Source organism: Phragmites australis, chromosome 4, assembly GCF_958298935.1.
Source record: "Phragmites australis chromosome 4, lpPhrAust1.1, whole genome shotgun sequence".
NCBI lineage: Eukaryota > Viridiplantae > Streptophyta > Magnoliopsida > Poales > Poaceae > Phragmites > Phragmites australis.
In genome coordinates, this window is record NC_084924.1 from 3,873,843 (window position 1) to 3,944,091 (window position 70,249).

Genomic DNA, 70,249 nt, shown 5'->3' on the forward strand with positions numbered 1-70,249 from the left:
TCAATCTTCTCTCTCAAGGCAGCAACAACAACTCTTCTCTCCATTTTTCCCCACTACATAGAACTCATCGCCGAGCCAAATACTAGCACGCCACCGCCCAAATCCTCTACGTTCCTATTGGGATGCGTCGGGCTCGAGCCCTAGAAGCTTGAAGGAGCATCATCATACCTTTCTCTGGCTTCTCCTGCCCGATCTCACCTCTCCCCCACAGATCCAAAGCAACGCTGCCTTCTGCTCCATCTTCGGTGCCTGTTCTGCCACTCCGCCGGTCACACGCACCATTCCGCCGAGGTGGGATAGGATCACTCTGGCCCCATCAACGCTCTTGGAAGCTCTTGCGTAACGCCTTGAAGCCGACGCGCGTGGTCACTTGCTCTTCACTGACCTCCAACCATGTCGTCGCTGAGCTCCCGAGCCGCCACACCACCCTCATCGTCGTCGACGTAGCTCTAGCCACCTCCTACAACTGGATCCGCATTGAGCGATGCACCGTGCAGACCTGAAGTAGTCAGGGTGGGTCTGGACCTCAAGAGCGACATGCCGTCACCGTCAATGTTCTGCCGCCCTCTTCGCGTGCGCCACCATCGACACCCCTCGCACGCGCCTCTTACAAGCGCGCGAACGCAATCGCCAATCCTGCCCTGCTTGTGTCATCGTATCTCTAACATTTTAGAGTTTTAAGTTTAATATTTTAGATGTTATAAAAATTTAGTGGAATATGTTGTATCTCAAAATCCCTTGTGTATATATCTAAATCTGAAAAATTATCCATTTGAGTTAATTATTATATTTTTATATCTTCAATATTTCATATGTTCAAATTTAATATTTCGGACGATATGAAAATTTGTTGTCATAGTTATTTTCATATGTTATATCTAATTCTACACAATATAGATTTTGTATGAAAATATTGCATGAAACAATCCATAATATTGTGGTGAAAATCTTTCTCGTAGATCAAATACATACATAATGTTATTTTGATGTATATCTTTTGATGTCACAAACCGTTATTCCAATGTTACCGATATTATTTTTCCTGCGTCGGCCGCTAGCAGCCCCGTTCTCTTATTCTCGCTCCTCCCTTCCTGCGTTGCCGCTGTGCCACAAATCAACGGCTGCGAGATTGCAAGCAGCAGCGAGTGCAGCAGCGAGTGCAATAATGCGCACGCAGGAGCGCACAGTAGCAGCGCCTGCAACGGCTGTAATGGCCGTGAGGTGTCACCACCACTGCGTCTACTAGTGCTTGCTTTGAGCCCACCCCTCCTTGATCCCTCCCTCCCTCTTCCCCGGATCGCTCACCGCCTGGACCCCGAGCCTCCGGAATCTTTGCAAAAACGGCGTCGCCCATTGGCCGGCGAGGCGACCCCAGTCTCGGGCGGCTTCAGGTGGCCGTGATCTGGTGACGCGCTTTTTTCGGCCCATTGTTTTCTTTGCGCTTTTAATTCTTCTTCTTCCTCCTCCTTTTCATGTGAGATTGCACAGTTTGCGCTCTGTGTATCCGTGCGGCCGCTGATGGGGATTGGAAAGTCTGCGCCTTTAGGTTGTTGAAGTTGACGTGGGCGACGCGGCGGCGCGATGGGGATCTCGGCGCGGTGGCTCAAGTCGTTGGTTGGGCTGAGGAAAGTGGAGAGGCAGCAGCAGCAGCATCGTAAGGAGGATGCATATGTTGGACGAATGGTACGGACTCGTTCAATTAATGTTCTCCAATTTTGGCCAATCCTGGTTCTGAAGTTGGTAGTTGGGTGCATTGGTGTTACTTATTGGGTACAACTGATGTGGATTGAGCAAGGGTCATAGTTGTGTTAAGTCACCAATAATTTACCAGCAGAAAAATGGGGGAAATGTATCAATAGTGCTTCTTAATCATGTCATGACAACTCCTAGTTGTAATGATCAATGTAGATGACCTGTTCTTTACTGAATTAAGTTTGCACTCGGTAATTCTTTGCGCTTTGATGTGCATAAGTTTGAAAATCACCGCAGAGAGCATATCTGTTGGCAATTGGTCACCTCTTTGGTTCGAAGTCTGCATAAGTACTTACCGTATAAGTATGCAAGAATGATACCATTCCATCTCATTCGAATTTCGAGCACAGAAAATGCTCTGTTGATATACAACCGGAAACAAAATGGTGGATATATATAACATAGTACCGCCATACCATGCCTGATGATAAAAACATGGAGACTATATTTTGGTACCACATATTCCTTACTAGCCAGTTATGAGCATTGTATTGTTTGCTTCTGACTTGCCAACAGGAAGAACTGCATAAACCTGATGCCACAGATCAATTTCACTGCCAGAATCAGCACTCCCAAGATGACAATAACCTTGTTGCACAAGAAGACTTCACTAATGAAAGTGGTCCACCAGAAGGTGATTCTGATTTACCTTCATGCTTGGAACCCACTTGCAGTTCACTTCATGAGCCATTACCTCAAACTGAAGAGGAACTCAAAGAGATCTGGGCTGCCACAGTTATTCAGACTGCATTTAGAGCCTTCCTGGTATGTATACATTTTGTTGCTGTTGATTCTATCACTGATCCAGTCATTACCAGTGCTGACTCCTGAAAATGCTAATCAGCTTAAGTATCTGATCAAACCTGCATGAACGGTCTTATACTCAAAAACCTCAATATTGGTTGTTTCACATATTTGTTTTACCCTGTTAATTGCATACGGTTCTGACTCCAGCTACGTCACACACAATGAGCCATTAGCATTGGGTGATGAATTTATCATAATAATAAATTTTGAGTTTTTGGTGAAAGCAAATCACCCAGCTATTTGGTGAGTGGTGAGTGGTGAGTGATGCATATTTGGTTTTGTTTCTTGTTATAGCCAACACCAAAGCAGTTTGTGTTTCTTGTTTTAAAAGGAAAACAGTAATTAATTCTTGATCAACATGGAAATCTTAACCATGTATAAAATCTGTTTCCACTGTTCACAAGCTGGTTCTTGAAGTATTTAACATCACATGCAACTGTAAAAATGCGCGAAACAAGCTTGCTTTACCTCGAAAACACACAGATTCTGGAAAGGAATTGAGCAATGGTCATCATCATTTTATCTAAATGTTTAGTTCCTTACAGTCACTACTTGAATTCCTTCTTCACTCTTCAGGCTAGGAGAGCACGCAGAGCTTTAAAAGGACTGGTCAGGCTTCAAGCCCTTGCAAGAGGGCATATAGTAAGAAAGCAAGCTGCTATAACACTCCGCTGTATGCAAGCTTTGGTCCGGGTTCAAGCACGTGTTAGAGCAAGGCGAGTTCGTGTGGCTTTGGAAAACCAGACTGATCACCAAAATACTTTACAAGAGCAAATTAACGAGGCACAGGCACATGTCCGAGAAATTGAGGTGAGCTGTGCAAGTTGCACAAATAGTGGTTACAAGGCATCCTATTATTAACGTTTTGGTCGATTGATATATTTGTTGATACTATTTTCTAAGTTTTCATCCTTCAGAATTGCATATTGTTCTTTTTGTTAGGATAACTGGCATGCCAGTCAAGTGATTGGCTTCATTTTCGAACTTGCATCATCATCTTACTCAAATTGCAGGATGGCTGGTGTGATAGTATTGGGTCTGTGGAAGACATCCAAGCAAAACTTCTAAAGAGGCAGGAAGCAGCAGCTAAACGCGAGCGAGCCATGGCCTATGCTCTTACTCACCAGGTAACTTTATCTAGCATTTTACTCCAGGATATTATTTAAAACAATTACTCTTTTATCTAAAACTGTTACTTAATTAATAAGGTGCCTGAAGTCCTAAACTATTGATTAGGGGGAATATTGTATTGCACCAAATGTCTTATTCTAACCTATGTACAGTTTCTGGATATCTGTAAAATAACTTGCCTTGGAGCCTATTAGGTCTTACGTAATTGGCTGAATTGCTGTCTTTTTAGTTGGATCTTGTGGGTTTCATCTCTAGCCTATCCCAACTTGCTTGGGACAAAGGCTTTGTTGTTGTTGTAGTAGTGTCTACACAGAGCATGCTTGCTGTTGCTGGTCTGCTGGATTCCAAGTTTTCCTTTCATGGATAACAACTGAAGTTGTTCTTCGGAACAAGCTAGGCTGGTTAAAATGTTCAATTTTCCATGCTGTTCTGATCCTGTTGATCAGCTCTTGTCGGTAATTTCATTCTGTAGCTAACATGAGACCAACACTTGAAAGGAAAATGAAAAGTCTGTGCTTCAGTCCTCCAGCCGAAGGAAAGCACATCCAATCGTGATAAATGAAATTATCTTCATCTGATGGAAGAGCAAGAAAAGGGACCCACGGTGCAAGGTTAGCCTTTCAAAATCCTGGCACCTGAACTTGTTTTCTTCTCCTATTGCAGTGGCAAGCAAGTTCAAGACAAACTACAGCATTTGAACCTGACAAGAACAGCTGGGGCTGGAATTGGCTAGAAAGATGGATGGCTGTTCGTCCTTGGGAAAGTCGGTTCCTTGGCACTTATGCAGCTGACGGGAGTGCCATGGGTAATGAAGCTAGGCAAGCTGAGGGAAATGTAGCCAAGACTCCACACACGAAACCTGTTAAAAAGCATACTCCAACCCTTCATTCAAACACGTTGAACCAGAAGGCCTGCCTGTCGAACTCAGAGGGTGGTGGCTCCTTGTCAAACCGGTCCGGTTCTGCTTCAGGTAAATCGAGACTGAAGTTGTTACCCAGAAAAGCTTCTGATGAAGCTTCATCTCGTCCTTCAGAACCTGGAGTGCGGTCCAGTAATAATCCAAAGGAGAGGACTGGGGATTTGGATTGTCAGGTTAATAAAAGATGCTCCTTGCCTGCCAGTGGTAATTCCACACTTCGCCACCTGCATCTAGCATGAGCTTCTTTTATGTGAAGATTTGCAAGATGTTTCCTTATGATGCATATGCTTCTATTGTACCAGTAATTCAGAAATAATTGTTTAGATACATGCTAGCAACTTGCAGTAGAATTTAGCTTTCCAGACTCCAGACATGGGATATGTTCACATTTACACGGCTGCTTAAAGAAAGATTCAGATTCATTCACTTGCTATTGACAATACCAGCTGTTGAAGCTGGCAAATGCCTGAAGAGGAAAGCCGCGGTTAACCGATCCCTGAAGTCTAGAAAAGATACCCAAATATTGGGGTCAAGGCATCATCTTGCCAGTTCCATTGATCCGTTGCCTAACAACAGAGTTGAGCTGGAGACTTGACAAACCGAGTGAAGCTGGAGCTCCATCATCATCGCGGATTTCACTCTGCAATTCGGATGCCATTCATGGCTGTGTTGCTACATGCATGTCTTGGCTGCCTTAGGCTGTGAAGATCAAACCAAGCTACATGCTTTGCGGCCCAGCATTTCGTCACGATATAGATGTGCACTCAGCTCATTCCATGAGATCAAATTAGATGCTTGTCCATATATGCGGAGGTTACTATTAGTTCTATTGTTGTATTTGCATCTGAGACATGTATAACTTTGTGTATGTGACTGGTGTCCCTATGAGTTGTTGGTCCATGGTATTGGTATGGTTGGTTACTCTGAAGGTTAAGTAAGGTAAATCTGTTGATCCATGGCTGAACTGTTGTTTTGTTAAGGTTAAGTGAAGTAAATCTGTTACAGCTCATATATCATAGAGTACAGCTCATTATCTGCAACAAATTATGGGTACATTAAAAAATTGGATATTATAACGGGGTCTAAATATTACACCAAATACAAAGGTTATCAAGTACTTTGAATAAAATATAATACAACATGTAAATATAACATCACGTACTCAGGTTGTCTAGTAACTCCAAATAATACATAATACAATATGCTCTAAATATTATAACACATACTTATGTTGTCCGAATATTACAAGAGTTCAACACATAGACAAACGAATATCACAAACATAGAGCGACATCCAATTAGTAATACAACATGAAAATAGTCACGTATTGCTTCAAATAATAGTCTCGTTCGAAGGATTTTTCTTCTTCTTTGGCTGGCGTACCGGGACATGTCTAACATTCTCGTCTGACGCCAGAGTGTCCACCGGATACTGCTCGCACTGCCCCCTCGAATGCAGATCTCTGTATATTAGTCACTCCTTGCGAGCACATGCTCCCTCAGTATAGTCCATATCGTTCCTGATACGTCGAGTCTTGTGTACCCCTTTTGTGTCGATCTTGCTGTTTGGATCTGGAATACAATACGAACCATTTTTAGGTGCTTCGTGAAGTCCTTCACCGTCCGCCACCCAAGCAACTCACCGGACCAAGTCCTTTCTACTGCTTCCTTGCGGTAGTACGGTGACACGAAATACTCCGACTCTATGCTACCCTTCGCGCAACATGCTAGCACATGAGTGCAAGACAAATGCATCAGTGATGACTTATTGCATGTGCACTCGCATTTATTGTTCGCTGACCATAACCTGCATTCCATTGTAATGTCCTGCCTTCCGATACTCAGCCCGCTCTTGTCACGCAATGTCACCTCGAAGACGTGCTGACAGTTACCAACATTATGAACTCTGTGAGGCTGACCCTTCCCGCTCTTCTCATCCATGTAAGATGTAATCTTCTCCGTGCACACCATTTGCAGGTTGCCCATATGTAGCGCGATCTTACTGTAACGCTCTCGGCGATACCGCTATGTTCCACGAGTGACTCCCACCATAATTGCCACCAATAACAGTAACATATTCCCTTTCATCACCCAATTATAAATCTCGGTGAGGTTAGTTGTCATAATTCCAAAATGTGAACCATCAGTATCCACAATGAGTGCCCATTTCTTCAGTGGTTCGTGTCTAATCCAGTCGGAAAAACACTTAACCCTCCTTCCACCCTTCCTTCTCTTGGTCACACTCTGTAGCTCATGTGGTAAAGGCTCTAGGCCCTCGGGCTCCTCCTCTCTTGGTACAACTGGCTTCTTCAATACTTCATCCATATGCTTACCAGTTAGTTTATCCAGCTGTTCCCACGGTGCATCAAACTTCCTCCTTTGGTTATGTTTGCACAGCTAAAAAGATACATCAACCTCTTGCTCCTGAATTGTTTGTAGAAGTTTGCTCCGAGATGTCGCATGCACCAACAACTATGCAAATCTGGCCACAACAATACCCCGCCCGCACCACTCTGCAATGTGTTGATAGCATTCAGCAAGCCTGCATGACGATCATGGAGTACACACATGTTAAGCCTGTTACCAACAACACCTCTCTTAACCCACTGCAAGAATCACATGCAACTATCCATAAATTCGCGTTCGACGAATGCAAAGGCCAAAGGCATAATCTGGTTCTCACCATTTACACCGATAGTGGTGAGTATCTGCCCCCTGCATTTGCATGTGAGGAATGTCCCGTCCACACACATCACCAGCTGGCAATGTCGGAATGCCTCGATCATACAGTCGAACGACCAGAATGCCTACTAAAGGACTCGATTTCCATCCTAATTGATAAAATCATGAATAGCAATACAAATGCCTGGGTTCCTCCCCTGAATGACCTCTAGCAGGTGAGGTAAGTTGTAGTATGAGTCCTTATATGTGTTAAACCTCTTCTCTAACACCTTATGTTTTCGCTCTCCATACCATGTCATATGAAATCTCGTACCCAAATCTAGTGTTGATAGTATGCATAACTCCAAACGGAGACATAGTAGTCTTCTTCATAATCTCTAGGTACATCACATTTGTAACATAATCAGCGCTCATATTCTTGTGCGCGTGCAGAGGTCGGCTCAAGTTGTAAGTATGCGGCTCAACAATAGACGCTACTCATACTGTGTTACACCTTAGCAAGAATTCATGAACTCGCCAAGTGCAACCTCCAGCTAAACATTTGATATCGTATGTCCGAGGATTAGATATTACCATCTTAAACTCTCTCTTCTCCGAGAAATACCATCTCTTCACTACATGCTGTAGATGGACCTTGTCATGAAACATTTAGCATTTGGTCACCACAATGGAATCATACTCCCATGCCGATTCATATCTATCGTTCATCGTCAACTTCTCTAATGCAAAATTCGTCCATTCTTCCAAAATTCCTGCACCAGAGTCCACAAATGTGTGGAACTTGTCATTATTTGCCTCCACCTGATCCATTAGTGCCTCGTCCCGCTCTCCCTGATCAACACGTATCGTGGCCCGATTTTCTTCCCTATCATTATGTTCTTCTCTTGTAGTCTATATTTCAATCGGTGCATTAGTCTGCAGGGGTACCTCCAGAACCACACTCTTCTGCACCTCCTCAGGGATAATATTTTCACCAACAGCTTCTACGGTGCTAGGTCTGGCTTCTGTCGATGCAACATCACTCACTTGTATAAGGATGCGGTGAGAAAAACTCTGTCTCAACCCCAGTGACATTAATTGCCGCCATTGCTTCGAACATGTAACCTCCAAGAGATCCCACTACCAGCCAGTTTCTCGACGTCTAAGAATCAGAACCTTCAGCGTCAACCGCTGATGTGCAAGATTAAGTTGTAGCAGATTATAGAGTCATCCTAACATTTAGGACCGCCGAATATCTCCTGGACTATGCAAATCTGTGTCCACATACTGAAAGTTACTCAGATCCACCTCACTGTCACAATACATGACATATCTAGGGCAATAAAAAACCCTGAACCCCACTACTGTCGACATACCTGATTCAACAACCATACTATACTAAGTCAGGTTAAATAATTATAACCAATATACAACAGCTACAACCATAAAATCTATTCAACCTCATCACTTGTATTCTACATAACCATCAAATATCACCGCTAATTTACTCTTTCTATTCACACTGTACCATTCTAAATATATTATTGTAAAAAATAATTATTTCATTTCTATTCTAAATATCCTACAACTATTAAATATTTGTATTATATATTCATAACAATTCAACTTCAAACTAGTCTATATTGTCTGACTATTGAAAATCCACAACAATTCAAATGTACAATTACTTCATCGACGAAAATTATATACATCTAATAATATCCAATTTTCAGAATGCTATAAAATAACCTATTTTAATTCTACATTACCAAAATTAAAAAAATCAACTATTCCACCTAACTAACTATACTATACTTTCTAGCTATAGCTAATTCCAAACCATTTCTACTCTACTCTACTCTAAATTTTATATCCTTATTTTTCTAAATTATGTACTGTACTAGACATTTCTCTAGTAGTCCATAACTATTTTCCTATTGTTTTCATAAGTATTCCTATTTTTTCTTACTATTCCTAATTTCAAACTATTTTTTATTATTTTTCTTAAATCACCTACAATTTTTCTAACTACTACTATTTTTTTTTCTAATTTTATAACTACTCCTAATTCTCCTAACAATGACTACTTCATAACTACTCTAAATTTGTAACTAATTATAACTAATTAAAAATAAATAAAAAAACACTTACCGGCGCCGCTGCACGCCAGCCGAAGCCGCCCGCTTGCTCACTGCCGCCGCCGCCTGCCTCCACCCATCGCACGCTGCCCCACCGCCTCCCGCAGCACAACGCCCTACACCGCCCACTCGCTGTCGCTGCTCGTCGCCGTCCGCTCTCTCGGTCACGCGTGGGAGAGGAATCGACAGTCGTGAAATATATAAAGGCATGTCGACATTCGAAATACTGACAGGCATGTCAGCATTCGAAATGCCGACAGACGTGTCGGCATTCCGAATATCGATATACTATCACCCTACACGAACTGCCTACGTGGCACCACCCTTTAGGTGGGCCCACAACTGACAGGCTTTCGGCTTTCGAAATAACGACATGCCTCCGAGTCTACTGCCACGTATAAATCATTTGTCGATATTCCATGTGCCGATATATACATATTCTTGCAAATTTTTAATTTAGCTATTATTTTTTAATTTTCCAGTAAAATAATATTATTAAAAAAATTGCACAATCCAACTGTGATTAGCGGAAAAAAACACCGATAAATATAACCATCAAGTCGATCGGATCAACTAGCCATATAGTACAAACGGCAGAGAAAAAAAAAAAGAAAACTAGTGCAAAAAGAATGAGTTGAAAAAAAATGATAATCTTCCGGTGTATCCACAAACAACATAACCAGATCACGAAGAAGGATAGGGTGCTAGTTCTTGTTGTTGTTGACGTTCTTGAGCACGATGGGCAGGACGATGACGAGTATGATGACGAGCAGGATGAGGATCGCGATGCACGTCCACTTGCGCGTGCTCTTCTGGTCCTTCCGCGCCACCTGCAGTTGCTCGCGGCCGCGGTCGACGAAGGAGCGCGCGCGCCCGACGTTACCCTCGATGTCGTCCAGCTGCTCCCCCTGCGCCGCCACCAGCACCGCCATGTCGTTGAACACCTGCTGCAGCTCCAGCAGGCTGCGCTCCAGCTCCGCCACCGCGCCGTGCCGCTCCTGGATCTCGGCCACCACGCCCAGCACCTCCCCGCGGCCCTGCTCCGCGATCGCGCGCTGCAGGAACAGCTCCCCCTCGCCGGACTCCGCCAGCGAGTCCAGGGTCGCCTCGTCGGGCTGGGACCCCGTCACCGTGAAGTAGCGCCGCGCCACCGTGTCGCGGTACTCGGAGGCGATGCGGGACCGGAGCGAGGAGAAGACCTCCATCGAGTCCCGGAGCTTCTTGCGGAGCCCAGCGACGACGGAGGTCCGCGTGCGATCCGTGGAGGATCCCGGCCCACACCCGGGCACCGACCGATTGGCCGCGTTGGCGCGGTCCAGCGACTCCAGCCGGAGCTTCACCACCTTGGCCTTCCTAATCGCCGCGCCCACGTCCGCGTCCATCCGCGCACGGAGCTCGCGCACCGCCGCCGCGTCGTGCAGCGACTTGCCCCCCTCGTTGGCGTCGTGGAGCGAGCGTTGGATGCGCTCCAGGTCGCGGAGCTCGTCCTTGATGGACTCCACGTCATCGAAGAACTTGTCGAGGCTCGCCCCCGCCGCGGCCCCCGGCGGCGCGGACATCTCCACGCCCTCGCCGGACTCGATGTCCCCGCCGCCGCCGACGCGCTTCCATGAGCTAGAGAACAAGTTGTTCATGGCGGCTGGTTCTTGGATCGGGCTGCTCTGCTCTGGTGGCCTTCGTCCTCCACTCCTCCTCGATCAAAATGGTTTCTTGGAGTTCGCTCGGTTGGCCGGTTTCTTGGATCGGGAGAAGAAATATACACCACGTGTAGTTGGACAAGGAGATAAGAGATGCAATCAATCGTGCAAAGGGAAGACGCGGAGTTGAAGGAGTCGGCGTCGGGTTGGGGAGGGATGCGATGTGACGGGCTGTGCGTGAGGATACCGTGTGCGCGCGGCGCGCTGCTCTGAAATGGCGACGCGGGAGGAAGGTGGGAGGAAGGAGAGGCGGCGGACATGTACGACGATGGCTACGCCAGTTCGCCTCCAGGTCCCCCTCGGGCGCGGCGCTCGGTCGCCGGATCAGGGGATCACGCGGTGGTGTAGTTGGGAATCCAACGTCCACCACGCAGCTGACCAGCTGCTTGCTGCACAGTGAGAAAAGCTTTTCACTAGATGAACATGACATGGTGACAGAGGTATTGATCTGACTGACCACTTGTGATTAAGCACCATTTTATTAATCTAAAGGAAATTTTAGAACAATCATAATCTGTTTTAGGTATTAATCATTTGTTCCATCTTGACCCGATCAACCAAAGCACAAGTGCCGGTCCAGTTTGGCTCCCACATGTTTTCTTTCTTTCTTTCTTTCTTTCTTTTCTTTTAAAGGTGATATGCTAGTACTTCCACTCTTCAAGTGGTTTGCTTGTACCACTCCAAAAAAGATACCGGTTTGCCTGTAGGGTAGTCGTCGGTCGTCGTTTCGTATCTCTCTCATGCTAATAGTCAATGAGCCGTTAATAGGCCTCTAGCTAAGAGCATGTATAATAGGTGCTTATAAAAAACTTTTTTTTCTTAATTAGACTGGCTCATGTGTTTAGACTGAGAGTAAGATATTTACTTAAGCATCGATGCTTATATTAATATTAACAAAATAGTTAACTATATTTAAACATATTAGTATTTGTTTACATTAGAAATTATATTTATATATATATATATGCTTAACGCTCTCTTTACTTAAACACTCATCATAAATATCTAGTATTGTTCATATCCTAAGTGATAGGTCACCATCAATTTCTAGCTAACCAAGTGCCTCCCAAAAAAATAGTACCAACTGGGTAGACCAGTTCTTACAAAATCGCGTCGATTTGCGTCTTATATTTGTGTGCTTGATATTTTTTGCCTCGCGCAAGTATTGTAGCAGTAGTGACATTTTGTTGTCACGCTGGGGGCAGCCCAAGTGGCCGGCGCATGCATTCGATCGAGCAGACGGAGCCGTGTTCGTTAATCCACACGGCCCCTCCCCGTTCCCTCCTCTCCAGATTTGGGAGAACACAATTAGAAAACGAACACAACAAACAAGTTACCAAGAAGAAGAAAGGAGAACGACTGGGCTCCAATTCCCCAAGTTTCCATGGCTCCATGTGATGTCGATTCACATTTTTTTTAAGAGGTACATAGGACGCATATGACACACACTATACTCACGCAGCACGCACATACATACGTGCATGTCCTAAACATACGTTTAGAATAGATACATATTCACTAAAACGTATAGGTGATGCTCACACCCGAGCGACCAACCATCCGAGCAATCGCTGGCATGTCGATTCACATCTTATGTGCAGCAGCTGAAGCAAACGTATATTTGCTTGAATGGCCATGCAGCCGGAGGGTGCAAGATCTTCCAGATGTGATGATTTTACCACATTTTGCACTTGTCCATACCAGATGTGCTTAACATTTCACCTAATATTGCTTGAATGGCCGTGTAGTCGAATCGTCGATGTGATGTATACACGGAAGGGAAAGAAAGGCATATCGTCGGAAAAATTAACTTTTTACCACTCTCTTAGTTGGCCACTCTCCTCTATTACCTATCCTTGTCTGCCCCATGTCTGCCATTCCGCTCTCTTTTTAGCGCCACCTGGCCATGCCGACGTGGCAAGCGACGGGAAATGACCCGCTGATACGCACGGGAAGTGTAGTGACCGGAATCGAAAGACCTATGCTCAACAAATTAAATCCAATTTCCGTAACAAGGAGCTATTTCCCCCGTTTTTTCCGGTGCCAAAACGAAGTAAAAGTGATTTCAATCTTACATCACATTTCTTAGGGCAAAAGGTAAAACAGTGATTATGAGCTACGATGGACTATAGAGCACCGTTCACAAATAAATACAGGCAAAAAATGTGGATGATAATGGCAAAATCAAGACACTACACAGGATTATCCAGGCACAAAGGAAGTCAATCTACAAATAAAGAAAAAAGAACGAAAAGAGTAACAGGATACAATATGGCCTCAAAACTAGCCAACAAAATTTCGTCCATAGAACAACAGTGTCAAGAAGAATGTCTAATTACCTTCAGCAAGTACATAAAGTTATCTAATTGAACAACTATAACCACATACTACATCTGAGAAGTGTCTAACAGTGCGATATGATTGAAAAGGATGTACAAGAATGGTATAAAAGCCTACAAGCAACAGCAACAATTTGACAAACAAAACCTCTGTTGTCTCAAGTCTGAATCTTTCCTCGGACCAAAGTTTCACCAACAACAATTGTATACATGTAGTCACCAGGATTATCCTTGAAAAGGACTTGCATTGGAGCTGAACAATCAAAAGGGTATCCACAAATATGCGCATTCTATATTCAATCAGGGTACTTACAGGGCCAATCTTCACACCACCACCAGGATTGGAGTGGTGGAGGTCTACAGCCTCACTATGCTGCCATTGGATGCGCTCTCCAAGTCCCGGGCTGAACTACATGGACATTAAAGGTGGTTTTCTCCCGTCATGATAATTCACTAGGCACTTTGAAGAACCGTAGCATAGAAGGGATGCCCTTGATCACCACCAGATGACAGTCTGTCATTTTCATCCATTTGTGCTCCCTCAGATGGATGCACTTTCCAATGTAGCTCATAATTGGAAAAATTGTATGTACCAGGTGCAAATATGCACACTTTTAGAGGAACTCTAGCAGAACTGTCAGGTTGCAGGTCAATTTGAGCAGAACTCAATGAACACCAAACATACGGTGAAATGCTCTCCGTAGATTGCTTTTGAAAATGTGTACCCTTGGCACTAGAGATCGCTTTTATGTCATTTTCCGGTGATACATCATACCATCCACCCAGAGCACTGGTCGAATCCTGCGGATGTACAGTTTGACTTTTCTCTGGCATACCATCAAAAGTAACCACTCTCACCCAAATCTTATGTCCTGCAGAATTGTGAATCACCAACTGGATGTTGACCTCACAGTAAGACTTTGAGAAATCATGACTAACAGTTCGAGGTCCTTCCATAAGCCACCATATAGGGCTCCGGCTTAGGGCACTAAGATAACAGAAGATGGGATCAACATATCTTCAAGGCCAAACAAAGCCCAACAAAAATTCAATCCAGCTAAAGGTTCTAGCACTTGCCTGCAATGACATGTGTGATGGGAAAGTAGTTGCAAGTCTTGTACTGACTTGGAAGAGTTACCAGCTACCGCCTTTGAGATCAGAACAAAATCAAGAAGGCTGCATGGCCCCTGAACAGGGTTCAAATCAACATATAGGTCAGAATTTGATTAATCATTGGTCGAAAACACAAAAAATGCACATGCCCATCCATCCACTGGCCAGTTTGCCAGTCAAGTTCCTGTTGAGTTGACCTTGAAGGTCAGGGGAAAGACCCTACCCAAGTGAGCAACACTTGGAACCAGCACAAAAACAGTACCGTCAAGTGAGCCCAGAGTGCTCTTATAATCTTATGCAGAACTCACCTTAGGTAATTTCCCTTGCCTGCATCTTTCTTGATAGTGAAAATCAGCTAGAGGAGATCGAGCAATGTCAAACACATCAGTGCTGCTCCCAGGACATAAAGCAATATCACATCTGTAGGAACTGCTTTCTGCCTCTTTACATGAACCTGTCCCAAAATCCTGAAAAGAAGAATGCATTGGGGAAACATATCACTACTTTGAATTTGCAAGATATAGTGAACAAGAGCATAAAATAAAATAATGCAGAACACGGTATGCAACAAGTGTCTTGCATTTGGCAGCTTATTTAAAGAATGGGCCTTCAACCTTTATCTCGAAGAAGCACGACACAGCCTGATTTGCGAATACTGTTTCAACAGAGCTGATCGAATTGCATGAAGGCAGCGCTGAAACTGCCCATTTACTGCCAACACATGACAACTGATGAAGTACAAATGACTCAGATGGAGTCCTGTTAATGACATCCATGCGCACGATATACTCTTGCAATTTTGATGAGCACATACTTATAGCAAATGACACCTCAAGCGATTGCACAACCTGCAAAGAAGAATTGTTCAGAGCTTAAGAAATCTTATCAATTTAGGAAGTTCTGGCAGCACAAATATAGGTAGCTACTGCTTAACCAAAAAGATAAGAAAGAATGAAATAACAGCATACACCAAACTAAACACAGTCCCTCCCTCCCAAGTCCCAACTCTTTTTCATTCATAGAAGATTAAAAACACAGGTACTAGCAGTACACCACAACAATTATTACAATTTGGCATTTTCATCCTGGTAAAATAAGTTTGTTGGGAAAACATTCAACACCTCACCCATGCAGAGTGCAATGACAACTGTGACCCTCTTCGAGACCCCCGACACCCCATGACTCCAACCATCTGGTACCAGTTATAAAAACACTGATACATGTATTATGCATGTGCAGGCAACTCAGTAATACCATAAGATCCTAAGACAAATTAAATATGGGCACAAACCATTACCTCAAGATTGTAATGCATGCGCAGTGTACGGTATGTTATGTCACTGGAACCCTCAATTTCATAATATAGAGATATATAAAGAGAAACATTTCCTGGAGTTGCAGCATGAAACCAAATAGGCCAAGAGAGTGTTGCTCCTCCTTGAATTTCAATATCCTGGAAAGAAAGGAAGGCCAATATTTGTGAAAGAAACATACAATGTGGATTGGACGATTATAGTACAAAAATAAAAAAAGGCAGTGTCTTAAACCACCTCACCTGAGGAAATGCAAAGAGCAAACCCCTGAATTTCTCCTTAGTAATTATAGGCAATACATCATTGCTTTCGGACTGTGCATGTTTTCTTAAGCAGCGCGGAAACTTGAGGTTGATGTCTGATGAATCACCAGGAATTACAAATCTTGGATTGCTAATTTTCATTTTTATGCCCTGCGTTACAAATTGGAAAGTGTTAGCACTCAAGACTTGCATAAAGTCATGCTCATTTGTAAAAAACTGAGCAACTCTTTATTATCGGAAAGACAAAGAAGAGGAAGATAAATGATGAGAGTTAGGACCTTCACAGCATAATCTGAATGGTTTCTCAGATTTAGTGTGAGGAGCTGTAAATCACCAGCAAATGCTCTCGTTGGCATGTGATCAATATATCCTGTAAGTTTTGGTAAACCCTGGAGGCAAAGAATTTAACATTCTTCACATATCAGAAACTAATATTTGTGAGGACAAACCTAGACAAGGCTAGAAGCTATAACCTTGATTACAATCAGGCTGTTGTTCAAAGAACGACGAGGGCCTTTTTTTCCTTTCTTGTTTTTCTTTCGTGTGTCAGATTCAAAGTATTGATAACCTACTACTGAATCTGAAAGTGTCCACCTTATCCCAACTAGCTTCAGAATACCTTCAACTTTTGGAGTAACATCAAGTTGCACCTAATAGAGTTAGAAAATAAATGAGCCATTATCTTGAGAGACTGTTTAGAAAAGATCACAACAACTATACAAAAATAATAAATGCCAAAGATTCAATCAGCAAAAAACAAATTTGAAGGTAACAAAGAGCTGAAAAGTTGAAAGGCGCATCTCTTTCCAGAACACAATGACTCACTAATGCATCTATTACTAAAATGTATTTGGTGAAGCAATTAACAAATGAAGGAATAATCAGTTAAGTATTTGATCCTTGTTACGAATTTCATTGCAATCTCTTGTAAATCAGATAAAAAAATTCAAGCATATGAAAATAAATCAAATTAATAATACATGGGTGATTAAAGGCTACCAAGAACACGACAGAATATAGATTGCACTAAATTAAACTATTATTGGCTTTCTTAGAGTCTGTTATTGGTAGCTTTTTAAACAATGTATAACCATCCTTTGGAGTATAAGACCTAGTCATTAGCATTGTCTTTTTATTTTTGCACCAAGACAGCAAAATGTTACTGGAACACTAAAGAGATTCCAGTAAATAAGTAGATCAAACCGCACAGCACATCAATAGTGAATTGACCCCTTAAGCAAATTTTTGCCATTTGACCCCAAAAATATACATCATGGCACAAAGAGGACTAAATGGATCATTAAACAGTATATACTGTTAGCTTAGTTTTTACTAAAGGGAAAACTGGGTCTTCTATAATGAGTTAGGCTGTGAAGACATCCTGAAAAGATTTTCAAGGCACGCATAATATCGAGTAGAGAGAACAGGCAAAGAAATGGAGTCATACTCTTTTAATTTCACCTCCTCCCAGTACAATGTCAAGCTTTGACACTGTGAAATTATTTTCGTCAGTCTCAAATCTGTAGTGGTCAACCAGAAACAACAATGGTAGCCATGAGAAACTTGGGTGGAACCAAAATCAGCTACATAAACAACAGCTCGATAATTACAAAAAGAAGATTTACATTGAAACAGAGGGCTCTGTATTAGCCTTATCTTCCACAGCATCCATGGTCAACACACTTACCTCTGCAGGGTAATGCAATACATCAATAATATACGCAATTCCTCTACATATGGATCTCTCAAGAAGAAAAAAAATAACTCTCAGGACGGAAAATCAAATACCAGAACTTAGAGCGTCCAAAGTGGTGGAAAGTTGGCATATAAGAGAAATGCCAGAAACAGCAACAGAAATCTGTAGAGGATTCTTGAGCTCAACGTTCAATTTTACTGCTTCTGCAACCAACCAAAACAGGAATTCAGAACACCATATGTGTAGTAAAAAAGAGATGCTTAAAGGGTCTAAGAAAGATGTTATCAGATTTCATCTGAATTTCTATCTACTTTGTCTCTTTGTATTTGATGAAGAAATTAACATGAAACTTAACATAACACTTGGTGCTCCAAGATTTTGTTGCAAGACATACTCTCCAACAGACATGGGTGCAAGGCTCATAAAATATGAACCCAATGGTACAGGAGCCCCTCCGGCTTATGAATAATTGGGTACAACTAAATTTCTAGTTTTCTATGCTGAAAGAAGCTTCTTTGAAGTTTGAGGAGTATTCCAGAAACCTACGGCTCAGCTTTGGTCAAAATCAGTTAGATCAGTCTAGCTAGGCTGTAACTCAGACAAAAAGAGAAGGGAAAAGGCTTGCTGGATGGATCCAATATCCCATTGACGACTGTTCTAAAGAAGTTACAAGCTGTGACTAGCATAAGTGGCCAGTTAAAACTGCCAATTGGTTTATTAGCACTGCTCAGATGAGCAAATAATGAGCAACTTATATATTCAGTTGGTGAGTTGAATTCGTCATCCTCAAACAACAATAATAGCTCCACTCGCCCCAACATCCTTTCCTTCACCTCCCTCTCATGCCTGCTGCCTGCCTGCCTCAAACTCCCATGTTGACTTCTACTGCTGCTGCTCCCACCTCATCCTCAAGCTGATACAAGTGGTGGCAGGAGCAGCAGTGTTCCCAGACAATTCCAGATGGAGTTCTTGATTTCTCGGTTTGATCTCAAGTTAAGTTGATTCCCTTAGGAGCAGTGGTATGTATAACTAAGTATTGAAAAGACACTACCTCCAGCTACACAAACACAGGAGCCCTTGTATTTTCTCAAAGCAGAAGATTTAGGTTGATCATCCAGCCAGTTAGTTCTGACAATTGATGATGATGGGATCATTTCTTCCTCCAACTCCTGCCAAATGCTTTCGCTAACGTCAACCTATTGCAGAAGACAAATGACACAAGTTAGGAATGCCTATCAATAGCAAAATTACTAGTTATCACCAGCAAAAAGACCTGCCTAGAGTCAGTCCTAACCTAACTCTTTATCATCAGAAAAGTTTAACACCGTTTGGTTTATGCCTTTTGTTTGAGAAAATAGTTCCAGTAGCCAAACGATTATATTCTATCATAATATAGGCAGAGCCAGAGGTTCAATCTTCAATGTTTGATTACCCCCAGAAATGCAATGATATATGAATTATAAACACTCCTGATATAGGTGTGCTGGCCTTACATCTGCATCTGATGCATAAGTGCGATGATCTTCATATATAACTCTGAGCGATGACATGTTGAAAACAGGAAGTTGAAGCTTGTGTACACCAAATTTCTTCCCCATACTCTATGGACAAAAAAGATTCACAAAATTAGAAGTGCAATAAAAGTTTGTTCAACAAGGTGCAAAGTATAGTAGATCTGGTCAAGAACCTGAACAAAATGGAAAAAATCATTGAGGAACACGTTTTGCATAGTCAGCGACTGATGGCTACAGGCAATGACCTCCAGCAAGTGCTTGATGGCTACATCAAATATCCCAAGGACTCCATACCACCTATTTGTACAACCAGCATCAAGTATAGTTTAAAGACCTGAATAAAATTGGATAGAAGCTAAAACACACAACTACCTCCCGACATTAAAATGTACATGATCATTGATGTAACTCCAAGGATATTGTTTGTAAACAAACAGAGCATTTCTGTAAGCCCGAACAGCATGTTGTTTCTGCATTTAAAGAAAGAAAAATCATTATTCAATAAGGATTCGATCAATTTCTAAAGCATTTATAACAGCAGTAAAAAGAATTATTATAAACCTGATCAGACATGTAGTAACTATTCCCAGCTAAGATTAGGTGAAATCCGTACTTCCGAAGCATAGGTGGACTGGACAACAAATAGCAACAAGCGGCTTGCTCAAGCAGTACAGCGGAATGCAAGGAAGGTTCCTGAATGGTAGAAATTTCCATCAATAGAGTATTTAATGAACTAAAAAAACATCCCCAAACACAACAAGCAACAGCAGCAGCAGCAGCCTTTGTCCCAAGGAAGTTAGGGTAGGCTAGAGATGAAACCCACAATATCCAACTAAAAAAATGATGAGAAAACAATAATGGTAATAAAGGTACTAGTAATAGTAAAAAAAGTAATAACGGTACAAGGAGACTAATACATAAGTTATGGTTCTAGAACATGGATTGTTAACTTCCACGTGCTTCTATTCGTGGATAATTCTTGGGGGATATTCCACTCCTTTAAGTCCCTCTTTATAGATTCCTCCCATGTTAGGTTTGATCGACCTATGCCTCTCTTCACATTATCAGTGCGACTCAGTATCTCGCTATGCACAGGTGACTCTAGAAACCTTCGTTGGATATGTCCAAACCATCTCAACCGATGTTAGACAAATTTTTCTTCAATTGACGCTACCCCTAACCTATCATGTATATCGTTATTTCAAATTCCAATCCTTTTTTGTATGGCCACAAATCCATCGGAACATACACATCTTTGCTACACAAATCCATCAAAAACATCCCCAAAAGGGGGAAAACTAGAATTCAACATATGCATGCTTAATGCAAAATCTACCTCATTAGAAATGCGGAAATAGACAGTTGATGCCTCCCTATACTGTCCTCTTGTTTTAAGCATTTCTGCCCACCAAAGGCCACATCTAGTAGCATTTCTCTGCCCAGAAGATCCAATTCTCTGAAAACATAAAAAGTGAATTAAGCTCTAAATGAACAAGAGCAAGATCAAACAAGAGAAATTGATGAGTCTACAATGTTATCTAAATGCCGTAAGCTCGTAATATCTTGATGTGTGCATCATATATCACTTTGTCTCCCAAACATTACTTCTAAACAAAGCTCAGGTTTTCAGATGTGAACAGTTGATATCAAAATGTCCATAAGCAATTTAACATTAAAGAAGATAGTTTTAAACCAATGTGGAATCCACACATTCTGACTATTTCTGACATGTTACAGGTTACTGAAAGAAGTCGGAAACTAGAAGAATAAGTGACCTGAAAGGCTGGAACTGGTGACTAGTTCAAGAAGGCATTATCCCAACTGAATTTTGGTACAAGACATCCAGTGGGTTTGGAGCTGGCTATTACCAATATGACACCTATCATCATAAACACCAATGCTTATACATCAGCAGTCAACCCCCTCGGGGCGTCTCACCCCCGCCGCCTAGTGCACCCCCTCACCGCACCCCGCCCAGCCGCCACCGCCAACAGCGTCCTGCTCCAGCGTCGGCCCCCCTTCCCCTCCTCCTCTCCCCTCCTTCTCCCTGGATGGCTGGTTCTCTCCGTCGTTTGGGGCTAGCCGAGCCCGTGGGTGCCCTCACCCGATCCACTCTGGCCTGGCTAGATCGGGCCTCCCGCCAGCCGGATCTGTGTCCTGAAGGCTAGCTCGCCGTGGATCCACACCTCCTGGCCGCTCCCCCCGGGTCTCGCTGACGGACAACTTTCGTGTGGGACAGTGTCCGGCCTCCCTGTGCCAGTCTCCGTGGCGATGTGTGTTGCTCCGCCGTGGTTTGGTCTTGGGCAACAGCTCGACGGGTTTGGCGGTTGCGGTGCACGTGCTTGCGGTCGTGCTCGACCAGCGTGGCGGGGGCTTAAGTGGGCTGCTTCTTGAGGTAACCGTTCGAGCGGTCGGGGCTACTCTTCGGCAGCTCGGCTAGCTTCTCGGGCGCGTGGCCGTGACGGCTTTCTGCTCGCCCTGGCCGAGCTAGCGGATCTCGACTGCGGCGGTGGCGGTGGGCTGTCGTGGTGCTGCGACGTGCCATGGTGCCGCAGTGTTTTCTATCGTGATGTTGTCATGTGCTGCTATGGTGCTGCACTCGCCACCGTGTGCTGTCGTGGTGGTGAGGCTCGCCACCATTTGTGTTGCTCTCGGCTCCTAACATTTGCGTCGCTCCTCCCTTTGTCTGGCTTCCTCCTCTGCAGGTTGGGCCCGTGGGGAACTTCGTAGCGCTAGGATGACCGTGGGGTGATGCGGCTACTTGGTGGTGGCGTTGCATTCGGTGGCAGCAGCACCGTGCCAGTACCGGCTCCTAGCGTTTTGTGTTGCTCCCCCTCCCCTCCCTCCTTGCCCGGCCTCATCCTCTTCTATAGGTTGGACCCGTGGGAAGCTTCGTGATGTTAGGATGGTCGTGGGACAGCACGACTACTAGGTGGCGGCGTTGCTGCTGCTTTAGTTTTGGCCCTTGCACGGGCTGTGCATAAGGAGCGAGAGGCGGGAGCCATTGGCGAAAGCTTTGCCTGGTTTTTGGCCGACATCGATGACAGCAACACCCTCAGGATTCGTTCTCCTCCTTGAAGGCGTTGTTAGGACGTCTCCCATCTCTTCTCCCCTGGAGCCTCTGGGTGAAAACCTGGTTCAGGCAACCGAACGGGCGACGGCGGCGGCTCGACGTCGTATCCTCCTTGAAGGTGTCGCTCTGGAGGTCTAGTTCCTCGCGTCGCGGTGGTCGTCAGCTTAGTGGCTACTTTGTCGATTTCGATTTGAAGTGCCGGCTTATTCTATAGGTTTACCCCTATGTCCTCGATTCGCAGGGGCTCTTCATTCTGGATTGGCGCTTCTCGATAGCTATTTGTTCCAATGCGCGCTCCTTCGAAGCGACGTGTTGCCGACTTATAGGGCAAAAAGGTGCGACGTGGGAGCAAGGCTCTGCCAACCAAGTTGTGTTTGTGGCGGTCTGGGAGCAAGGCTCCGCCGCCGAGTTGTGAGGGAAACAGTCGTTTGGTTGGTTAGCGCGCGAGTTGAGTTGGGTAGGACTTATCTACTGTCTGGTAGTGCCTTTTTGGTGTGGGCGTCTATTTCGAGTTGAGGTTGTATTGTTGTCTCGGGATTGTCTGCCGGTTTTCTTTAAACCACGCAGTTGAGATTTTCGGGCCTGGTTTCCCTTATAAACTAGGTCAATTCTCTTCTTCTATAAAAAAAAATGGCAATACTCTTGCCGTCCTTTCGAGAGAAAAAAATAAACATCAATGCTTTATAGGAACTGAGCCTTGCTCAATTGGTTGAGGGGGTGGATGTACGCCTAAACCACCCAAGTTCGAGTCCTCTTCAACGCGAATCTGGGTGCTTATTTCTTCTAAATATCAAAGCCACCTAATTCCTCCTAGATTGGTCGAGTTTTTTATAAACATCAATGTTTTATTGCTAGTGTTAAAATAATATGGATGTCTACATGAGTCAAACGATGAACTATTTGCAGAGTAAGTTCAATGACACGTGATGCAAGAATATTCAAACGTCCTTGCTTATTTGTTACAATCATTGCACAATCTAGGTTAGTAGGTTTGCATTGATTATTCATTGGACATCAGATGTATCGCTACTAGAATAGACAGGAAATAATGTTCCATGCAAAACAGGGTTAGGGCTCCTCTCCTTGTTCTGCGTATGAAACATGGGGCAATAGCGCAATAACACATACATATCACGGAAATTAAAACATTAAGCAATAATTGAAGGGAAAGAATTGTTTTCCTATGTCTGGAAACCTAGAAGTGAGTTTCTAAAATAATTACCAGATATGTATTGAATGCATTTTCCATGCAATATTCTGCGTCCTTCCTTGACTGATCCAACATGAAATAGCAGAGTCCACTCATCTCCTGCAAAAGGGCAAACATACTATCATGAAGTGGGTATCTAGTTGGAGTGTTGGCCAATGGGCCACCACAACATATCCAAACTTGTTCCATCACTATGAAAAAGCAATTCAGCAACAGTAACTATTTGGAAGTATATCATCCAATATATTGTACAGGCCTAACCCCACATTTGAGCCTAAGTATGGGTTATGGCCGTTGGGTTGCTAATGGAACATAGTAATTGTCCTCTGTCAATCATTTTTAGGTTAAAGAGCACCGTCAAGTTTGATTGATACGGCGTACCAGGATTCCTTAAGACATTGTTCCTTTAGACCTTGACGTCAAACTCAGACACTACATAGGCTATATGTGTATCCAGGGCAACAATTAAAAAAATGAGTCAAAAAAGTCAAGCACCTGTACACCAGCAAATCGCTTCCAAGCTTTATCAAGCTTATAATCTGTGGAGAGTAATCTGTAATTGGACAAAGCAAGCTCGTAGTCCCGTAACATGAAAGCAAAATCACCCAGAACTCTAATCTGCGATTCTATGGAGGTGAATGTATACCTGTTGGGAAAAAATAGTGTCACTGCACATTAACAAAATTCTTACAGTGAAAAGTGTCAAGATCTAGAATAACCACTTGCATTGGCCCATTTGGTGCTTCTGGGACATCATCTTTCTTTCTCCACCACAAGTTCTTTATTTGATTTCTAAAACCCTTTCTTGTCGTGGCTACCTAAAACAGTACTGAATCTTGTTGGAAAAACAAGATGAATAGAATGATATAACAGTTTTTAACAGCATACCTGCTGATTGAGGACGCGAATCTTTTGCTCCATGTAGGGGATGATATGATTAGAAGCAAAATCTTGCATGAAGTCCTTTATCTGACAAACGAGCAAGATCTACTATTAAGTATCTTGTAAAGTTTGGCTGTCAGCTGAGAAAGTTTGCATGTAACACAGCAACCACAAAGGAAGAACTGAGGAACATTGATCTGGTACAAGAAAAATAAGAGAAAATTCGATGTGCCCTCCTTGGCATCAGTGTTCATAACCTTGAATCAACTGAGTACAAGTCAGTTACTCCAATACTAACTGCCAAAAGCTTAACAGTCCTTCAACCGACCCAACAATACCCATCACCAAAAAGATGAGTCGCTAGGTTCCGTGAAAAGTTGCGAAGTTTCACAAAACTTTCTGTACCCAGCAAAGCTCAATGGAGAAGCACATGCATGAATCATGATATAAACCAAATGCTGTAATACCTCATTCAAATCATCCATGTTAAGGAAACAGGCCCCTTCATGGTTGTTTAAACCAAGAGCTTTCTGCATTTAGTCAAGAAAAGACTATAAGTAGATTGCATATTTGCAGAACTATGTAAACATAAATGCAATTTAGTATTAAGTAATTCAGTATGCTCACATAAGGTAACCACGAATCATCAGCATTACTACCACCTGCCTCTGTAGAAGAATTTATACATAATAATTTACAATAATTCAAACCAAGGGTGCTCTGCATTTCCGCTAAGACGTTCGCAGCTCTTCACATACAAAGTAACATTGGGTCAGCTGGAAAAAAAGTGTATAGTTGAAATCATAAAATATAAGAGTGAAAATTACATAAAAGAAAAAAGGTCTATGGTCAGATGTCAAGAACCCCAGGCACCATGGATTGTGAAACCTAACCCCAGGTTTATGGTCCTAATGTTTCAACTTTCAAAATTCAATCATAAGGAAATCCCAACCCGAGTTGACAAGATGGGCCCCACCTGCAGTACCGCAAGCCAAGGTGGAGGGGTGAGGAGGACAATGTAGCTCTGCAGGAAGGCCCGTCTTGTTAACTAGGGTGGGACTTCCATAAGGTCCGTGTCCAAATTTTTTGCCAAATCGGACATCCCAAATCCGAGTCAGATTCCTCCAGAAGTTTGCATCTATGAGAGGCTGCTAAGGAAGGGCTTTAGCTTCATGGTATAAAGGGTGCTCAACCTGCCCCAAGGAACTGGAGAAACCACATTGTTTCAGGGAGTTTAAGCTACCAAAGGCTGTAAAGCTGAAGCTTCCCTAAACATGGCCTTGGCTGCCTTTGACGATAGAGCTCAAGTTACGAAGGTCTTTAGGGGCAGGTTTTTCGGCTTATAAGTCTGTTGGGTTCTCAAGGAGGTAGGAAACTGGAAGCTTGAAAGCGATAGTAACTTCACCATTAAGTGCTTAAATTGTATGCAGTCTCGGATGTGGTCAATTTAACTAATACGCAAAAACAGACAAATTATTATATAATTGATAGGTCGATACTTTAAGTAACATAACTGAACGAGAATGACAAAATGAGACTTTAAGCACTAAAGGTCAATTATACTATACATATGCATCAAATAACAGAAATGAACTATGTGGCACATTCAGTGTTGTTAAACCACTCTAAACATGTTCAACACAATGGCGGACAAAAACAAGACAAGCGGAATAGAATATCGATGGGCCTACCACTAATATCGGCGAAATCTATTTCAGTAGAACTTATCTGTGAATATTTCAACAGCCCGAGGTTGATCTGTGGCTAGAGTGGACTTGACCTAGAAGTTAGAACAATGCTTATAAACTATGAGGAAGTCTGTCTAACCTCGTTGAAAGCAAAGAACCCTAAAAATGGTGAACTAATTATGTAGGTGGTTTGGGTTTTCTAACCACCTTTCCAACACAAGCTCACAAGCAAGTGTGTTTTATCAATTCTGAAGAGGTTGTCAAGTGTGAAGTACAGGCGCTAGCTAGGTTTTTCAAATAATTCATTTCATCAACGCTTACAGAAGAGAGAGTCTTCTTTAATATAAGAACGGGTGAAGAATTATACATCTCTTGTGGCCCATCTTGTTGGTCATGTAGTACGAGATAATGCTTCAGAATTTGTGGATCCATTATACCTTCATTTAAAAGAGAAGGTAACTGATTTGTGTTCAAGAGATCAACAAATTTGCTGATTGGTTCTTTGTCCATTGACGACACAACTAGAAGACCTGTTAATAATAGTTTTAAGCATAAGCAAGAAGATATTCTGCAAACAGAACGACCAGCTAAGAACAGGAAAGTGCGAAATCTCACATGCCACAGGATGGTCAAACGTTTCATGCTCCGAAAATGAGAGTGTTTGCATTAGCTCTCTATTGAACTTCTTAATCCACAATGGGCACAGCTCAGCTTCAGGCTCTGGAATTACAGAAATCAAGGAATCGTATGTAGGATGCAACTAAAAGTAGCAAACACTATTCCCACAACTGAGCTTCATAGATATTGCCATCAACTCAACTAAGGCATGAGAGGCAGCCATGACATCTACCAGCTAGATACATCATAAAACCAACCAAATAGAGACAGATACAACTGAAGTAGCAAAGTTAATGTTGACAAGTTATTCCCCGCCAACCCCCAATAAAACTTATTTATTAACAAAGACACACAGAACAGCAAGCATCACACTCTACTGTCACACCATTTAAAAGCCATTTAACTTATTCATATTATAGTATGCATGCTCTTTATGTGTGCTCAATGCTCACCCGGTAAAGCAACTTCATTAATACGAACAATCACCTGAAACTAGGCTGAAATTATAGCAATTGATCTTGAAAGAGCTTGTTATCATTAAAATCATACCTAGTTCACGGCTCAGACATTCTAATATTTTTCACCTTAAAGGTTTCTATGGTTAAAATGATTACAATTATGTGAAAGAATTAGCAGATAAACGAAAAGGTTCCAACTACAGTCCAATTGTAGTGTAAGTGTGATTTTCATTGGAGAGGACATAAAAAGAGAATTCATCTAGAAGCAGTGCAAGGGATCTCACTGCCAAGTACATCTTCAAGCTGTGGTGGGTCTGCAAGCAAATCCGGAAGAGCCTTCTCATTGGCCTCGGAAATCACCAGCTTAATCCTCTCATCTGCCACCTGTTCCCAGACAACAAGACCATCAAACAACTACAGGTATCTACGATGACAACCCCAGAAGGCTTGAGAATCACCTCGTAGTCCTGCTTCCGGACGTCTGACGCGTAAACCATTCGAATCTTAAACATCTGCAACCTGTACGGCTGATCACTCGCCGTCCGCACGGGCACTGCTCAAACACGCACACAGACACAGAACCCTCCATGAGATCACAGAACCGAACCAAACGAGACGTGCACAAAATACAGCACGGGATTATCTGAACCCAAGCATTGGGAGGCGCATCACCGTCGATTTTCTTGAAGAGCGAGAAAGGTGAGAGCATGTCGACGAAGCTCAGGCCGCTCTTGCGGCAGGCGGCCTCGGCGAGCGGGGTGGTCAGCACCGTCACCACCGGGGTGATCTCCTCGAGGAGGAGCCGCCCCAGGTAGCTCCTGAGCGGATCCATCGGGCCAAAACCCTAGCGGACCTGGCGGGGCTGGTCCGGGCGTGGCGGACGAGCCAAATTGAGGGTGTGAGTGGCTCGGGGGAGGGAGGCACGAGCTGGGGCTTCGGGGCGGGTGTCCCACTTTCTCCGGGATCGGCGGTGGCGGGGTCGCCGGAGGAGGGGGTGATCTCCGGCGACCGAGAACCGGGGACGGTGGCGGTGGTGGTGATCTGATCTGCGAGAGCGCCAGGTGGAGAAGACGGCGACTGGGCGTACAACCTGCACGGGGTCCGTACTTGGGCTTCAAGGAATGGTTTGTGGACCTTGTACGGCCCATCTATACAGCCTGTTCCTGTGTTTTTCTTCGTATTCCTTAGTTCCTACTTTTTTTTCCTTTTGTTCCTACGTGGCTATTCCAAACTGCACCTTAAATTCCGGGAATGACTATACGATACTTCCTCTGGTTATAAATATAGATGTTTTATTCCTCTGGTTACAAATATAGATATTTTATTCCTCTGGTTACAAATATAGGTGTTTTAATCTTCTTAACTATTCTCTAAATATAAATTATTCTCGAATTTCTATGTATTTTTTCTTTTTTGTTCCTGTTTTACTCTGGTTTAATAAATACTACCACTCTCACAAATGAATGAGTTATCTTTTCCAATACAGAATAAATAAAAGACAACAAGATCGTTTGATCTACTTTCTTAATCCTGGTGCATAAATCTAAAATGATCTACATTTACAATCGGAGAGAGTAACTAGCTATTTTTCTTTCTGATTACAATCAGATTTTAAATCAATAAAAAAATGACACGTGATGAATCAGATGGCTTCTTGTAAATGAAAAACGTGGCTGTTTCTTTCAGTCATTTTTTTTTGGCAAAAAATCGATTACAAGCAATAGTTTTTTAAAAAAATGTGACTATTTTTTTTTGTTTTCAGTCAATTTTTATTTTTTTGCAAAGAATCGATTATAAGTAATAGTTTTTTTAAAATATTAATAATATAAAAAATAATTTAACTTACTTATATATATTATCTTTCCAGAGATGCAATGCAGCTTCGCAAGCTCCTCTGCAAGGAGCTTCAAACATTGGGTAAGAAAGTTCAGAAAAAAAAAATAACATATAATACAAATATTGATTATTGCAATGCACATGATTGCAGATTGATCTTTGTTAAGTGTTTAAAGCTTATAGTAAAATTGTAATTTATTTTATAAAATATTTGTACAGAACTCAATGTATATGACAACAAGTAGAGTAAATGAAATGACATCATATGTATTTGATAGACAAAGCAATAATAGGATGCCACTTGATGAGGTAAAAAATTGAAATGTATAGTAGTAAAATCTGTTTCCCATCAAATGAAGTTGTAGAGACTTTGAAATGAACCATGTGTTGATCAGAATGCTAAAACAAAAGATCATATAGTTATTTCAATTTTAGAATACATGAAAATATAAAGTATATAGCATAAATTTCAGACACATGGCTCTAATGTAATATAAAAATGTACCATTGGAATAGTATATCTGAGAGTCTTGCTTGGAAAGATGATCAAATTACAAGTCAATATCAATTATCTGAGCAGGATGATTAATACTATAAAATAAAGGTATTGATAAAAAAACATGGACACAAAGGTATAATTTAAAAACATACCTACCTTATTTTGTAACTCAGCTTGCTTAATGAAAATATTCTAGGTACTTTGGGAGCTAACAACAGTATAACATTGTTGTGGGGAATTATTGTGAGATTGAATATTATTGTTGTTATTGATAGAATTATTGTTGCAATATTCGTCTTCAAATCCAATAATTGAAATAAATTACTAGGTTCAAACAAATTTGTGTATGGAGTGTTTCTATAGACTGGTTTGAATTTCTTATTCATTGGTGAATAGGAGTTGCAACAAAAAACAAGAAATTGAAAATAGAAAAAAAAAACATCTAAAATATAAAAAATATCAAATACAAAAGAAGAACTAACCAGAGATTGAAGCACAAACAAAATCAAAGTTTCATTTTACTTACAAAATAATTGGAGCATCAATTTTAGGCTAACAAAAAAAATAAACGCAACATAAAGGAAAATAAAAAAAGGGCGAGCGGCTCGAGGAAAATTAAAAAAAATTGAATACAGATGAGTTGCACTAACCGGCGCGAGAAAAAAAAGCATATAGATTTAAAGTGACATCGTTAACGGTTCCACTCTTACACGAAGACACATCGCGGGTGAAATAAATCGACTCGATGATTCACCTTTTCCCTCTCCCTTAAGGGACACCCGATCGTCTTTCCCTTCTCTCATAACGGGTCTACAACTTGTTTTGATTTGTTAGGTAGACCAAAACAGACACTAAAAGATAAAAATCAACACAACATAAAAGAACAAGTAGCCCACAAAAGCAACGCATGCGCGCAACTGAAGAGCGCGTTGTGTGGATGAGAATTTGACTATAAACACAAAATAAAACAGCTGACAAGTGTATAGAAGTTTTGTTAAAGTTGTTGCATATCTAACCAGTGATAAGTTTAAAAATCATAAAAATGTTACATTCAAATACTCCTAACCTTTAAAACACTATTAAAATAATCAGAAAAATCAGAAAAACATTTGTCTCTACAATCTAATCTAGCACTTCACAAAATTTCAACTCAAACAATTACTTATATAATAAGAAAAAAGAGACAATTTTTAATATTCCTAAAATTTGTTTTTTTTTTTCTCATCTTACATGGCCTCTCCTAACCAGGTCTCCACAGCATAGGCCGTTTCGCAAAACTAACTAAAATCACTGGGCTGACAACAAGATCAAAGCCCACGAACTGAAATAAATAACAAACATAATCAGTTCACAGCGGCGGAGAGGCGCACGCGAGCGGGAGGGAGTGGCCGCGAGCACGAATCGTGGCACCAATCGGACGGAGAGAAATTTGACTGAGAATACGAATTATTTTAGCTGACTAATGTGTAGAAATTACGTAAATTCCTGCGGTCCAAGTAGCTCGCATTACCAATTCATTTTTCTAAATTTTAACTATACATTCCGGCTTACCACTATGTTTATATGTCTACGTATTTCATTTCCAACATAGAGCCTGGAAAAATAAACGGTTTGTAGAAGACCCACCAACACTCGTATGCAATTTGGAAATATAAAACGTGAACGAAATGTGAGCATATATTTCGTCTGGATGGTAGGAATGTAAGTGGGTATTTAATATGTAATTTTAGATCATTATTTATTTTTTTAATTTAATTATATGAGAATAAAAATTTAATTATTTTTGTTAGTTTGGATCGACCTAATGATCCAAAAATTATAAAACTCGCATCCTACTGACACGAGTTATAAGTCACCCTGTGCGGACATACCTTCGACGTCGCTCACCCCTGTTCCAGCTCATAGTGCAGTGGCCCAATGTTGCCCCACATGTTAGCCTAACCTTTTGCCATTGGACTTTTTTATTTTTATATTTTTAAATAAAAAAGTTGTAAATATATACATTCATTTAAAAAAAATTGTGAATCTAGATTCTTGTTGCCCGTTGAAAATGAAGGACTCCCTTTCAGGTTTAAAAGGAAAAAAAATTATGTTCCATTGCTGCTGCACCCCCAACTGTCTCCTCCTATGCCGAGCGACTTCTCTGGTGAGCCCATCTCATGGCAAGATTGTTCCAGGTACAAAAATGGATTAGTTCCAACCAACAAGAACAAATGTTCTAACTTTGAGAAGAATTGTTCTACACATATAAGGCCCCGTTTGGCACATAAAATCGGTTCTGATTCTCCTCGATTTTGGAGAATCGGTTGCCAAATAGAACGAGGGAACCAAAATATTTCCCTGAATCAGACATAATCGAAACAGGGTGAAATGTGTTTCAACCGATTCTCCCATCTTGTTTCCAACCTTACCCTCACCTGACACCAACCACACCATGCCCCGCCGCTACATGTCGCCCGCTCAGGCCTCGACACCGCCTGCTCGGGAGGGAGATGATTGGATAAGGACGAGAGAGATGAGGGAGAAGATAAGAGAGAGATATTATTTGTGTAAAATAAAAATAAAATAAATATTATTTATATTAAAAGAAAAGTCAAATAAAAATAGCATATCAATCAAAGGTAAAATGGTTAATTACTCCTTCCGTTTACTTGTTACTATTTTTTACTGCAGCAAATTTGGCCAAATGTTTTTTTAAATTATAGATACTTGAAAATATATAATACTAGTAAAGTTTGTTTCATAATAGATTTAATAATATAAAAGTTTTAAATATCTATAAATTCTTTTTATAGAAAAACATAAAATCAAATTTGCTATAGTAAAAATAGTGATAAGTAAATTAAAACTGAGGTAGTATACTATCCACTCCGAATCTAGACAATTAAAAAAATATTTACATGAAAAATCTGATACTAAAACGTTTTTAAAAGAATGTAAATTCGTAGCAAAGGATGATTTGTTCTAGGTTTTTAGGCTAGGTGCAGACCTCCAGATCATCTTTAATTCTCGCGGCACCGGCACGACTCAAGCGGCGAGGCGCGGGGAGGACTGGAGTTTTTTTTATTTTTATATTTTTTAGTTAAAATTTAAATAAATAGATTCCCGACGAAGATATTTACAAAAATAGACGCCTGCCACCCTCTCAGGAGGCTGCAGCCCTCTGAGAAGGCGGTTATAGGTCCTAACCGCCCCCTGAGAGGGCGGTAGGCCTAACCGCCCCCTCAGAGGGTAGGTGGGGCCTTCCCGCCTGGCCCAGAGGCTTACCGCCCTCTCAGGGGGCGGTAAGGGCTCCTCCCTGCCCGCCGCGCCGCACCGCCCGCCCGCGCCCTGCTGCTATAAAAAGGCCAAAAATTGGCCAAAAACCATAAAAATCCGAAAAAAAAGGAAAAGTTGAGAAGAGAAAGGAGAAGAGAGGAGAGGAGAGGGGAGGAAGAGAGGTCGGCGAAGCCCTGCTGTATTTGGACCGCGGATTTGAAGGAAAATTTCGGGTAAATATTTTTTTTCTTTTTATTATTGTTAATTAGTGCAGTAGTAGTATATGACATATATTTTAGACATTTACGACTTAGGGTTTAGAAAAATGTCAAATTTAGTTAGAAAATGGTACGATAGCAGTTCAATATAGAATATTATTTTTAGTATATTATTTTCAATATATTATCTGTAGTATATTATTTTTAGTATATTATCTGTAGTATATTATTTTTAGTATATTATTTGTACCTGCAGATGTAGGAGGCAACAATAGATGATAATTTGCGAACCTAGGGTAGCATTTAAAAAATATTTTATCCTGTAATCAGAAATATAGTTTGTTGTCTTAACATGGGTTATGTTTGTGGGTGTTTCCAGGGATGGCAGATAAATTAATTTTTCAGAGATATTATGGTGATGGTGAAATTAGGTACGGTCCCAATGGTGTAGATCTGTCTGGATTTTGTCATGTTATGAAGGGGCTTAGTAAAGCTAATGAGAGGACTATTGTGGGTGTGTGCAAATGACTCATGCGGTTTTTTCAACTGGATCCGCAGCAATATGAGCTGAAGTTGAAAGCTGTCCTAAGCTGTGCTAGTCATGGATACTTTGGTGAGCTTGTTCCCATCGAAGCCACATCAACTTGGAGGCAGTATGTAGATATATGCTGTGAACGTGGCCTGCCGCTTGTTTTGTTAGCTGATGCGTACCTGAAAGATCAAAATGAGATGAACTCTGCAGAAGCAGTAGCGGGACCAAGTGATGCAGTGGAAGATGAGTCAGAGGCGGCTAATGTAGGGTCCAAGGAGGAGGTTGGTGACGTTCCAGAGCTGCAACCGATGAGTGTAGCTGATGAAGAGGAGCACATCCCTAGCATCATTGAAGATATGAATTTGGAGGATGAAGAGTTGGAGGAAGGCCTTGCCAATGGGGATTCTTCCAATGAGGAGGGTAATGCTCCAGTTCCTGTAGAGTGGAGGGATCAAGAATTTTCGAAGTTTGTGGTTAGCGAGGCTGACCAGACACCGTGGCAGTACCATGAGAATGAGGTGTCACAGGGTGCTATGTACCCTACAAAAGAGATAGTTATTGATGCAACGGCCTTCTACTACTGCACCGTCGTACCACGCAGGTACTATTATACATATTTTACTATTAATTTCAATACCATATTGTTCGTATCTAATGTGATTATTTGTTCATAGGCCCCTCCAGTCAGTACACATGGACGCATGCCGAGTCTTCACAGTCCTCCTACCCTAGTCAGGAGGATGAGGCTGGCCCCGACACCGCATACGACATCGTCCGTGACTTCTTCGAGGGCACACCTGACTACGACGTCCTTCAGCGGTCCTAGGTTTCCAGTGCACCGCTTCGGACACAGCCCACGCAAGACGAGCCCTCGACACCGGTGGTCCCTACTAGGCCTACCAGACACGCCGGTCCACCCGACCCCCTCAGATATTCCAAGGGTCACGTGAGGGTTAACTAGCGGCATCGGGACCACGATGAGGCGCACGGGCGACGGCAACGAGAGAGGCATGAGTAGCATTTTACATTTTATGTAACTAACATATGCATATTCGCTTCGTGATGTACTCCTATGTATTAAGATACGTTTACTTTGTATGGTCGACTTAGCATTTCGTAAATGCATTTCATATCAAGACACGTTCAATGAAGAAGTGACCACAACACTAAACTTTAACCATGACTTGACAACACATGCCTCCTGCCGCAGGCTTTAAACAAGATGTGACAACACTACCCAGCTTTTTCCAATCAGTAAACAACAACACGGGTACCAATAAATGTGGAATCTCTGACCATGGGCAATGACACAACTTTTCTATTCTTCAAGATGGAATCCGATGCTCCTCCCACCAGCTACGCCCATGCCCTCACTCCTTTCTTCAAGAGCAAATACAATGCTCTTGCCTCCCCCCAACTATAAATAGCCGAACCTCCTTACGGTGAAGCATCGCTCATTTCTCATATCTCTCAAGTGCAATGTCTTCCTCTGCTCCATCGAGCCCACCAAAGAAACATTGGGGGACTACCATACCTAAAGGTCTCGAAGCACCAATGTGCTTCTGTGGTGACCTTTGTAAACTCCGCGAGTCGCAGGACATCTCATACACCTATGGGCTGCGCTTTTTCATGTGTGGCAACTACGAGTATGACAAGCCTCGCCATGCAACAACTAGTTATCGACCGGTACGGTAACAGATATCCGCCTCATCTCTTCCGATTACGCATCCTTTTTTACTAACAGCTCATCTTGTTCCATTTGTTCAGTCTCCTCCACCGCTCTGTGATTTTATTCAGTGGCTCGACAATGAGCAAAATGACTCACAGAAGCTGTGGGTCGACATGAACATGAGGTGGAGAAGGGAAGCGTACGCACATCGGGAGTACGAGCAACAGCAAGAGGAACTTCGCCTCAAGCGGGAGGAAAAAGAGCGCATGCGGAAGGCGGTGCACGACGGTACCGTGGCTCAGGCTCGAGAGGCTGAGAGGGAAAGGAAGCGGGAGAGAGCCCGCCGTGCTAAGGCGGCATGTCCCGATGCCCTCCGAAAAGAAAAGTATCCTAGATGCACTCAGTAGAAAGTACCTAACGTAACCCGACATACTTTCCCTCCCTAAGGCATGTTATGATTAGGATCGACGCACTAATAAGTAGGTCTTAGTGTGAACCGTACATGCCACCTTTGTTTTCTCATCGTGTCGTCGCGGTTACAATGTATTGTAATGTTTTCACCCTATGTTTAATACTATGTTTGTCCTCATTCACACCCCATACCCACGTAAAATGCTGCAACTATTAATTACTGATTTTTCTCTCCCGCTATTACATAACCTACTCCAAATTTAAATTCTTAATTTCCTTATACCCTTTCCTTTTTTATTTCTTTAATTAAAAAAATACATTTTAGAAGATAAAATGGGGAAAAAAATATTTTTAGAAGAAAAAATGCCCCTATCCGCCCCCTGAGAGGGCGGCTAGGGCCTAGGGGGCGGTTACCCCCTCTTGCCGCCCTCTGAGGGGGCGGTTAGGCCTACCGCCCTCTCAGGGGGCGGTTAGGACCCGTAACCGCCCTCTCAGAGGGCGGCAGTCATCTAGTTTTGCAAATATCTTCGTCGAAAATCTATTTATTTAAATTTTAACTAAAAAATATATAAAAATAAAAAATGGGGCGGATGGGATTGCGAACAGGCCAGATCAGTTTGCCTTTTTTTCCCCCTGCAATGTAATCCACATGATTTAGATTTAGATTTGGATTTTTTTTCCTTTTATATGCACTCAACAATTCAAAAGATATGTTTCAACAATTTGTAAAAGGTATTTTAAAAATTGTAAAGACCTAATCCAACTTTTCCAAAATATATGTTCAACAATTTATTAGACCTATTTTAACAATTTATGATAGCATGTTCTACTTTTTTTTGTGCGATTTGTTGAAACGGTGGGTTTGAATTTTGACTTGTTGAAAAGGTTCACTCGAAATATTGATCTTTTAAAAAGAAACTCAAAATATATTCATATTAAATCTTATTTTGTTACATTAATTATAAATAACACAACGGTCTTTAACGGTTTTCAAAATGAACCTTTGGTTTAACAACCACCACAACAACAAACTTTTATCCCAAACAAATTAAGATCGGCTGAAATAAAACCCATAAAATGCAACTAAAAAGAAGATAAAAAATAATAATGATAACAAAGGTACTAAGCAATAGTAAAATTAAAAATAATAACGATATAAAAAGATTGATCTATAAGTTATAGTATATATTACTAATTTTCACCCGCTTTTATCCTTAGGCATCCGGTTTTCAAAATAAACATCCGGTTTAAGAGAAAATAAATTTAAAGTTAGGAAAATATACATAAATCTCATCGCACCGTACCAACCCACCCCCTCCACTGCACTGCCAGCCAATAGGAGTCCAACACGTCACCTGACCGATGTGGTGGTAGCACTCGATTGACCGACGTATAGGAAATCAGAATAATCAGGCCAACATGTACACGGATACATGCATTAGCTTTTATATTCAAAACTCATGCTTCGTATACAGAGAAATGTTGCAACAACTACAACTCCCAGAGCACAAAAAGAGAAAGAACAAGGAACTGGAGGACAATCAATCGATTTACAGTGTCTTGCTGCCAATGAAGTGAGCACAGGCTCTTCTATGCCAAGCGCTGTCAAGCCAGGTAGTTGTAGATCTGGGGGTTACTCCTGTCTCTCTCCAGATACTCCCGATCGATTAAGCTCTCTATTCTTTTCTTGATGTCAGCTGGCTTAACTGGGAACTTGAGCTGAAATGGGGGAAGCCCATATGGGTTAAAAGGGTCCAACTATACCGTGAGGAAAAATAGCATACACAGCCAGATTTGGATGCTGAGGTGTCACCTGCTGATAAAGCTCAGTTATTAGAAGGGTGTGGCTGAGGACTTTCCTCGTCTTCATTATTCGAACAATGGCCGCATCAACCTGCATAGAACCAAAAGAACATTGTCACATTATGACTTTGATAGGATCATAAGAAAAATGAAGTTCCACCACCTATAATATTAAAGAAAATGAAAAAAAAGGTACGATCTAACTTTTCTAGCATAAAGCATCCAGCACGTATCAACTGAGCAAGCAAAAGCACTGACATATTGGTCAAACTAACAATGTTAAAAAGTCCCCAAGGATAATTTGCATGTATATACAGAAAAATCAAGCTGCCCATTCTACAGCTAAACTACTGGGCATTTCAGTTTGCTAGCATAGAGAGTTAAAGCACCTGATACTGCCGATCCTGAAATACTCTCTCAGTGGTGCTCGTGTTTTCTTCTACTGTTTCCTTCATCTGAATTGCATTCACCTGGAAGTGCACAACAGCAGGTCAAGCTTAATGACCAGACCGAATCGCACTCAAATTGAAGAAAGCAAATATTACCTTTATGCGATAGAGGGGAGCACTAAATTCTTCATTAAATACAAATCCATCCTTATCTTCTACATCTCTCCCTTTTGGTATCTGAAAATATAAATTACAACTAAAGAAGTTGCATATTGAAAATACCAACTCATGAAGCAAAAAATAAAGGATCACACCTTTTGGAGAACCCGAACTTTACCACATGCAAGTGATTGCAGTGTTCTTCTCAATTCTTTATCCTCGATGCCAGTGGAGTCTTTGATGTCGAGGAAGCTTAGCTTTTGTGCGTCATTGAACAACATCAAAACCACACACTGACAACAGGAAGAGTTAGTAAGAGTAAAAAAATTGTTCTCAGATGATAACAACTAATAAGAACTGAAAAAATGGGATGAAAATGCACCTGAAATAATGACACAGCAAGTTCCTTTTTGCCTTTGGGAAAGTCTGCTTTTAAGACACAGTGTCCCAAAGAATTTTGCCACATTAAACGCCTTCCACTGTACTTACTCAAATAGAACTCTTTAAATATATCCTGTCCAAAGGGAAAGAGCGTTAAATAAAATGTTCCGATAGTCTCATTAAAATATTTATTATACCACCACCATCATGTCCATAGACTAACCTGATACACATTCAGTTCGTGCGGGAGTTTCACATCCATAGGTGGATATGTTGGCCAATAGCTGTAAATCAATAGATTTTTATCAGAAATGCATATATATGATCGACAACATCGACAGTTGCATGTTGGCATGCTTAGCTGCAATAATCCATTGCTGTCAGATGCCACCTACCGGCTATGGACTATGGAGCACATGCATGGGTATTAGGTTTACACAATTATCATAGTAATGACTAATGAAACATGCTCTTCGGTATTCATATCAAAGTGACGAGGCAAAAGATGCCTACCCTGTTGTAAGGACATGGACACTCATTTCAATGCCAGAGGGAAGCTTTGTCCTCGCCTGAGATGATTGCCTGAACGAATCATTTATTTCTTTGGATAATTCGATGTCCTAAGAAACCAGAAGGTACAAATAATGTTACAAGGGTACTGAATCGATATAAAGAAATGTTGAAAATCTAGATGCACCTAAGGAAACAAGCATACAGGTTTGCAAAATAAGATACACTAGAAAGATCATTATAGTGATAACAGCTAACGCTACCTTGAACATTCCCTCCAGCTTGTTGGTAAACTGACTACCGCACTCAGTTTTGAGCTGCAAACAGAAAACATGTTGATTAAGTTTTCCACATAAGTCGGAACACATATGAAAAAAATCGACCCTCTGAAAAGACAGTATTACTTTTGTGATCATTGACTTTTCAGCATCTATTGATGCGCTCTTCCCTAGCAGCAATCTCTTAGCTAGATCCTTCTTGTAGAATGCCTCAAATACATCTTTACCCTGCAGTTGATAAAATATAAAGATTGCAATTACATACTATATAAACTGAGTTTTGACTTTACGAATCAGCGCCTTCTATTCTCCAAACAATTGTATCAGTTTCATTATTTACATCATATAATAGTATTTTCAAGGGGTTTACCTCTTCCTAGAAGCCTCATAAGGTAGGCTTCTCAGGAAAAAAAAAACATGGGAGTAAGCAGCTTAGGCTTATCTAAAAATTTAAGCCAATATCCCCCTGTTTAGGAAGGCCTAAACTTATAGCATCTATGGGATTAAGCTTTAAACTTTCCAAACAGGCCCTTTGCAAAGTTATAAATGCTAATTTTTCCCTATATGATCATGATATGCAAAGCCAAACTTACTACTACATAAAGTGCATAATTGACCAAAAGGGCCCCACATATGTAATGCAATAGACATGCAACTAGCATAGAGAGAAGTGGAAATTATATTAGTGATCACGAAGAAATGCAATTTAATTAGTGAATCAAACAGCTCAATAACTTACCTGTATAAACCGAAACAGAACCAAAACTTTATCGAGTATGCCCTCCATCTCTTCTTCTGAAGTCCCTTTATTTCCAGCTCGAAGTTTCTCATCGAGAAACTTTGCAATCAATTCAGCTGGTCGATTCTGTTGTCAGGGAAATAGTCATGAGCCCAATCATTTGACAGGAAAACAAAGAACAAAAGCAAAATTCTAACTACACCACATTTTAAATTACACATCTACCAGGAATGGAAAGACTAGCTATGAAAGCTAATAATGAACAAAATTACAGGCAGCAATGTTTGTCAACTTTAAAATATAAAAGACTCAAAGTGGTAATTATCAACTAGCACTAAACTAATGCAGTGCTAGAGGGTGCCATGTGGTGCTATGTATAACATACACTAGCCACAATACGAAGGTCAAAGAAATTATTGGTGGCTTTTGAAAGTATAGCATAAGTATTTTTCTAATCATATAATTTTTCAACGTGAGCACTATAAATATTTTGGACGAAATTATTGGTCAAACATTTAAAATTTTGACGACATAGTTGCCATGATAACCAGAGGGAAAAATAAATAGAAGTGTAGAAAACAAAGACTGAACGGCATGTATGAAAAGAATTACATTGACATGCATATACATTATAGGCTATCTTCTTAGTACTGTAAAACTGAAACACAGGTCAAGCAGAATGATAAAATATCACCCACCTGACGTAGATTGATAAGGTGCTCAAAAGAATCTTTTATAGTATTGGAGAAAGCCTCATTCTTGGCAAAACTTTCTTCCAATATTTTATCGAGGGATGCCTTAAATTCCAGAAGAAATGGAACCAGTTCTTTATCCTTTTCTTCATCCATAATAATGCCCTGACCTGTGGCCCGGATATATGAGCTAAGTGCTAGTTTTAGCAACTCAACGGCATTAACCCTCTGGAAAAGGTTGTACATCCTCGAGAGGTCATTTATACGATTTGCATCCATAAGCATTGTGAATCCCTGAAAAACAACCCCAAAAAAAACAGACATACAGTCATACACACAAAAGCCAACGAGTAGAGCATAAGTTAAACTAAATTGAGAGTTGCTGAATCAAAAACAAAGGAAACCGAATAGTTAGCCCAACGATTATAATCATGGTAAAAGTAAACATTATTGCAGTGTAAGAATCTCATGGCCAACAAGATCCATATAAAATCGTAATATCATGCTTGTGCAGGCCACATAAAAGGTATTGAAATTGTAAAAGCAGATGTTCACCTTCTCAATAATTGCAGATGTATGTCGTTCTAGCAATTGCTTTTCTGTAGTTGCAATCAGTTGCTTCCTCGTGTTAGCTTCCAAATATAGAATGCACCTTTCATGTTCTTCGTGCAACCTTGACTGCATAATTCAGGTGCCACACTATCAGTTAGATGCTGTACCTGACTAGTTCTACGCAAACAAACAACATGAAGAACAAAAAGAAAGCTATCATTACCTCCACATGCTTCAGATAGTCTGGAATATCAGATTGTTGCATATATTTGACACCTTCCGTAGCATAAAATTCAGACGTGCATTCAAGGAAGGGCTTTTCAAAAATCTCAGAATACATTCCAAGAGCAGTAAACATCTTCAGAAGATGGCTAAGTAACGTCCTATCTATTGCTTCACCAAGTCTGATCAGGAAATAAAGATTATTGAATAAGCAGATTTATAGTTGACAGGACTATGAATAATCAAGGGGCAGAGACCCTTTGAGTTCACAAGTTCAGTCACATAAATGAGTTCCACACATAGATGCAGTTACCACACCTTCCACAAGTGAACTGACTTTTTTTTCACTAATTACTCTTTTCTAAAAATTATTTGCACATGTTGCATGTCTTAAAAGTCTGAATACAATTTAACTCAGCGGATACTAAATCCAAGTGAATCAAAACATCATAGATGGATTAAAAAAAATCCACGTTAATATAAGGAGAAAAAGCATAACACATTCAGTGATATTTTTTAACATCTTCACAATGTCAGAAACATACGATTATACGAACCTGTACCAAAATCAAATAACTTAGAACTTAGAGCAAACAGGCTGCACACTTGTCTGCCTGAAGGCGTTGAGATTGAGTGGCCTGTGGATCGATGAATATTATAACATTCAAATGAAAACAGAGTTGACACACTGCAGATGGAATGTGGGGGAAAGAAGAATATTTGTGTTCTTCAATTGTGATGATAGTTGTCACTGGGCCTATTCATGGGCATCTGCTCAGCACAATTTTGACAAACCCAGGGCAGGGCCAGGCATCAATTTTATGTCATGTGCGCACGAGTGTGCTCTTTCCCAAACCCAATAGTGCACGTTAGCATGCATATCTACTACATATTTATTAATTTTCTAACTGAAATGTAATATTAAAAATACTTTATTTAGGAAGTGGGAACATAATATAAAAGTTCAGGGTTTTCAGGCTTCGTGTTCATGATAGTCAGGCCAGACCCTGGCCAGGCTATGCAAAGTTGGGCCTGCAGCTGGCCTGGCCTAGGTTTGAACACCTCCAGTTGTCACTTGTTGGATCATAATATGGATCATACGGTCCCACATGGCTCACATGATTCGGACTGGCCATTGTCTCATAGGGTCATGCTCCAGCATACAACAACAACAGCAGCAACAACAGCAACAAAGCCTTTGTCCCAAGCAAGTTGGGGTAGGCTAATGCTCCAGCATACAGATTCATCAAAATCATGATCCTACTCTAAATATAGTAATAATATACAGGTATATGGGTGTGCAACTTTGACTATCCATTGTAAACTCAAGTATTATTGGCATAATTTCGTCTATTCTATCTCCATCTGCACGCTTTTGTTTCACGCTAAATAAACAATATCCCTTCTATACTGAATTTTATAATGGGTCTTAGAATTGATGTAAATGATACAGCAATATTTATATGTTGGAATGTTGGACTAAATACTACAGAGTTCATATTAAAGGCATATTATCTCAGATTCTCAACATGTAACATATGAGCACTTTCCAAAATTTGATAAAATCATAAGCCTATGGTCTGATACAATCAAACACAATTTAAATTCTGCTTGGACCATAATTAAGCACACAAAAAGGTCCACAGATGGTAACAAATTTGAGTATGCTGTGAACATATCACTAACAGAACTTATCACAAAAGAAAAGCATACCTCTCGCTCTCAATCAATCTGAGAAGGCCAGTTACAGTTTTGTGTTCAATCTCCAGGGATAGTGATAGATGCTTGCGGAACAGTTGCAACCCCATATCCCACACTGAACAAATATTTGCAACATTCTTGACATATTTTACATCAAGAAGTAAAGCAATACCACGAATAATCAACATCTGATCACAAAAATCTTGCCACGTTCTTTGCACCAGAGACAAAAATACAACCAAATCTGGACTTTGACCCACTAATGCTGATATTTTTTCCGCTATGTGTATTTCACATTCTTTCTTGATGCGTTCATATAGGTTCGCTCCTAGCTTGTGTAGACAAAGATCGCCAGCAGCCTGCAGCACAAAAACAATTACTAAACTATTAAATGCTAATGTGGGAGGATGAAACCTTACAGTGTAAGAGAGAGAAAAATAACCTGATAGAGTTTCTCAACATCACATGAGAGTTTCTGCTTGAGAAAAATAGCTGTAATAGCATCCTTCAAAATCGCCCATGTATCCTCCTCGAAGTTTTTTGGCAGTTTTGGTTGACCTAATGCATGCAAAATGGCCAGGGTGACATTTAGACAATGATGAAATTTACACGAAGGTTGTTGAAAGAACATCCAATGATTACTGTTCGAATACACATGTTCAGTATGGATTTTGCTAGTGACCGGTGATTTCCATGATTTGAATATACTATATACATGTTCAGCACGAATTTGCTAGTGGCTGGTGCGGCAGCAAGTGAAAGGGAAATCAGCAAATATTGTGCACTAAAGAAACAGTACATGCAGAGGGTAAACTTCTATCTTTATCTCAATAGTTTCAACTTTCAAAAGAAAATAGAACTCTCGCTTCCACATATTGGAGATCCCAAGCATAGCTGACAAATGCGGCTGAGTCATGCTATGTAGAGGGTTATTATCTTAATGTTGCAAATACATAGAAGTATCTAGTTAGAAAGCCAGTCAAACAGTGTGGTACAACCAAGCAAGTAACAGAAATATACACGAAGCAAACGATTACAGACAAGCCCGCTCACAAAATGAGCTATGAATAGGAACAAGAGTGCCACATTTACTATGACATATCCTTTGCTGATCAGTGCAATGCAACGGACAAGTACAGGGCAACTAGTAGAATGATATTACCTCATAAAATCTAAAAAAATGAATAATCACCCATTTCCCAAAACAAAAAGTCTAGAATACTGTAGAAGGCTACCAAACACCAATTTCCCAGAAAGTCAGAAACAGTGTACAGATCTAGCCAATTTTCATGTTGCGGGCATCAAAGAGCCAATTTGGGGTGGGCGGGGGTGGGAGCAAGCAAGTGATCTGTCAAATGACACTCCGCTGATATCCCTTGCTACTGGCGGATTTTAACTTAACTAGGAAGCCAGAAAAAAACTTCGAGACAGCCAGCAAGCTAACTAGTAACACTATCAGAAACAATGGAATTGACATCAATTGCTACCACCTGCCCCTCAGAGACGACCAATCACACTCACAGTGAGCAATGGCACTGAGAGAGAGAGGGGGGGGGGGGGACGGGGACCTATTTTGATGCGGAGGGGCTTGCGGGCAGAGGTCGACGGCTGCGGGAGCGTGGCCTTCTTTCGGAAGAGGTTGGCAGCGACGCCCGCGGAGGCCGGCGCGCTGGGAGCGGGGAGCTCGTCCTGGTCAGCGAGCACCATCTCCGCGTCCTCCTCGCCGTTCGTGCGCCCCCCGCTCGCTGCGGCGACGGCGACGGCGGGATCGATGTGGAGGCCGTTCTTCTCGGTGGTCCCCGTTGAGGAGGAGGACGAGGAGGCGGCGGGGTGCTTGGCCTTCTTCATGTGCGGCGGCGCGGGGGAGGTCGGGGAGGAGGAGGACGACGAGGTGGGCAAGAAGGGGCGCTTCGAGGCAGCAGGGGCGGCGTGGGGCTGAGACATGAATCAGGTGCCGACGGGCATGGCGCAGCGTGTACGGCGGTGGCCGGCGAGGGTTTTGGGGGCGAGCCGGCGGGGAGGTGCGGGTGAGGGGAGGGGACCAGAGGGACCGAAAGAGATCGGGTCGGGGGAGGAAGGGTTTCGCCGCCCTTTTCCTTTTTCTTTTTTCTTTTTCTGTTTGGTTTTCTGAGGTAGGAATTTAGGAGTGTGCAAGTGTGTTGATGTGCAGATGTGGGCCTGAATTCTTCGATGCCAACATGCAGATGTGGGAGTGTACAGGTTAAGCTCTATTTGGTTCGTTACCGTACTTTATCACATTTTGCTATTTTTTAGCAGTTCTTTAGTTCGATGTCATAGTTTTAGTGTATCATAGTTTTTCAGACTTTAACCCTATTTGTTATAGATTTATTTTTTTACCAAACTTTGCCTAACATATGATGAGTAATTTGTTTACCACACCTTAGCTATGATTTTACTAAAGATACAATAATATATAGTAGTGAACCAAATAGGTCTAAGATTTTAACCTCGGCACTAAAAGTTATCATCTTCCGTCCTAAAAACATGAAATTTTATGCAAAGTTCAGTTAAACTTTTTATAACTTTTATCAACAATAAATTTTATAATATTCAGTTTGGAAACATTAACACTTAATATATGTAGATTCATCTTTAAAATATTTTTCATAATACATAAATTTATTGGGTTTTATAAACATATTTTTATAGAAATTAGTGGTCACAAGTATGTGTTGAAACCGTATTTTATCTAAAACATCATATATTTATGACTAAAAGAAATAGTAAAATCATATGCGATATGTAATATTCTTTATCTGCAGTTTTTTATTTTGCGATTTATCTATCACGTGTCCTTTTTTCGTTTGCCTATCAGTTTGTGTGATCGTGTCCATTTAGTTTGTTTCAAGATTTGTTGGTTTGCTGTGTCCACGTCTTCACGAGGGGTGTATGATTTTTTTTTAAAAAAAAGCAAGCACAAATACAATTGATATGATTTATGTGTTTAGGAGATGCATCGACGGTCTCGTAGTTTTTATCTGTCTATGTAATAGACAACGCGTGGTTTTATCAATATATTGTTTATTACACGATAATGGAGATTGAATTGTTTAAATAAAATTGTATTGTATGATGGTTTTAAGTCCAAGATTTAGAGTTTGCTAAAGCCTCTTTGTGGCTAAAGCTTTTCAAAGAGGAATATTTTGTGTTGTTATTTGATAATAACTCGGAGAAATATGTCTAAAATCCAGTGTTAATGCAATTGAGTTATCGTAGTTGCAGTGGTGACCACCAACCCACCATAACCTTTGACATGACTCAACATGTTAAGATTTAACTCCGTTTTACTAACTAGATAAAGCTTGCTCTTGCAACCACTGAGAACATTGATTCCATTAAGCACAAACATTTGTGCAGAAATATGTCTAAAATCCACGTCACGAGTCATGCGAGCCGTGGAAGAGAGATGTATATAGCGAATAGAATCGAACATGCATGGGTGAGGAAGGGGTAGAGGAAACCATGGATGCCAATAGTAAGTAAGAAAAGGAAGGAGAGGTGAACAATGGATAGAGGGAGCTGTGAGATATGCTATCTTTAGGTTAACATGAAAGCGTGTTCCCATGCGATTGGACCTAATTTTACAAATTATCGAAAAAATCTTATGAAATAAGTCATCCCATAGATGCTTATAGTTAGCGGAAAAAACAAACTGTGATTCTTTGCCGTGCAAACTACTTTGTTTTGCAGTAAGAACTAGTCCTTCCATGGTTATCTGTAAATGGTTCATAAAATAACTTTGTATTAGGGGTGCAAGCGGATAAGATATTTCCCTCACTGACAAATCATCTGAAAGTGTTCGAACAATATTTTGGAGGAAAAAAAAGATATATGGGTTTTTTTTTCCGAATATTGGAGTCGGATAGTTGTATCAGATATTATATTCGAATGTAGGGAGACATGAATTCATTGGATATTGGATATCGGATAATAAAATTAGATATATTCAAAGACTATTCGAGCCTGTCGCCTGAAGCTTATAACTTTTTCATACTAAGTCAGATGTAAACGCTATTATATGAAAATTATAGCTCTTGATGTGATCTACAATTTTAAAATTAAGATTTTTATCATTTAAAATCATTAATGTGTTAAAATAATTTAAAAAAAACTTCAACTAGTATATTGGGCATTGATAACTTGTTCATATTCGTCCCAACATAACTCATTTTCACGAGACTATATTGCTAATTTACATATTGAACCATCGATATAGTTGAGTTTTTGGCACGTGGATGGTTGAATATTTATAACATGTGCAATATATATGGTTGTTGCTTTTATTTAATATCCGAAAAAATATTCGTGATCAACATTATCTACATTGGACTCGTCACATATTTGATTCATATTAATCTATATTCATTGCCAAGACTATATCTATATCCATATCTTTATCTAGCACGAATTCAATTTTAACTTAAAAAAATATAAAATAAGATATAAGACCAACCTATCCTTTTGTATCCGATTCGATTCCACATAGCCATACCACCGCTCTTTTTCTCAAATCCTTTGAGATTTCTTCATTTTTGTCTGTTGTTATAAATGGGCCTAAATATGAAAACAGGATAGTGTTGGGCTCGACACGGCCCACGTACTTCTGTAGTCCACCAGTCTACTGCCGCATCCATTTTTACGCTTCTTCCTCCTCCGGCATCGCTGCCTCCGTCCAACATCCCCCGAAACCCCTGAACCCATCGAAACCCCGTACCATGCAGTCCCTCGCGAAACCCCGGGCGCTCGAACCCCTCCCTCCCCTCGCCGTCCGCCTCCAGTCCATGGATTACGTGGACGTGAAGATGCGGTGGAAGAAGGACGCGTCGTTCGACGCCGTGCCCGTTCTATCCCACGCGCGCGACCTCCGCCCGCTCGCTTCCCTCGCGCGCCTCCTCACCCCCTCTCCCACCCCCGTATCGGCGGTATCCAAGCTCCGCCGCTTGCTCGAGACCCCCGACCGCCGGGTCACCTCCTTCCTCCGCCGCTTTCCCGCCGCCTTCGTCGAGTCCGTGGGGCCGCAGCACAACCTCCCCTGGTTTTGCCTCTCCGACGCCGCCGCCATGCTCCTGCGGGAGGAGCGGGAAGTCTTCGTCGCCCGCCGCGCTGATATTGCCGGCCGCCTGCGCCGCCTCCTCCTGATGTGCCCGCGGCGCCGCATCCCGCTCAGCGTGGCGCAGGGCATGCTCTGGCACCTTGGCCTCCCGGAGGACTACTTCAAGTACCCGGACGACAACATTGCTCAAGATGGATTCCGGGTCATCACATCCTCAGATGGCGCTATTTGCCAGGATGACGACGACGGGAGGGCATTGGGGCTCATTGATGATGGACAAGCCCAAGAAATGCCTCTGTCATTTCTCCAAATGAATGCTATGAGAAAGTTCGGGTCGGCTGATGAGGTGCGTATCCCGCTTTTCCAGTCAAAGGGTCTCCGGTTGAAGCGGAAGATTGAGGACTGGTTGGAAGGGTTTCAGAAGCTGCCTTATGTGTCTCCATATGAAGATTTCAGCCAAATCAATCGGAACAGTGATGTTTCAGAGAAACGGGTGGTTGGGGTGCTCCATGAGCTGCTTAGCTTGTTTGTGACATGTTCTGCTGAGAGGCGGCGATTACTTTGCCTCAGGCAGCACCTGGGGCTGCCACAGAAGTTCCACCGTGTGTTTGAGCGGCACCCGCATGTTTTCTACTTGTTGTTAAAGGAGAAGACATGCTTTGTTGTCCTCAAAGAGGCATACATGGCTGGGGAAGACACGGCGATTGAGGAGCACCCCATGCTAGAAGTACGCAAGAAGTATGTCCAATTGATGGAGGAGTCACGGGAGATCATAAGGTGCCGGCGGAGTGGGAAGCCTATTGCATCGGAGTCCAAGTATTCTGAAGATTGAGGACTCTGTTGAAATGTTGTCATAGAAAGTTATGTTTTTGACTAAGAAGAATGGGGAAATGTGCAGTATGACTTTTACAACAAGAATGAGGAGCTCTACAGCTCTACTCTTGGTAGGAGCCAATTTGCTGCTCGTTAATTGCAAAAAAATACAACAGTGTGTAGAAACAGGTTGTGACTATGATAAATTTGGATTGTATCTTAGTTTTCCTTCCTGCTATTGACTTATTGTTCAGTACGTCACTAATTTACATTGTTGACATGCCTCAGACCTTAGTGACACAAAATTAATATATTTTGGACGAGATTTCTGATTTAGTGTGTCCACCTGGATTAGTGGTCTGGTACTGAAAGATGCAGCAGCTAGAAACTGGTGACATACCTCTGACAAATTACCTTAGCGTGTTTTGTGGATTTGAAGGGATGATCTCTTGCTAGTTCCCAATGTATTTCTTTGCCATCATCTTTTTTCAGACATAGAAGTGGTTGCTTTTAAGATAACACAAGTAGTCTCTCTATAAGGTTAGTAACTAAATAAGTTCTATTGTTGTCTGTGAAATGCCAAAAAAAAAAAAAAAGCTGAATTCCATTATATGTCTTGGTCTGTTGGTGATGAGGGATTTGGAGGACAACAGGATGTAAGTTCGAAATGGTAGATGCCAACTTTTTTACGAAAATATTACATCATTTGTTTAAAGACATATGTAAAATTTCTTCTCCTTACATTTTGCCATTACACGTTTCCAGAAACACTTTAGGTTACAAAGGAAAAAGCATCATATTTGCTTTCTCATATTATGTAGGTACATGGTGGAATCAGTAACTGGACGATAGCAGTATCACCTTTCAGGCAAAACTGGGAGTGTGGTGCTATGCTGCCCTCCGGACTATGCAATTACTAAGGCTGTTTGTGATATATAACAATTTTTTGGTATGTTTGTAGGAAGTAGTTACAAACCAAACCACCAACATAGTGGCCGAAAATAGTTTGTTAAACTAAACTTTTATGAAGATCATCGACATCTTAAGAAATCTAAATTTGTATCCAGAAACCTTTTTCTAATAAAAGTTTGGTGAGTAGAATACAAACTTACTTCAATGAACGGAGTTACACATCATGGTATCGTTTCACTATTGGTTTTACTCATTTTTTCTTCTTCTCCCACTTCAACATGTGTTTTTTTTAACTCAGCTGAAAGTTTTTTTTCAAGAGGTTGCTAACAGATAATGTTTTGATTTCACAAACCGATGTTACTTGTGTTTCTGTCAATGCTACAATAATCTTCTAGAATTCTTGCCAGGTTGGAAGATATCCCTTCTCCTATTTTCCCGGCATCCTTTGTTTGAGCCTTCAATCCTTAGCTGCCACATACTTACGTAGTATGTGTGGTAGAGTTTTAAAACTGTTTAACAGATCAAATAATTTGCTCTGTTGTATAATTGTATCTCATAGATGGAAGACTGGAGTATACCCCCATTTGTGGGCAATGTTCTAGAATGCAGCAGTAGATGGTTACTTTGGAATATCTGCCAATCTGTATCGTATATTTCTCTACATCAACATGTCCATTTATGATCATTAGTTGGCTGTGTTGCATTGTAGCATAATACTAGTAGTTTGTATTTGCGCCTTGCGACCTTGGGCTATTGGCACATATATGATTTCAGGTTTATCAATTACAGAAAATGGTATATTTGTGATCTGCAAAGACTGGTAATTGAATTGTTGTGTGTGTACTCTATGCATCTGCATTTCGTGTATATTATTAATTCCAACCGACACCCCCTTGTCTGCTAAATATACAATGTTGAGATGCGATTCCTTCTTGTATACTCGTTGTCACAAGGTCTTTTAAACATAATTGATTTTGAACTTGCTTGCTTTTGCACTTTGCAGAATGGAACGATAAGCTTTCTTGGTGAAAAACATTGTCACAGGCCTTGGAATGTCTGGTTTTCTTTCTAGGAGTAATGCATCCACATTTTCAAGTTGGATGGGTGCTTTTGAGTTTGAAAAATAGACTGGATCTCTCAGAAACCTTGTGATTCTTGGGACACAAATGTACATGAAAAGTTGTAAATTCTGGATGTGCATTTGTGATTCTTATGGATGATTTCAACTTAAAGTCTCCAATTTCGACACTTAACCAGGTTTCTACAGCACCTGTTTCTAGATGGTTCCAGCAAGTGCAATACAATCTTGCTGTCAGTAATAGAAATGCCATGGGCCACGAATCCAAAATACCATTCGCATGAGCCAATTGATTTTTTGCCACCGTGCTATCCAGCCCAGGTGTACCCTTCTCGAGTACAGCCCACGACCCACCACGCGCAAAAAGTTTTTTTTTTTCATTTTCCATCACCGCGCCGCACCATTTCGACTTCCCCGGGAAAAACACCCGCCCCAAACCCTCCCCGGAAACTCAAAACCGCACCACCTCCCTCTGCGACCATGTCGGTGCCCGACGGGGAGGACGACGATGCCTTCCTCCTCGCCGTCGACGCGGCGGAGACCGCCGCGCTCGACTCCTCCTCCAAGCGCCGCCGCCTCTCCACCTCCTCGTCCTCACCGACCCCCACGGCGTCCCCGACCGCCCCCGCCTCCGTCCCCGAGGGGTCCTACCTCGCCGCCCTCAAGGGAAGCCACAGCACCGCCTGGAAGCAGCAGCAGCAGCAAGGCCTGACCTACGCCCACAAGCGGCCCGACGGCCCCAAAACCCTAGCCGCGGGTACCGGTGGGACACAGGTGGCCAGCGGAGCGTGCTTCAAGTGCGGGGACCCCGGTCACTGGGCGAGAGAGTGCCCCCAATCCGCACCGGCTGCTGGGGGAGGAGGCGGGATCGGCGGCGGTGGCGGCGAGCATGCGGATGCGGGCGGGGCGGTGGAGGAGAAGGCGTGCCCCTGCGGCGCCGGGAGCTGCCTCGTGCTCACGTCCAACACTCCCAGGAACCCCGGCCGCAAGTTCTACAGGTGCCCTATGCGGGTGAGTGTTACGAACCAGATGATCATACTCATACGAGCCTTAGCGTGTAATTACTTGTTCGAGAGCTGCTGCTCCCAATGCCACGCTGACGTGTATGTTGTAGTGACTTGGAGGTACTCGGGTAGCCCAGATTAATGATTTTGTGCACTATGTTGTGTATTCTAGTGAGTTTGGGTTCCCTTGGTCGTTGTGGCAGTGCAGCTTGTTGAGCTGCTGTTCCAATATTAGGACAGACTATTATTCCTTAAATTGTGTTCTGGAGCATTCTTATCTCTTTTAGATGGAGTAATATTAGGTGTATCACTGTATCTAAATTATGCACCTCTCGCTTGCGTGCCAGACAAATATTGTGAACTGGAGTAGTGTCACCATAGGATGATTTTTTTTGGCTTGTTAGCCTTTAAATGATGTTTGGTGCAGTTGTTGTCTGGAACTCTGGTTGTTTTTACTTTTTTAGTTTTGGACAGTTTTTGTCTACTTTTTTTTCTCCTGGGTGGGAGTGTGCACATGATTGGAAGCTTCGCTAGTTCCCCCCCTCAAATGTGCAGTAGCTTTGTAGGATAAGGGTTTAGCTGTACATGAGCTCGCTTGTTGTTATGCAGACGGTGGTACAGTACATGATGTAACTGTTGAACACTTATGTTATATTATACTAGCACTAGAAACCATGCTTATTTTCCAATGCATTGTGTCATAGTTTATATGCTTATGTGGTTTGTTAGCCTCATTTTGATGGCTACATCTTGTCAATTGCTTAGTTTTACAGATTACTAGGTTCTTGCTTGCAAGTTCTTTAACAAATTGTGTATCTTTGTACTGTTGAAAACTTGAAATGATATTATCAAATGTAAATTGTCTTAGCAGTCATGTTATATCTAAAAGGTGAAGTAGAAACGTGGTGTATGTCTCTACCTTTATAGCAGTTGACATTTCTGTTGTCCTAAAGTACCTAGTCAGTTTGCCTTTTCCAATCATTAATCGGTAATGTTTTTTTACTAAGGGCCTGTTTGGGACGTCCCCATCCCAACCCAATTCACGTGGGTGGGCTGGGAATTTAAATCAAATTCCCGGTCCACCCATGTGGATTGGCCAGGATTTGGAGTAACCCAAAAAGGCCTAAATCATCTGCATTGATACAGCCATACAGGAAACTTCTGCTGAGGAGTTCAATCATTTGCTGCCCATCTGACTATAGCAAAATTTGCATCAATACACAAGCTAAGTTTGTTTTTGATTTTGTTTTGGTCAAATCTGCATGGACATCAGATGATCAGAGTAAGTTGTCTCCTGATGTAGTGATGATATAATCCATAATCAACCACCAAAAAGTCATATACGCATATGCATGTGACTGAGGCATACAGGTATACTGTGTGTGATTGCTGTGTCCCGCTGTGGTCATCAAGTGGTAAAATACCTAACATAACTCACCTCTTAAAAGATGTGGTTGCCAAAGGGCGATACATGCCCATGCAATTGCATGTGACTAATAAAAATGGATAATGTCAGGCAAGATGAAATGCAACTTTCGTTTTATCTTCATTTGTTCTTTCTGTTTTGGTTTGCTGTCATTTACTTATTTTATTTGCCATTAGGACAATGGGGGTTGCAACTTCTTTGAATGGTGCGATACTCCATCTCCAGGCTCTGGAAATGCTCGAAGTAACACTGTTTTTCCATCAGAGACATCAGCAGCAGCGGATATGCCTTGCCCGTGCGGTGCTGGAACTTGCTTAATTCTCACTACAAAGACAGGAAAAAATGTTGGGAGGCAGTTCTATCGTTGCCCATTAAATCAGGTATACCCATGTGTGTGATTTTTTACCTTCCGCGCTCCTTGAGTACATGATATTTTACCATAACCACATTGTGGCTTATGCCGGCATGCTGCTCTGGAAGAACTTACTTGCTTTTGTCTGATGCAACACGGTTAATAATAGTGTTGAATGTATGCAGTTCAGCAATTGTTCCTTCTTGCCAAACATGAGTGATTATGAGATCTTTTATGCAGGATATCATTGTTATCAATTCTATAGATGGAAGTTGCTGTAGTAATTTAGGTAGTAGGTTGAGAATTTGAACTATTTATCTTGCAATTGTGAATCATATTATTTGGATCTCTTGAGCAGCTTTAATAAATCATAGAAGATACTGACAGTATGAAAAGTTACTGTCGCAGAATGTATTTATCAATTGATTTCAACTGGCAACAACACATATTTTAATTTTCATAGTACTACCTCATGTCTACTCACCTTTTGCCTGATAGAATAGTGCATTTCCTGTCATGCTATTGCTAGTGAAATAAATATCATTGAGTTAGTGTTTGAACCGCATGGTAATATTGTGAAGAATAGCATTGCTCTCCGTGTTGTGGATCCAGAACGAAGGATCCTAACGATCTTATCTTAATGTCATGTTTCTATGGCATGTTTGTTCTGCATACTGGAAATGGCCCGTTATTTTTCTTTTTCTTTTTGCGGGATGGAAATGGCCCATTATTGCTCTGACTAAATGCTATTTGTTTTTTTAAAAGAGGCATAGTGGTAGTTCCTAATTCCTAGCCCTAGATATTGTTCGCTTAGTTTTAGTGGAGCACTTATTTATATCTGTATCCCACAACTGATGCTAGAACATCACTTGTATTTTAATTAGCTGTAATATTCCTTGTTCCTTTTTATCTTTTCCTTTATTGTTATAATTATCCACCTTTTGTAACTTGGGCATTTCATGTCTCTTTCTGGTGTGCGATTGGGACAAATCAACCAGGGTGGTGGCTCTTGTGGCTTTTTCAAATGGTGTGACGATCAACAGCCTAGGGTAGGTGCGCCACCACAAGCTTCACCACAATACCAAACTGATGTTATGTCAACCAGCCAAAACTCCAGCAAGAGGAGCTCTTCATCCTGCTTCAAATGTGGGCAGGAGAACCACTGGGCAAAAGACTGCCCGAATCAATCTTCAGATCCTTATACTGACAAAGGTGGGAGAACATCAGCAAGCTCGCCTGATGCGTGTTTCAAGTGTGGTAAGACTGGTCACTGGTCCCGCGATTGCCCAACCTTGAATAGTGGTAGTGGTACCGGCGCAAGCCATGTCAAGGCCTCTTCTACTTTGGGCTCGTGGAACAGCCACAGATGCTGATAGCAGGTTCCTATGAAGTGTGAACTCAATTGAACTGACATGGACATACTGTACCAAACTTGGACAAATGCCTCCGCCACGTGTCGCTTAGGTACATCATCTTGTCGATGCCTTTTGCTGCTCTATGTTCTGTAAGGAGAATAACTGCGGATGTTTTCTGTCTTCATCCTGCCCTACGTGTTGAACTCGAATCTGTGTTAGACCTTAGGTATTTCGGCATATGAGGATAAGTAAAATTTGGTACTATGTTCATCCTCACAAGCAATATAATTCCATGCTTCTGCTCTTATTACCTCTATAGACTTGCTATATTTGGAGATTTACGTGAATTAGATAGGTTATTCTCCAAAGTTTAGACCCTGGACCTTGTTAGGTACAGCCCAACCTCTTACATGGCTCAAGTGAATCATCCTTTAAAAGGCTGCAACAGTTGTTCCCTTCCGCCGATGAAGTTAATACACACACACCCACTGCAATTCTTAGGACCCAGCTATTAAAGGATATGAACACAGGCCACAGCGGGGAGGATGCTGCTATCCGCTCAACGCCACAGAAGAGCACATGGTTAGAGCTCGTTAGGCAAGGAATCTCTGGATATTAGTTAGGACTTCGTTGGAGCAGTAGTAATCATCTCCGAGCAAAGCTGTGGTCCGGTTGGTGCCTTGGCATGTGCTTATTGCTTTTCACTGCAAACCCTGGGCATGGTTCTACCAGACACTACAGGTCGGTGTCTCTCAGCCATCTTGGGGGGTCCCCTGTGTGGAGTAGATCTGAGATGCCTCCACTGCTAAGGCCAAACCTTACCGTGCGGATTTTATGTTTATTTGTTTTGCTGTCTATTCGTCCGGACCTTTCTTGCTACCCGCTTTCAGTGCTTGATTCACTACTTTATGACCAGCAGGAGATCCGGGCTATAGTTTAATATATGCTGTCAGTAGAGTTTCTTGGAGAAAATGTGCCTGAACTCTGAAATTACAAGAGGAAACTGGGCCGTGGTTTGCAGACATCCCTCCTTTTTTGCGATAGTTTGCAGACATGTTAGTCCCTATTGTACGTGGAATGTTCACAGTTGGTAACAGACACGCCCAGTTGTTTTCCTCTGCTGCAACTGCAAGCATGTGATTAATCCTTGCCACTGTGGTCTCCTAGGCGCTTAGGCAGCGATGTGAACTCCGCTTCCTTTTGTAATTAACTTGCTGCCTACTGCAGTACTAATTTTCCGCTGGAGAAAGCTCCCGCGAGCACGTGACAGACATGATAGAGGGATCCACCGAGTCAGATTGTGCTCATGCTCTCGCTTCCAAGTAGTAACCCCTTTGCATGCGATAATCTTCAAACTACCGTTGCAGAGTTGCAGCCTTCCCACTTCCCAGCAACTCAGCAAATTGCCCGACCCTGGTCCGCCGGATAACGCAACGCCACCATGAGCCTGCCCGGCGGATCAGGACGCCCGGTGCCCAGCCCAGTCACTGCTCACGAGTGACGAGACGACACTATGAGTACCTCGTAGCAACAAGCATGCACCGCCACAATCTTATTGTTTGGTTGGTTATATTATGAATGGATGTAATGATTTTGGATGAGATGGTACGAGTAGTATGTCGGTTCGATGTATGAAATAATACATAAGAACTTTTGGTTGGATGTATAAAATACACATATGAATAGGTTCAGTTGTTAAAAAAGATAAGCATATATCTATTTACAATTTAATTTCTTTATAATATGATGATTTATAATTATAATTATAATTATCAACAAAGTATTCTAATTAGTACTAATCTTTACTAATTATAATTAATTATAACTTAACATGTCACTATTTATCACTAATTACCTATAATAATGCTTAATTATGAATAATAACATCTAATTGTAACTAATGTGTAGCTAATTGTTCTTAATTCTCACTCATCATTACTAAGTATAAGTAATTGTAGGAGCTGACAGAGTATGTACGAGATCGTTTGGCTAATTTTTTATTATAGGATTGTTTAACATTTCAATAAAATATTTTTAAAATCTGTATCACTTATTTTGAACGAGTTTGTACTATTTATATAAAACAAATATAACAACGTACCGCATGTTATCTCATACATATACCATCAAGTACTGCGAACCAAATGCCAGCTACCGGACGACAACGCTGGTAGGGTCCATGGCCCCCGGTGCCGCTGGTGGGTCAAGCACCTCTCGCTCCCCTCACCAAGATGCCGATGCCGTCCGTACCTTTCCCTGTGCTGCGCGTACTGAATGCCCTAGCTCACGCACTAGCCTGGTGTTGGCCGGGGCTGCTCTGGCGACTAGCCTAGCCAGCCACCGCCCACAATTCGAAGAATTGCCACTACAGGTTTGGCTCGCCCTCACGTCCATCAGATGGACGCGATCAGTTTGAAGTGTCACGAAGGAAGGGACGCGGCCCAACACATGATGAGTGAGCGAATGATGATGACTGATGGGGCAGGGTCGGCGCCCGTTCTCTTTCCTTTTTTCCTTTTTTTTTTCAGTGCCGCGAAGTGTGCTGCATTTGTTCTGTCCGGGCCTGCCTGCCTAGCTTTTAGTAGTACTAGTTGCTGTGCTGCGTAGTGCTCGGGGCATCTATTGTGCGCGTCCCCTGTGTGGCCGTGGCCAATGGAAACTGTACCACTAGTAGCAGCATGGCTCGGTTAGATTATTCCCATGTGGCTATGGATGTCAATTGCGCCCGTTAACCTCTCTACCCGCTAGATGTCAATTGCGCCCGTTAACCTCTCTACCCGCTAGAAAATACACTAATGGAGTGTGGTACATTTAAATTTTTTAAGTTAGGTTAGCTTCAGAAATTTATAAGTTGAAGTTAGGTTAGCTTCAGAATTTTTAAGTTAGGTTAGCTTCAGAAATTTCTCGACTGTGTTTGTGTGAGTTATTTATTTTCATTTTAGTCTAAAAATATAAACTTAAATTATCTTATTTTAGCCTATAAACTTAAAATCTGACGTGAAACTGTGAGTTGAAGCCTTAACCAGCAGGGACTTATTCTCTGCCTACTAGTAGGGATGAAAACATACCCGTTTTGATATATTTTCTACATCTTTTCTAATTATTTTTGGATTTTCAAGACTTACGTATAAACGAGATAAAAACAATTTTGTTGTTTTTCTGACTGTATTGTTGGTATCTTATTTTTAATTAAGAATTTCTCTTCTTCCAATTAAAATTAAACTTCACAAATCACAATGTAGCTCACAAGTCAAGCCTAGCTAGCTAGCCCAAACATCACTCATATCCTAAACTTCAACTAGACCTTAGTGACCTAGTCTCAGTCGGCTGCTGACATACCAACGTTGTTCAAGCTCTTGCGTCTATGCTGTCTCCAACTTTAGTCTTTGTGTTGACTGTATGTTGTGCAGAGCACTCGAGTTACGATATTGTGATTGTTTTTTAGTTGAGACTTGTATCATTATGTGGTCTATGCGTATGGCATGAATTACTTCTGTTTGTATGAAATAATTATATATCATGTTAAAGCTTGAAGTCATAGTTTTATGGGTTGGTATTTTCTGTTTTGAGTTATCAATTTCTGATTAATACCCGTGCATTTTCGTTTGGATTAGTCCGTTTTTAATATCTCAACATTCCTAAGTTCGTACCCGTTTCTGATTTTCTTGTTTTCGATTATGTTTTTAAAAGAAAATATGCAAATAAAAAACGATTAAAGGATTTTTCTCGACTGTTTCCATTCGTATTCATCCGTACCTATGGATGTGTTCGTGGAAGAGCAGCTCTGCCCGATGGAAATGAGCAAAGGTACGGTAAAACTTACTCATGCCCATATCACTCGTATACTCTTATGACAAGTGGGTCCAAAGTTGAAACCTAGAGTACCCAACCCACGGTGTTTTTAAAAGAAAATATGCCCGTTAGATTCTTTTCATCCGGGCGACAGGTATGCTCCTAGTTCTTTGCTTAACGGTTATATCCGCGGGAGGGCTCTATACGTGCGCACCGCTGACACACCGTGGAGGCAGCTTTCGATCTTGTCACACTAAATGAGGAAATTCAGTACAGTAGCTCCACCCGATCTCTTAAATCCCAGCTCTTTCTGCTGATTGGTTTGTAGGTCACGTCGTTGGTCTTTTCGATGCCCCCGTCTCCAACTGCTTGCTTCTCGATCACTTCTTTCTCGCTCGAATTTATAGCAGCACTAGCACTTCACTGTTTCTGCAGGAACATGATCGGAGGAAGATGTCTTTTTCTTTCTTTCTAATTTTTATGAACCAATCTGTTTCCTAAGAAATTCCTGCAACCCTGTAAAATTACGGCGTTCCAAACGAGCCCTTCCTGCCAAACAAGGCGACGTGACCAGTTCATGGAGTGGTTTTAGCAGGAGCAAGGACCACCTGTACCCATCCGAGAGCGAGCGCGACATGGGCGATGATGAATAGAACAATCCGTGACGAATGGAATTCTTTCTTCCAGTCGAGTTCGAAACAGGTCCTTTTTGGACGGGAACTCGACGGGCGTGTCCTCGTTTGGACAAAAGCGTGAGGGGGACGTGACACCGCGACGTGTCCATCCAGATCTGTTGGGGTGAGCCAGTCAGCCAGAGCGAGCAAGCCTGCCGCCGCTGCCCCGCCTGCCCGTGTTGTCTCAGCTCAGGTCAAAAGATTACCGCCTGTGGCTCAAGAGACCAGTTGTATTTTTCTTCTCCTCCCACAGTTGAGGAGGTAGCAGTGTAGAGTATTGATTCGAGTGTTACGCCTAATCCTCAAAGTTTATTAGCCCATACGTGCAAGTATCATATAATTAGACCAGACCGTGGGTCTCTTTCAGCTCTAAGTCTCACCGTAGTGCTCACAATTGTTTGCTTTTCTATAATGGGGTAACTAGCACATGTTCTTGACTGAAAGGGACTTTTATACTGTCAACTTGTCCGGAACAGCCTGTTAATTTACAGCTTGGGAATCTTGGTCAAGTGAGCTTCCATTTTTAGGAACTACTACATTTCTCTGGTGCCCCTGGGAATCAAACCTAACCAGTCTGGATTAGGTTGAATAATAATTGATACTCCGTACAGTCATAAACATACATTTTTTGGAAAAGGTTTGGTCAAACTTTTAAAATTTTAATTAATAATAATTTTTAAAATATTTAGTTTAGAATTCTTAAAATCATATGTGTAGATTTATCTTAAAAATGCTTTCATAATATCACAAATTCAATGTATTTTATAAATATATTCTAATAAAAATAATGGTCAAAATTATGCATAAAAAATTATATCTTATCCAAAACGATGTGTATTTATCACCGGAGTGAGTACATACATACATAGTTTATTCCCGCACGTTTGTATATCCTTCCGGGTTGACCCTATCATTGCGCGCTACTCCGGCTCCTAGTTGTAGCAACAGAACAGCTGAACTCCTGTTTTTTTCCCCCTAGAACTCTCAGCTGAACTCCTGTTGCTGAAAAACAGACAAGAATAACCAATCTCTTCCGCTGCTTTTTTTCTGTCTCTTCTAAGAGTTCTAGGGCCTTTATTTTTCTCTTCTAAAGATCAAAGATCGATAATCACATTTCCCAGAGTATTTTTTTAGACACGTGATAGCGGTGGTGAACTAAATCATGCGTGGTGGAGCATACGTATAACGAACGTTACGGGCTGCGGCTGCCGCTGCTCCTGTTGACCGTGGCCTGGCCGGGGCATCGTTTTCTCGCGAGGGCCCATGGAAGAAACACGAAATTATTGCGCGGTGCGGTGCTGATCTAACTCTGACATGAGCTCCTCCTCCTCCTCCTCCCGCCTCCCCGCCCCGGCCAGCACCTCGTCCGCCTCGCGCCCTGCTGACGCCTGGACCCGTGGGCGCGTGGCCCCCTTCCCACCTTCCTGCGGCCGTTGCACCACCGCGCGGCCGTCGACTCACTCGGCATCTGTTCGCAATCGCCACCACAACTGTGTCACTGTGTGGGTGAGTGAGTGGCCTTGTCTGCCTCCTTTCCTTTTTCTAGCTTCCTCCTTTTCCTCCTCCACTCGTGTGTAAATTCTACCCTTTATTTATTCATCATAACCTACTCGGTTGCAAGTTGCAGGAGTGGCGCTGTAGCCTCCTAGCAGGAGTAGGACTAGGAGTAGCCCTTGGCGACTCGACCTGAACCCAAAAAAAATCATGTTTTGTGCTGTTGGCATTCGCCTGGCCTAGTTTCCCGTTTCCATATATAGAAAAACTAGCCCTCCCCTTTCTCCCGAAACCAAACCATCCATATATAGTCTCTCTCTCTCTCTCGTCGCGTTATGGACTCCCCGTCGTCGCAGGCGACCGACCTGTCGCTGACGCTGGCGCCGTCGCCGGGGTCCGGGGGAGGCGGCGGAGGGTTGGGAGGCGGAGGCAGGGGCGCGACGGCGTGCGTCGACGGCACGGACGTGCGGCTGTTCCCGTGCCTATTCTGCAACAAGAAGTTCCTGAAGTCGCAGGCGCTAGGGGGGCACCAGAATGCGCACAAGAAGGAGAGGAGCATCGGCTGGAACCCCTACTTCTACATGCCCCCTCCATCAAATGCCGCGGCGGCCGCCATGCCGCCGAGCCCTACTGCCACCGGCAGCTACGGCGGCGTTGTCGGCGCGAGTGCGGCTGGAACGGTGGCAGGGGTGGGGGTCGGTGGTCTCCCGCCGGCGCACGCGTACGCCGCCGTGCCGGCGCCGTTCGCCATCGCCTCCCACAGCTTCAGCGCCGTGGGGTCCGGCGGGGTCCAGTACGCGTCGCGCGAGGGCGCCGCAGCTGCTGCGGCGGCGGAGGCTGGGGCGGCATCGGCGGCGTCAGCGACGGCGGCCGACAACTCCGGAGTGCTGCCCACCCGCGCGCTCTTCGCCACCCGCCAGCCGGTCCTGGCGGCCGCGAGCAGCGGGCGCGGCGCGGCGTACCAACCCAGCGCCGGCCGCGACGACCTGATCGACATGCTCAACTGGAGGAGGGGCTCCCACGGCCCCACCGCTTCCGCGGCCGCCACCACCGCCTCGCCGTCCAGCACCACCACCACCCTCACCACCTCCGCCGGCGCCGACGGCAGCAGCAACAACGAGGACTACGGCGGCGAGCTCGACCTCAGCCTCAGCCTCTAGCACCTAGGAGTCTATCTAGCCGAACGTTAATCATGTTCCACTCTATCCTCACGCTACCCATGTCGCTTTAATTAGCTCTTAGTCACGTTAATCACTCTCTCTCTCTCCTCACCTGTATGTTAGCACGTCTTGTCATCTCTCTTCTTTTTTGCCATGTGTGAATTGTTCATCTTCTTTTATTTTCCTCTTGTTTTCTTTCCCTCTTGTTTTCTTGAGGCTTTCTTTGATCCCTCGTTTGGACCTTCGGTTGTTTGTTGGGGGTTCGGCGTTGCCTCACATGTATTTGTTGAAATGTATGCGATAATAAGAGTATATAATTTATATTCCAAAAAGTATAACAAGAGCCGAATAGATGGTAAAGGATATATATGAATTTGCAAGATTATGCCATCAGTGTCGAAACAAAGACAATAATCATCATGTATTGATAATAGTAGTATTGAACATCAACATGAGAAATTAAAATTTGCTCTCAGAGGATTTTAAACAGTTAATCTTAAAACTATAGAATTCAGATCCAGTAAATAGAAATCACACCTAGATAAAGATCATGAATAGAAGTTCTCTGGAAATACTATAGCTTCCTAGACAGTGCCGCAGATTAAGTGCTCAAACACTGAAAAGAAACAAGCATCCGTTTTACATGATAATAGCAGCACAACAAACTAGCAGGGCTAGAAACGTTAATTACTGAACCATCAACATATATTGTTCTCTCATATATTAATCAAACAGGTTAAACTCAAACTATAGACAACAACATCACATGCTCAGAAGCTCAAAGCAACTCGGCAGTGATCTGAAAGACTACATAAAACCAAAATAGGTATACATGCACCGATCAACTATAACCAAAGTACAAAGCCTAGTTATTGCCTATGCCTTTCAACAACCAGAGAACTAAACATGACCTCATCTATTGTACTCAACTAACTAGTCTAATTTTAATGTACTTAATCATCATCGAGCATACAAAAGCAACCAAACTGTTCAGATAAAAAAAGAGTAAAAACTCACAGTGAGAATTGATGAAAGGAGCAGACAAGAGAGGCAAGACATGACTCGAAGGTTGCAGTCCTAGAAATCCTATCGCCCGCCGTTTCTACCGATAAGAAGGAAGACGGAGATACAATGCCCACCACACTCCGACGACACGTGTGGGAAAGCCTTAGCTATGCAGCTCCGGCCACCAACACCACCTTCTTCACGGCTCCCAGGACACCGACCAAGCATGAAAGGAACTCGGCTCAACCTCGCTGATGCCAACCGAAAAGAAAACCAGAAGGGAAATCTGTGAATCAATCTCTCTGCCCCCAGGAAAAGAGAGGAGGAGGAGAAGATAAACGGGAAGAGCCGACACACGCACATATCTTCAAGGGATTTTCCTCCAAATTGTGCGCGTCCTCCCTACCAATTGAGCGGCTCCCAGATCAGGTGGACAACAACAGCACTAGCCACGCTCAGAGCCCCCCATGGACCTCCGTAGGACTCTGGCACAACGGTTTTGCCATCACCGCCCAGCACACACCCAATGCCTTAGCCTCATCCACCTATGATGATTTTCCCCATGTTGAACCCTAGCAGCCGACAACTCTTTTACCGAGCAGCCATGGGCCGAGGCCAAACAAACGAGAGATGGCCCAGCCAACTAGATTTGGCCCACAGAGAAACTTTCTTCACATTAAAATTTTAAGATACACAACATTCTCCACCAAATTTTAATGCTGGAAGTATCCGATCTTATATACAAGATTTGAGTAGAGTGTACCTTTTGGGTTTGAACACAATACTTAGTCATATAGACCTTGGCTTGAACAGACATAGAAGAATTACATCTTGATCCTTTATCTTGGTGTAAGAGCTTCCATCCATATAACACTATGTATTAGGCTGCCAAGCCTTTAGCTCTCGGGTTGGACGCTATGGTCATGTTCAAGTATCTTAATTCATAAGTGCCACCTAGAAAAGTACCTAGCTTCTCTATGATTGTGACCACACAATCACACTCACATAGATAAATTCTCCTAGATGTCATGTAGGACAACATCTATTGTCATACGACACTGAATTCATTAAAAGCCAATACCTCACTCTATCATACAGAAGATCAAAGCAGCAAATGAGATTGATTTGCTATTGTATCCACACAGCTTATTTTCTTATAGCCTAGTTCACGGGATCTCCGATCTCCTAGGATAGGTTACTGCCGGTGTGAACTTTTTTCAGTGTGTAGTAATCCCATTCCTCTTGATGCTGCATGAATGATCGTTCTAGCCATTCCTTTTGTAAAAGGATTTGCAAGGTTCTTTTCAGACTGAATGTAACCCACATCGATTATACTCATCTCTATTACATGCTTGAGTGACTTGAGTCGTTGTTTTATATGCTTCGAAGTCATCATATTGTCCCTCCTACTCTTCACCTTAACCAAAATGGTTTGGTTATCGCAGTAGGTGAGAACAGCCGAAATTGGCTTATCCAATATCAGCATGTTAGAAAGAAGTTCTCTAATCCATTCTTTGTTGTTGAGTCTAGCGCCACTAACTCAGCCTCCATCGTGGAGTGAGTGATGATGGTCTATTTACATGACCTCCAAGATACAGCTCCACCTGCTAAAGTGAAAATAGATCCACTGGTAGTCACTGATTTAGTTGGAATCACTAAATCCCTCTATGACTGCAGGATGGCTAGAAACATGAATCCTTAGGTTCTTTGTCCCCTTTAGCTACTTAAGAATCCTCTCCAATGCTATCCAATGACCATCTCCTGGGTTGAACGTATAACGACTGAACCTGCAAACTGCATACGGGATGTCTGGCCTAGTTGCATTGGCCAAGTATATGAGAGAACCTATCACATGTGAATATTTTAATTGATCTTTCTTATGGCCTATATTTTTCTTCAGCTTAGCATTGGGATCATATGGCGTGACTACAGACTTACATTCTATCATATCAAAATGTGTAAGCACCTTGTCCAAATAATGAGATTGACTTAAAGTTATCCCATTCTCGTCCTTTAGCAGCTTGATGTTTAGAATTAGATCAGCTTTTCCCAGGTCATTCATATCAAAGTTCTGAGATAAGAAAGACTTAGTCTAGTTAATCATTTCTAGGTCTATCCCAAATAGCAATATGTCATCCACGTATAAACATAGAATGACACCTCATCCCCCACCATAGCGATAATATACGCACTTATTGGCTTCATTAACACAGAAGCCGATCGAAGTCAGTGTAGTATCAAACTTTTTATACCACTGCTTAGGATGCTGTTTGAGACTATACAGGGATTTGATTAGCCTTCATACTTTATTCTCTTGTCCTGTTACCATGAATCCATCTGGCTGCTGCATATAAATCTCATCATCGAACTCTCCATTCAGGAAAGCGTCTTGATATCCATCTAATGCATAAGGAGATTATAAGAAGCTACCAGTGCTAAGAGCACTCATATAATGGGTAACCTGGCAATAGGAGAATGCGTGTCGAAGTAGTCTTATCCTTCCTTTTGCGTAAAACCCTTTGCCACCAACCGAGCCTTGTACTTTTCTATAGTACCATCAGGTCTGCACTTTCTCTTGAAGATCTATTTGCAGTTGACCGGCTTGCAGCCAACTGGGAGATCTGAGAACTCCCAAGTTCTATTAGTGATGATCGAATTCATCTCACTACGGACTGCTTCCTTCCAGTACACCGCTTCTTCTAGAGAAGCGTATGCCTCTGAAAGATTTCGTGGTTCATCATCCACGACAAAGGTGACAAAGTCATCTCCCAGTGATTTTTCAGTTCTTTGCCTCTCGCTCCTGCTAAGTTCCAACTCAGGAACCGGGTGAATGATACTCTGAGGAGCAGGATCATCAACTAAAAAATCAGGGATATCATCCTCCTTTGCTCGCATAGGAAAGATGTGCTCAAAGAATATTGCATCCCAAGACTCCATTATCGAATTGATGGTAATGTTTGAAACCTCAGAATGGACCACCAAGAATCTATAGGTAGTACTCTGGTGTGCATACTCCAGAAATACACAGTCAATAGTATTTGGTCCTAATTTTATTTTCTTTGGTAGAGGAACATGTACTTTTGCTAAATAGCCCCAGGTATGAAGAAAGGGCATATTCAGTTTTCTCCCCTTCCATCCTTTACAAGGCGTTGCCTCGCTATTTCGAGGAGTGACCCTATTCATAACATAGTTAATTGTGAGAATAGCCTCACCCGATCATGAGTTAGCCATACTAAAACTTTGTAACAATGCATTGATCAGGTCATAAATTATTTAGTTCTTTCTCTCGGCTACTCCATTGGCCTATGATGTGTATGGTGGCATAAACTTATGGATTATGCCACTTTTTTAACAGAAATCGAAGAAATCCCTAAGAATATACTCCCCGCCTCTATCAGACCTCGGTCTCTTTATTATCTTCCTACAGCTGGTTTTCCAACTCGGCCTTATAGATCTTAAATTATTCTAACGCTTTATCTTTTGTTCTAAGCAAATAGATATAGCAGAACCTAGTTGCATCATCTATCAGAGTAAAAAAATATCTTTTGTCACCCTTAGTTAAAATTCCATTCATCTCATACAGATCAAAATGAACCAGCTAAAGTGGTGAGATGCTTCTCCCCTCGACCGAATGAAACAGTTTGCGGGGCTTGAAAGTGCATCTAGGACCCTAAGTGGGTTTTGGCTTATTTATGACAAAATGATTAAAGAACTAATATGTTTATCTATGAACAGGTTTAAGTATTAGTTGAGAAGACATATGACGTTTGACGCCCGTCGAAACAAATGGAGAATCAACGAAGAGTACTCAATAGGATTTAAATTCTTTTATTTTTGAAATTGAGTCTAGGATAGCCGCTCTATTAAGAGGGTTGCATTTGATTGCTTGGTTAGTGTCTCAATGCTCAAAATATCCCTTAGAACCAACTAGTTGAGAGACACAATCACCCACGGACATTGAGTTAGTTTTGAAAAAATTCACTGAGTCCGGATACTCCGGTACTCAGTGTTTAGTCCGGAGTCTCCGATGTAGACTCCGGCAGAGAGTCTCGGTTCCGGTTTATTTTTATTAGAAAAAGACCGGAGTCTCCGGTGTTCACCGGATACTCCGGTAATTTATGGGTTTTTAGACCGGAGTCTCCGAGGGAGACTCCGCCGGAGTGTCTCGGTTAGCTTTTAATCTTTTTAATAAAAAGACCGGAGTCTTCGGTATTCACCGGATACTCCGGTACCTGGAGAGGCCGGAGAGTCCGGCTAGTCTCCGGACTTAGTCTTTTTGGAAGCCCTGTCAGGACCGGAGACTCCGGTGTTCACCGGAGACTCCGGTAACTTAACAGAACTGTAACGGCTAGTTCTGACACGTTTTGTGACCGTTCTGACGCCGTTTTTGGATTTAGGGCCGGATACTCCGGTGTTCACCGGATACCCCGATCAGTTCTGACAGAACAGTAACGGCTAGTTTTTGAGAGAGGGCTATAAATGCTCCCACACCCCATGTCATTTAGTGCTTGCTGTTGCTGGTGAACTTTAGACCTCTTGAGCACTTTAAGAGCATTCAAAAACCCTCCAACCACCTCTAGTGCAAAGTTTACAAAAATTTAGAGAGTTTGTATTTGGAGAGGGTTTAAGCCACTTGAGCATTGAGTTCTTCCTCGAGCATTCGCAGCGATCATTTCTCTTGAAGCTTCGTGCTTCTAGACGGCAAGGCGTCGCCCGTAGAGCACCCAAACTTGTGGAGTGCCACGGGAAGTTTGTAAACATCTTCGAATTGAGTAAAAAATTCTAGCTTGATCTTGGTGGTCGCTAGAAGAGGATAGGGTTGGAAAAGATCCGGCTCTTTGTGAGCTCCTCAACGGAGATGTAGGCACTTCTTTGTGAGGTGGCCGAACTCCGGGATAATCTCTTGCGTTCGTATTCGTGCAATTTGTTTTATCGTGTGAATTTGTGATTCTTCATACAAATTGCTCTAGTGATCATCTTGCTAGTGTTAAGTGTTATTTTAGCTCTGTGATATCCAGTAGACCTAGCTTCAACTTTAGATTCTAGCTACTTGCTTTAATTCGTAGTTGTTCTAGATTTCCTGTATAGACTGGAGACTCCGGACTAGATCGGATACTCCAGACCAGACCGGAGTATCCGACCTTCATCGGAGTATCCGGCGGATTTAATCCGCTGTTTTAGTTTTAATTTTCAGAAAAGCCTATTCACCCCCCCCTCTAGGCACTTTCAGGGCTGCTTAGCTTGCACACACACATCACACTTATGGCTCTTATCATAATTATATGAGGGAATAAGATCCATCTTGATCAAATGCACAATTGCTTCATTATTGACATGACACAAGTGATAATGCCATATATCAATGTTCTTATTAGAATATGAAGAATAGAAAATATTTGCAGAGCTATCAAGAATAGAAATGCGGAATATGCCTCCGCAATCATAGCATTTTTCTACAAACGACCCACACCTAGTCAACACTACTTTATTTGACTCGAAGACTAACTTTATTCCTTCTCGGCACAACATTGATCCGCTAAGTAGATTACGAGTCATGGCAGACACAAACAGCACGTCCTTTAGAACAAGAGTCTTGTTGGAAGTCAGCTTCAAGCTCACTTGTCCTACTCCGCATACTGCTGCCGAGATCCCATTCCCTATTAGCATGGATCCACCATCTGCACCCTGTAGAGAAGTAAAACACGTCTGATCAACACAGATATGCATGGTAGCACCTGTATCAATTCACCAACTTACTGGTGAATTTGCCATAAAGACTTCATATACATACCCACTAGTAGAGTCGCATTTGCCGTGTCATCGACCATTGCAACCGCCACATACACTTGGGCTTTGGCTGCTTTCTGCTGCTCAGGTGTTGGCCTCTTACCCTTACGATCGCGGCATCTGTTGGCCTTATGATCCAACCCATCGCAAACATAGACAATCTCGGGCATCTTCTTCTTCATAGCATTAGCTTTCGGTCCTGAAGGTCCAGGTTTGTTCTCTTCTTTCTTCACATTTCTCCCAGGTTAGTTCTTGTGCTCGACCAAGTTAGCTTGAGCCTGCCTTAGACTTCTCCTCAATATTTATAGTAGCAATGAGCTTATTAAGAGTCAATTGCTATTTTAAGTGTCGACATGTAGTGACAAACTTACACCAAGAAGTAGGCAGCATGGACAGAATAGCATTAGCCTGAAAACTCTCAGGGAGTACACAACCGTACTGGCCTAAGTCTTGCACGATCGGCTACAACTCATGGATTTGCTCCATAACTGATCTGCCATCTCCCATACGAAAGTTCAAGTAGCTTACCACCATGAAGGACTCGTTGCCGTTGTCGCTTTCAACATACTTGTCATTCAGCTCCGATCACACCTTCTGTGCTTCCCCAAACAATATGTAGACGTTGAAGAGCCTATTCGATAGTATGACCAAGAGGCGTGCTAGGGCTAAGGCATTTGCCTTCTCCCAACGGGCCCTTAACACGTTGAGATGCGTTCTTTCGATCTCATCTTGCACGGTTTCCCTCGGAGGGGCGGTTGGCTCTTCAATGAGGACCCAGAAAAGTCCAAGCTCCATCAACCATAGCCTCGTCCAGGCCTACCAGCGCTTAAAACCGGTTCAATCGAAGCTCTCAGGCTTAATCGCGTCCGAGGACAGCGGAAGTAGGGCAGAAGAGCTAGAGCTAGCCATCACAGAAGCTATAGGATTTCTGGATTGTTGAAATATGTGCGATAATAAGAGCATATATATCCATATTCCGAAAAAACACAATAAGAGCTGAATAGATCATAAAGGATATACATGAACTTGCAAGATTGTGCCACCAATGCTGAAACAAAGACAACAATCATCATGTATTGATAACAGTAATGCGAAACAACAAGATGAGGAATTAAAATTCGCTCTTAGAGGATTCTAAACAGCTGGCCCTAGAACTATAGAATTATGCTCCCTAGCTGATCTTTAGTCATATCACAAATTGG

At 42.3% G+C, this 70,249-nt stretch overlaps 7 protein-coding genes across 11 annotated transcripts; 4 read left to right on the forward strand and 3 right to left on the reverse strand.

Moving 5' to 3' along the window:
- The first annotated feature begins 1,088 nt into the window (after window positions 1–1,088).
- On the forward strand, window positions 1,089–5,620 carry LOC133915292 (protein IQ-DOMAIN 5-like). 4 transcript variants are annotated; one of them, XM_062358399.1, is made up of 7 exons: window positions 1,089–1,405; window positions 1,547–1,683; window positions 2,269–2,517; window positions 3,136–3,369; window positions 3,573–3,686; window positions 4,354–4,813; window positions 5,056–5,620. In XM_062358399.1, the coding sequence occupies exons 2-7, from the start codon at window positions 1,582–1,584 to the stop codon at window positions 5,202–5,204; spliced, it is 1,308 nt and encodes a 435-aa protein (XP_062214383.1). In that variant the 5' UTR covers window positions 1,089–1,405; window positions 1,547–1,581; the 3' UTR covers window positions 5,205–5,620. The 4 variants fall into 4 exon arrangements, with proteins under 4 accessions (XP_062214383.1, XP_062214384.1, XP_062214382.1 ...); XM_062358400.1 differs by having other exon boundaries at window positions 1,089–1,391; window positions 1,489–1,683; XM_062358398.1 differs by having other exon boundaries at window positions 1,089–1,683.
- Window positions 5,621–9,931: 4,311 nt separating this feature from the next.
- LOC133915294 (syntaxin-121-like) lies at window positions 9,932–11,537 on the reverse strand. Its single transcript, XM_062358403.1, has one exon. The coding sequence runs from the start codon at window positions 11,040–11,042 to the stop codon at window positions 10,113–10,115; it is 930 nt and encodes a 309-aa protein (XP_062214387.1). The 5' UTR covers window positions 11,043–11,537; the 3' UTR covers window positions 9,932–10,112.
- A 1,818-nt stretch (window positions 11,538–13,355) lies between these two features.
- On the reverse strand, window positions 13,356–28,390 carry LOC133915291 (uncharacterized). Of its 2 annotated transcripts, XM_062358396.1 has the most exons (28): window positions 27,945–28,390; window positions 27,731–27,825; window positions 27,557–27,656; window positions 26,812–26,916; window positions 26,564–26,726; window positions 25,136–25,256; window positions 24,976–25,038; window positions 24,515–24,595; window positions 24,353–24,444; window positions 24,122–24,272; window positions 23,639–23,725; window positions 20,680–20,799; window positions 19,905–20,036; window positions 19,716–19,813; window positions 19,517–19,640; window positions 19,323–19,430; window positions 18,881–19,025; window positions 17,922–18,032; window positions 17,759–17,822; window positions 17,581–17,653; window positions 16,607–16,783; window positions 16,412–16,522; window positions 16,113–16,283; window positions 15,855–16,010; window positions 15,172–15,405; window positions 14,866–15,024; window positions 14,522–14,631; window positions 13,356–14,432 (listed from the first exon to the last, which is right to left on the reverse strand). In XM_062358396.1, the coding sequence occupies exons 1-28, from the start codon at window positions 28,102–28,104 to the stop codon at window positions 13,898–13,900; spliced, it is 3,846 nt and encodes a 1,281-aa protein (XP_062214380.1). In that variant the 5' UTR covers window positions 28,105–28,390; the 3' UTR covers window positions 13,356–13,897. The 2 variants fall into 2 exon arrangements, with proteins under 2 accessions (XP_062214380.1, XP_062214381.1); XM_062358397.1 differs by lacking the exons at window positions 26,812–26,916; window positions 27,557–27,656; window positions 27,731–27,825; window positions 27,945–28,390 and having other exon boundaries at window positions 25,136–25,284; window positions 26,564–26,703.
- Window positions 28,391–37,117: 8,727 nt separating this feature from the next.
- Window positions 37,118–45,272, reverse strand: LOC133915296 (cullin-4-like). Its single transcript, XM_062358404.1, has 17 exons — window positions 44,690–45,272; window positions 43,564–43,679; window positions 43,134–43,480; window positions 41,422–41,602; window positions 41,202–41,324; window positions 40,653–40,940; window positions 39,955–40,080; window positions 39,342–39,443; window positions 39,201–39,254; window positions 38,941–39,047; window positions 38,651–38,711; window positions 38,429–38,560; window positions 38,202–38,339; window positions 38,044–38,124; window positions 37,888–37,968; window positions 37,509–37,589; window positions 37,118–37,414 (listed from the first exon to the last, which is right to left on the reverse strand). Exons 1-17 carry the CDS (start codon window positions 45,063–45,065, stop codon window positions 37,301–37,303), a joined length of 2,508 nt encoding a protein of 835 aa, XP_062214388.1. The 5' UTR covers window positions 45,066–45,272; the 3' UTR covers window positions 37,118–37,300.
- A 2,536-nt stretch (window positions 45,273–47,808) lies between these two features.
- On the forward strand, window positions 47,809–49,340 carry LOC133914089 (protein WHAT'S THIS FACTOR 9, mitochondrial). Its single transcript, XM_062357242.1, has one exon. It carries the CDS (start codon window positions 47,858–47,860, stop codon window positions 49,025–49,027), a length of 1,170 nt encoding a protein of 389 aa, XP_062213226.1. The 5' UTR covers window positions 47,809–47,857; the 3' UTR covers window positions 49,028–49,340.
- A 2,006-nt stretch (window positions 49,341–51,346) lies between these two features.
- LOC133915297 (uncharacterized) lies at window positions 51,347–55,440 on the forward strand. The gene is made up of 3 exons (XM_062358405.1): window positions 51,347–52,009; window positions 53,605–53,808; window positions 54,779–55,440. The coding sequence occupies exons 1-3, from the start codon at window positions 51,479–51,481 to the stop codon at window positions 55,151–55,153; spliced, it is 1,110 nt and encodes a 369-aa protein (XP_062214389.1). The 5' UTR covers window positions 51,347–51,478; the 3' UTR covers window positions 55,154–55,440.
- A 5,776-nt stretch (window positions 55,441–61,216) lies between these two features.
- On the forward strand, window positions 61,217–62,434 carry LOC133915298 (uncharacterized). The gene has a single exon (XM_062358406.1). The coding sequence runs from the start codon at window positions 61,431–61,433 to the stop codon at window positions 62,253–62,255; it is 825 nt and encodes a 274-aa protein (XP_062214390.1). The 5' UTR covers window positions 61,217–61,430; the 3' UTR covers window positions 62,256–62,434.
- Window positions 62,435–70,249: the final 7,815 nt, after the last annotated feature.

Bases quoted from the DNA above. Each gene is read 5' to 3' on its own strand.
- LOC133915294 (XM_062358403.1), bottom strand. From the start codon at position 11,042: ATGAACAACTTGTTCTCTAGCTCATGGAAGCGCGTCGGCGGCGGCGGG.
- LOC133915292 (XM_062358398.1), top strand. From the start codon at position 1,582: ATGGGGATCTCGGCGCGGTGGCTCAAGTCGTTGGTTGGGCTGAGGAAA. The intron at 3,370-3,572 runs GTGAGCTGTGCA...CTCAAATTGCAG, and splicing joins CACATGTCCGAGAAATTGAG to GATGGCTGGTGTGATAGTAT. The intron at 3,687-4,353 runs GTAACTTTATCT...CTCCTATTGCAG, and splicing joins CCTATGCTCTTACTCACCAG to TGGCAAGCAAGTTCAAGACA.
- LOC133915291 (XM_062358396.1), bottom strand. From the start codon at position 28,104: ATGGATCCGCTCAGGAGCTACCTGGGGCGGCTCCTCCTCGAGGAGATC. The intron at 24,596-24,975 runs GTATTACAGCAT...CTCGTTTGTCAG, and splicing joins ACATGGATGATTTGAATGAG to ATAAAGGACTTCATGCAAGA. The intron at 15,406-15,854 runs GTAATGGTTTGT...TCTTCTTTGCAG, and splicing joins GCATGCATTACAATCTTGAG to GTTGTGCAATCGCTTGAGGT.
- LOC133915298 (XM_062358406.1), top strand. From the start codon at position 61,431: ATGGACTCCCCGTCGTCGCAGGCGACCGACCTGTCGCTGACGCTGGCG.
- LOC133914089 (XM_062357242.1), top strand. From the start codon at position 47,858: ATGCAGTCCCTCGCGAAACCCCGGGCGCTCGAACCCCTCCCTCCCCTC.
- LOC133915297 (XM_062358405.1), top strand. From the start codon at position 51,479: ATGTCGGTGCCCGACGGGGAGGACGACGATGCCTTCCTCCTCGCCGTC. The intron at 52,010-53,604 runs GTGAGTGTTACG...ATTTGCCATTAG, and splicing joins TCTACAGGTGCCCTATGCGG to GACAATGGGGGTTGCAACTT. The intron at 53,809-54,778 runs GTATACCCATGT...CAAATCAACCAG, and splicing joins ATCGTTGCCCATTAAATCAG to GGTGGTGGCTCTTGTGGCTT.
- LOC133915296 (XM_062358404.1), bottom strand. From the start codon at position 45,065: ATGTCTCAGCCCCACGCCGCCCCTGCTGCCTCGAAGCGCCCCTTCTTG. The intron at 38,561-38,650 runs GTTAGTCTATGG...CCCTTTGGACAG, and splicing joins ACGAACTGAATGTGTATCAG to GATATATTTAAAGAGTTCTA. The intron at 38,340-38,428 runs GTGCATTTTCAT...TCCTGTTGTCAG, and splicing joins TTGCTGTGTCATTATTTCAG to TGTGTGGTTTTGATGTTGTT.